This window comes from Zea mays, chromosome 2 (assembly GCF_902167145.1).
Source record: "Zea mays cultivar B73 chromosome 2, Zm-B73-REFERENCE-NAM-5.0, whole genome shotgun sequence".
NCBI classification, from domain to species: domain Eukaryota; kingdom Viridiplantae; phylum Streptophyta; class Magnoliopsida; order Poales; family Poaceae; genus Zea; species Zea mays.
The window spans coordinates 162,386,173-162,458,261 of record NC_050097.1 but is presented as its reverse complement, the minus strand read 5'-3'; the positions used below and the strand labels follow the sequence as shown (position 1 = coordinate 162,458,261).

The window sequence follows — 72,089 nt, the reverse complement described above, 5'->3', positions numbered from 1 at the left end:
CCGAACTTCGATTTCGCACTCAGATCTCACCGCAGCCAATCGATCCGGACGGAGAGCGAGAGGGGGAGGAGGCGTGATGGTGAAGGCACTCACCGCTATCGCCGATGAGGAGCAGCTTGATGAGGTAGTCGTAGTCGGCCCGGGCCCTCGCCGGCGGCGCCGCCATCTTCGAGACCCGGGGAAGGCTCCGCCTCCCTCCGGGCTCCGGCCGAGCCCACGCGACGCACAGCAAGCGCCCGCTGCAGCAGCGAGCGACCGTCGGATCCGACCGAGCTGATCACGAGCCGGTCGGCGCGTCCAAGCCGGTCGGCGCGCCGTGAAGCGAAGCTGGGCGGGACGGAAGTGAGGTACGAGATCGGGTCCGTTGGGAGAGAGAGGAGAGAAGTAGAGAAGGATGGTGGGGTGGGGACGGGTGGAAGTGGTACACCGTGGACTTTGAACCGACCGTGTCACGGCCACGTGGGGCCGTGGGGTGACGGGTGACTGCGTTCCAACCATCCACAAACTTGTGATTGAACTGCACACGAGCGGATGCGTGTTTTACGGGAGTATCTGCACGCAAGCTTTGAACGGTCCCAGTAGAGTCCATAAAATAAGAGACAATGACCATAATGTTTGATATTGTTTATAGAGAAGTTTGAAATAGAGGATATGATAGAGGATCTGTTAGAGATAGCCTAACATTTGAATTTTGTCGGTGTTTCGATTTGGGGGTCCCTGAACCGACGAGTAAATTATCGCCGCGTGTCCCAGCCTAGATGGGTCGGCGCGAGACGGAACACAAAGGGGGAAAACAGCAAAGGGGAAACCCGCGGCCTTCGTGTTGTCCTGCGTCCAGGTCGGGTGCGCTTGCAGTAAGGGGTTACAAGCGTTCGCGTGGGAGAGAGACTGTCCGCCAGCTCGTTCTCCCGCGCGGCCAACCTTCTCGTACGAGAGCCCTAGACCTTCCTTTTATAGGCGTAAGGAGAGGGCCCAGGTGTATAATGGGGGTGTAGCAGTGTGCTAACGTGTCTAGCACAGAGGAGCCAGAGCCCTAAGTACATGCCGTCATGGCTGTCGGAGAGGTTTTGGCGCCCTGTTCATGTGATGTTGTGGCCGTCGGAGGAGCGCTTGAGCCCCGTGGAAGTACAGCTGTCGGGGCTGTCGGATACTTGCTAGCGTCTCCTTGCTTCCGTAAGGGGCTGAGAGCCGCTGTCGTCATGGAGCACGCTGGGTGCCATCATTACTTGTTTACCGGGGCGAGCCAGATGGGACGCCGGTCTTGTTCCCCATAGCCTGAGCTAGCTAGGGGTAGGATAATGATGGCCACCCTGTGACGTGGTCGGCCCGAGCCTGGGGTCGGGCGAGGCGATGACTCCTCCGAGGTCGAGGCTGAGGCCGAGCCCTGGGTCGAGCGAGGCGGAGACCGTCGTCCGGTGTCGAGGCTGAGTCCGAGCCCTGGGGTCGGGCGAGGCGGAGTCCGTCTTCCGAGGTCGGGGTTGAGTCCGAGCCCTAGGGTCGGGCGAGGCGGAGTCTGTCTTCCGAGGTCGAGGTTGAGTCCGAGCCCTGGGGTCGGGCGAGGCGGAGTCCGTCTTCCGAGGTCGAGGTTGAGTCCGAGCCCTGGGGTCGGGCGAGGCGGAGTCCGGCGTCCGGCGTCGAGGTTGAGCCCGAGCTCTAGGTCGGGCGAGGCGGAGTCCGGCGTCCGGCGTCGAGGTTGAGCCCGAGCTCTAGGTCGGGCGAGGCGGATCTTCCTATGGCGTCCGAGGATGGACTTAGCTGCTGTCAGCCTCACTCTGTCGAGTGGCACAGCAGTCGGAGCAGGGCAAACGGCGCTGTTTTCCTGTTAGGTCGGTCAGTGGAGCGGCGAAGTGACTGCGGTCACTTCGGTCCTGTCGACTGAGGAGCGCGCGTCAGGATAAGGTGTCAGTCGATCCTTGCATTAAATGCGCCTGCGATACGGTCGGTTGGCGTGGCGATCTTGTCAAGGTTGCTTCTCCGCGAAGCCTGGGCCTCGGGCGTGCCGAAGGTGCGTCCGTTGTTTGAGGGGACCCTCGGGCGAGACGTAAATCCTCCTGGGTCGGCTGCCTTCGCCCGAGGCTGGGCTCGGGCGAGGCGAGATCGTGTCCCTCGAGTGGACTGAGCCTTGACCTTAATCGCGCCCATCAGGCCATTGCAGCTTTGTGCTGATGGGGGTTACCAACTGAGATTAGGAGCCTTGGGGGTACCCCTAATTATGGTCCCCGACAGTAGCCCCCGAGCCTCGAAGGGAGTGTTGGTACTCGCTTGGAGGCTTTTGTCGCACTTTTTTTGCAAGGTGATAGTCGCCTAGAGGGGGGGTGAATAGGGCGAAACTGAAATTCTCAAAAATAAACACAACTACAAGCCGGGTTAGCGTTAGAAATATAATCGAGTCCGAGAGAGGGCGTGAAAACAAATCGCAAGTGAATAATGAAGTGAGACACGCGGATTTGTTTTACCGAGGTTCGGTTCTCTCAAACCTACTCCCCGTTGAGGAGGCCACAAAGGCCGGGTCTTTTTCAACCCTTTCCCTCTCTCAAACGGTCCCTCGGACCGAGTGAGCTTTCTCTTCTTAAATCAACCGGGAGCAAAACCTCCCCGCAAGGACCACCACACAATTGGTGTCTCTTGCCTTGGTTACAAGTGAGTATTGAACACAAGAAAGAATGAAAGAGAGAAAGCAATCCAAGCGCAAGAGCTCAAATGAGCACGGCAAATCACTCTCACTAGTCACTAGGGCTTTGTGTGGAATTGGAGAGGATTTGATCTCTTTGGTGTGTCTAGAATTGAATGCTAGAGCTCTTGTAGTAGTTGAGAAGTGGAAAACTTGGATGCAATGAATGGTGGGGTGGTTGGGGTATTTATAGCCCCAACCACCAAATGTGGTCGTTGGGAGGCTGTCTGCTCGATGGCGCACCGGACAGTCCGGTGCACACCGGACAGTCCGGTGCCCCCTGCCACGTCATCACTGCCGTTGGATTCTGACCGTTGGAGCTTCTGACTTGTGGGCCCGCCTGGGTGTCCGGTGCACACCGGACAGGTACTGTTTGCTGTCCGGTGTGCCAGCATGGGCGCGCCTGACAACTGCGCGCGCTGTGCGCGCATTTATTGCGCCGCAGGGAGCCGTTGGCGCGGAGGTAGCCGTTGCTCCGGAGTCGCACCGGACAGTCCGGTGCACACCGGACAGTCCGGTGAATTATAGTGGACTAGCCGTTGGAGTTTCCCGAAGCTGGCGAGTTCCTGAGGCCGACCTCCCTTGGAGCACCGGACATGTCCGGTGTACACCGGACAGTCCGGTGAATTATAGCCGAGTCGCCTCTGGAGATTCCCGAAGGTGGTGAGTTTGAGTCTGAGTCCCCCTGGTGCACCGGACATGTCCGGTGGCACACCGGACAGTCCGGTGCGCCAGACCAGGGGTGCCTTCGGTTTCCCTTTTGCTCCTTTGTTGAATCCAAAACTTGGTCTTTTTATTGGCTGAGTGTGAACCTTTTACACCTGTATAGTCTATACACTTGGACAAACTAGTTAGTCCAATTATTTGTGTTGGGTAATTCAACCACCAAAATTATTTAGGAACTAGGTGTAAGCCTAATTCCCTTTCAATCTCCCCCTTTTTGGTGATTGATGCCAACACAAACCAAAGCAAATATAGAAGTGCATAATTGAACTAGTTTGCATAATGTAAGTGTAAAGGTTGCTTGGAATTGAGCCAATATAAATACTTACAAGATATGCATGGATTGTTTCTTTCTTATATAACATTTTGGACCACGTTTGCACCACGAGTTTTGTTTTTGCAAATTCTTTTGTAAATCCTTTTCAAAGTTCTTTTGCAAATAGTCAAAGGTAAATGAATAAGAGTTTGCAAAGCATTTTCAAGATTTGAAATTTTCTCCCCCTGTTTCAAAAATGCTTTTCCTTTGACTTAACAAAACTCCCCCTAAATGAGATCCACCTCTTAGTGTTCAAGAGGGTTTTGATATATCAGTTTGAAATACTACATTCTCCCCCTTCTTGAACATAATAGGATACCAATTGATAAATACTCTTGGAAAGCACTAAGTTTTTGAAATTGGTGGTGGTGCGGTCCTTTTGCTTTGGGCTCATAATTTCTCCCCCTTTGGCATGAATCGCCAAAAACGGAATCATTAGAGCCCTCCGAAGTACTATCTTCCCCTTTGGTCATAAGTAAATAAGTTAAGATTATACCAAAGACGAAGTCCGGTCCTTTTGCTTTGGGCTTTTACTCTCTCCCCAAAGACAAGGTCCTTTTCTTGGAGTGATGACGAAGGATGAGTTACGGAGTGGAAGCCTTTGTCTTCGCCGAAGACTCCAATTCCCTTTCAATACCCCTATGACTTGGTGTGAAATAGACTTGAAAAACACATTAGTCATAGCATATGAAAGAGATATGATCAAAGGTATATAAATGAGCTACATGTGCAATCTAGCAAAAGAAATTGCGCGAATCAAGAATATTGAGCTCATGCCTAAGTTTGGTAAAAGTTTGTTCATCAAGAGGCTTGGTAAAGATATCGGCTAATTGATCTTTAGTGTTAATGTAAGAAATCTCGATATCCCCCTTTTGTTGGTGATCCCTAAGAAAATGATACCTGAAAGGGAATTAGGCTTACACCTAGTTCCTAAATAATTTTGGTGGTTGAATTGTCCAACACAAATAATTGGACTAACTAGTTTACTCTAGTGCATAAGGTATACAGGTGCAAAAGGTTCACATTCAGTCAATAAAAAGACCAAGTGTTGGATTCAACAAAGGAGCAATGAGGCAACCGAGGGCACCTCTGGCTGGAGGCACCGGACTGTCCGGTGTGCACCGGACAGTGTCCGGTGCGCCCAGAGGACACCAACTCAAACTCTTCGCCCTCGGGAATTCTCGGAAGCCGGCGCGCTATAAATCACCGGACTGTCCGGTGTGCACCGGACATGTCCGGTGCTCCAAGGAAGCACGGTCTCCGGAACTCGCCAGCCTCGGGTTCGCGCGGCAGCCGCTCCGCTAAAATTCACCGGACTGTCCGGTGTGCACCGGACTGTCCGGTGTGCCAGCGGAGCAACGGCTCCCTGCGGCGCCAACGGCTCCCTGCGGTGCATTTAATGCGCGCGCAGCGCACGCAGACGTCAGGCACGCCCATACCGGTGCACCGGACATCAAACAGTACATGTCCGGTGTGCACCGGACACCCAGGCGGGCCCACAAGTCAGAAGCTCCAACGGTCAGAATCCAACGGCAGTGATGACGTGGCAGGGGGCACCGGACTGTCCGGTGTGCACCGGACTGTCCGGTGCGCCATCGAGCAGACAGCCTCCCAACGGCCACTTTTGGTGGTTGGGGCTATAAATACCCCAACCACCCCACCATTCATTGCATCCAAGTTTTCCCACTTCTCAACCACTTACAAGAGCTAGGCATTCAATTCTAGACACATACAAAGAGATCAAATCCTCTCCAATTCCACACAAGGCTTTAGTGATTAGCGAGAGAGATTTGCCGTGTTCTTTTGAGCTCTTGCGCTTGGATTGCTTCTTTTCTTTCTCACTTGTTCTTGTGATCAAAACTCCATTGTAATCAAGGCAAGAGGCACCAATTGTGTGGTGGCCCTTGCGGGGAAGTTTTGTTCCCGGCTTTGATTTGAGAAGAGAAGCTCACTCGGTCCGAGGGACCGTTTGAGAGAGGGAAGGGTTGAAAGAGACCCGGCCTTTGTGGCCTCCTCAACGGGGAGTAGGTTTGCAAGAACCGAACCTCGGTAAAACAAATCCGTGTGTCTCACTTCATTATTCGCTTGCGATTTGTTTTGCGCCCTCTCTCTCGCGGACTCGTTTATATTTCTAACGCTAACCCGGCTTGTAGTTGTGTTTATATTTGTAAATTTCAGTTTCGCCCTATTCACCCCCCCTCTAGGCGACTATCAATTGGTATCAGAGCCCGGTGCTTCATTAGAGCCTAACCGCTCGAAGTGATGTCGGGAGATCAAGCCAAGAAGGAGATGGAGACCGGCGAAAGGCCCACTACAAGCCACGGGAGCACTTCATCGGAAGAGTCCCGCATCAAAAGGAAAGAGAAGAAGAAGAGCTCCTCCAACAAAGGGAAGGAGAAGAAGTCTTCTTCTCATCACAAGGAGAGGAGGGAGAAATCTTCTTCCCACAAGCCACGTCGGAGTGGGGACAAACACAAGAGGATGAGGAAAGTCGTCTATTACGAGACCGACACTTCATCGACATCTACCTCCGGCTCCGACGCGGCATCTGTCACTTCTAAGCGCCAAGAGCGCAAGAAGTATAGTAAGATCCCCCTACATTACCCTCGCATTTCCAAACATACACCTTTACTTTCCGTCCCATTAGGCAAACCACCAACTTTTGATGGTGAAGATTATGCAAGGTGGAGCGTTTTAATGCGATTTCATCTAACCTCGCTCCACAAAAGTATATGGGATGTTGTTGAGTTTGGTGCGCAGGTACCGTCCGTAGGGGATGAGGGCTATGATGAGGATGAGGTGGCCCAAATCGAGCACTTCAACTCTCAAGCAACAACAATACTCCTAGCCTCTTTGAGTAGAGAGGAGTATAACAAAGTTCAAGGGTTGAAGAACGCAAAGGAGATTTGGGATTTACTCAAGACCGCGCACGAAGGTGATGAGCTCACCAAGATCACCAAGCGGGAAACGATTGAGGGGGAGCTCGGTCGGTTCCGGCTTCGCAAAGGGGAGGAGCCACAACACATGTACAATCGGCTCAAGACCTTGGTGAACCAAGTGTGCAACCTCGGGAGCGTAAAGTGGGATGACCACGAGGTGGTTAAGGTTATTCTAAGATCTCTTATTTTCCTTAACCCTACTCAAGTTCAATTAATTCGTGGTAATCCTAGATATACTAAAATGACCCCCGAGGAAGTTATCGGGAATTTTGTTAGTTTTGAGTGCATGATCGAAGGCTCGAGGAAGATCAACGAGCTTGATGATGCCACCACATCCGAAGCTCAACCCGTTGCATTCAAGGCAACGGAGGAGAAGAAGGAGGAGTCTACACCAAGTCGACAACCAATAGACGCCTCCAAGCTCGACAATGAGGAAATGGCGCTCGTCATCAAGAGCTTCCGCCAAATCCTCAAGCAAAGGAAGGGGAAGGACTACAAGTCCCGCTCCAAGAAGGTTTGCTACAAATGTGGTAAGCCCGGTCATTTTATTGCTAAATGTCCCATATCTAGTGACAGTGACCGAGGCGACGACAAGAAGGGGAGAAGAAAGGAGAAGAAGAGGTACTACAAGAAGAAGGGCGGCGATGCCCATATTTGTCGGGAGTGGGATTCCGACGAAAGCTCAAGCGACTCCTCCGACGACGAGGACGCCGCCAACATCGCCGTCACCAAGGGACTCCTCTTCCCCAACGTCGGCCACAAGTGCCTCATGGCAAAGGACGGCAAACGGAAGAAGGTTAAATCCAACTCCTCCACTAAATATGAATCTTCTAGTGATGATAATGCTAGTGATGAGGAGGATAATTTGCGTTCCCTTTTTGCCAACCTTAACATAGCTCAAAAGGAAAAATTAAATGAATTGGTTAGTGCTATTCATGAAAAGGATGACCTTTTGGATTCTCAAGAGGATTGTCTAATTAAAGAAAACAAGAAACATGTTAAGGTTAAAAAGGCTTATGCTCTTGAAATTGAGAAATGTGAAAAGTTATCTAATGAGCTAAGCACTTGCCGTGAGATGATTGACAACCTTAGGAATGAAAATGCTAGTTTAAATACTAAGGTTGATTCTCATGTTTGTAATATTCCCAATCCTAGAAATAATAATGATGATTTGCTTGCTAGGATTGAAGAATTAAACATTTCTCTTGCTAGCCTTAAAATTGAAAATGAAAAATTGCTTACTAAGGCTAAAGATCTTGATATTTGCAATGCTACAATTTCCGACCTTAGAACTAAAAATGACATGTTACAAGCTAAGGTTGTAGAATTAAAGTCTTGCAAACCCTCTACATCTATCATTGAGCATGTATCTATTTGCACTAGATGTAGAGATGTTAACATTAATGCTATTCATGATCATATGGCTTTAATTAAACAACAAAATGATCATATAGCAAAACTAGATGCTAAAATTGCCGAGCATAACTTGGAAAATGAAAATTTTAAATTTGCTAGAAGTATGCTCTATAATGGGAGACGCCCTGGCATTAAGGATGGCATTGGCTACCAAAGGGGAGACAATGTCAAACTTAATGCCCCTCCTAATAACTTGTCTAATTTTGTTAAGGGCAAGGCTCCCATGCCTCAGGATAACGAGGGTTACATTTTATACCCTGCCGGTTATCCTGAGAGCAAGATTAGGAGAATTCATTCTAGGAAGTCTCACTCTGGCCCTAATCATGCTTTTATGTATAAGGGTGAGACATCTAGCTCTAGGCAACCAACCCGTGCTAAGTTGCCTAAGAAAACTCCTATTGCATCAAATAAGCATAACATTTCATTTAAGACTTTTGATGCATCTTATGTGTTGACTAACAAATCCGGCAAGATAGTTGCCAAATATGTTGGGGGCAAACACAAGGGCTCCAAGACTTGTGTTTGGGTACCCAAAGTTCTTGTGTCTAATGCCAAAGGACCCAAAACCATTTGGGTACCTAAAGTCAAGAACTAAAATGGTTTTGTAGGTTTATGCATCCGGGGGCTCAAGTTGGATACTCGACAGCGGGTGCACGAACCACATGACTGGGGAGAAAAAGATGTTCTCCTCATATGAGAAAAACCAAGATCCCCAACGAGCTATCACATTCGGGGATGGAAATCAAGGTTTGGTCAAAGGTCTTGGTAAAATTGCTATATCTCCTGACCATTCTATTTCCAATGTTTTTCTTGTTGATTCATTAGATTACAACTTGCTTTCTGTTTCCCAATTATGTCAAATGGGCTACAACTGTCTTTTTACTGATGTAGGTGTCATTGTCTTTAGAAGAAGTGATGATTCAATAGCATTTAAGGGTGTGTTAGAGGGTCAACTATACTTAGTAGATTTTGATAGAGCTGAACTCGACACATGCTTAATTGCTAAGACTAACATGGGTTGGCTCTGGCATCGCCGACTAGCTCATGTTGGGATGAAGAATCTTCATAAGCTTCTAAAGGGAGAACACATTTTAGGATTAACAAATGTTCATTTTGAGAAAGACAGGGTTTGTAGCGCATGCCAGGCGGGAAAGCAAGTTGGAGCCCATCATCCACACAAGAACATCATGACGACCGACAGGCCGCTTGAGCTACTCCACATGGATCTATTCGGCCCGATTGCTTACATAAGCATCGGCGGGAGTAAGTATTGTCTTGTAATAGTGGATGATTATTCTCGCTTCACTTGGGTATTCTTTTTACAGGAAAAATCTCAAACCCAAGAGACCTTAAAGGGATTCTTGAGACGGGCTCAAAATGAGTTCGGCTTAAGGATCAAGAAAATAAGAAGCGACAACGGGACGGAGTTCAAGAACTCTCAAATTGAAGGCTTCCTTGAGGAGGAGGGAATCAAGCATGAGTTCTCCTCTCCCTACACGCCACAACAAAATGGTGTAGTGGAGAGGAAGAATCGAACTCTATTGGACATGGCAAGAACCATGCTTGATGAGTACAAGACACCGGACCGGTTTTGGGCCGAAGCGGTCAACACCGCCTGCTACGCCATCAACCGGTTATATCTTCACCGAATCCTCAAGAAAACATCCTATGAACTCCTAACCGGTAAAAAGCCCAACATTTCATACTTTAGAGTTTTTGGTAGCAAATGCTTTATTCTTGTTAAAAGAGGTAGAAAATCTAAATTTGCTCCTAAAACTGTAGAAGGCTTTTTACTTGGTTATGACTCAAACACAAGGGCATATAGGGTCTTTAACAAGTCCACTGGACTAGTTGAAGTCTCATGTGACGTTGTGTTTGATGAAACTAACGGCTCTCAAGTAGAGCAAGTTGATCTTGATGAGATAGGTAATGAAGAGGCTCCGTGCATCGCGCTAAGGAACATGTCCATTGGGGATGTGTGTCCTAAGGAATCCAAAGAGCCTCCAAATGCACAAGATCAACCGTCCTCCTCCACACAAGCATCTCCACCAACTCAAAATGAGGATGAGGCTCAAGTTGATAAAGGACAAAATCAAGAAGATGAGCCACCTCAAGATAATGGCAATGATCAAGGGGGAGATACAAATGATCAAGAAAAGGAGGATGAGGAAGAACCAAGGCCGCCACACCCAAGAGTCCACCAAGCAATCCAACGAGATCACCCCGTCGACACCATCCTCGGCGACATTCATAAGGGGGTAACTACTCGATCTCGGGTTGCACATTTTTGTGAGCATTACTCTTTTGTTTCCTCTATTGAGCCACACAGGGTGGAGGAAGCACTTCAAGATTCGGATTGGGTGAAGGCGATGCAAGAGGAGCTCAACAACTTCACAAGGAATGAGGTATGGCATTTGGTTCCACGTCCTAACCAAAATGTTGTAGGAACCAAATGGGTCTTCCGCAACAAGCAAGATGAGCATGGTGTGGTGACAAGGAACAAAGCACGACTTGTGGCCAAGGGATATTCCCAAGTCGAAGGTTTGGATTTCGGTGAAACCTATGCACCCGTAGCTAGGCTTGAGTCAATTCGCATATTATTGGCCTATGCTACTTACCATGGCTTTAAGCTTTATCAAATGGACGTGAAAAGTGCCTTCCTCAATGGACCAATCAAGGAAGAGGTCTATGTTGAGCAACCTCCCGGCTTTGAAGACAGTGAGTATCCTAACCATGTCTATAGGCTCTCTAAGGCGCTTTATGGGCTCAAGCAAGCCCCAAGAGCATGGTATGAATGCCTAAGAGATTTCCTTATTGCGAATGGCTTCAAAGTCGGCAAGGCCGATCCTACTTTATTCACTAAAACTCTTGACAATGATTTGTTTGTATGCCAGATTTATGTTGATGATATTATATTTGGGTCTACTAACGAATCTACATGTGAAGAATTTAGTAGGATCATGACAAAGAAATTCGAGATGTCTATGATGGGGGAGTTGAAGTATTTTCTAGGATTTCAAGTGAAGCAACTTCAAGAGGGCACCTTCATCAGCCAAACGAAGTACACTCAAGACATCCTAAGCAAGTTTGGAATGAAGGATGCCAAGCCCATCAAAACACCCATGGGAACAAATGGGCATCTCGACCTCGACACGGGAGGTAAGTCCGTGGATCAAAAGGTATACCGGTCGATGATAGGATCATTACTCTATTTATGTGCATCTCGACCGGACATTATGCTTTCCGTTTGCATGTGTGCAAGATTTCAATCCGACCCTAAGGAATCCCACCTTACGGCCGTAAAACGAATCTTGAGATATTTGGCTTATACTCCTAAGTTTGGGCTTTGGTATCCTCGGGGATCCACTTTTGATTTGATTGGTTATTCGGATGCCGATTGGGCAGGGTGTAAAATCAATAGGAAGAGCACATCAGGGACTTGCCAGTTCTTGGGAAGATCCTTGGTGTCTTGGGCTTCAAAGAAGCAAAATTCGGTCGCTCTTTCCACCGCCGAAGCTGAGTATATTGCCGCAGGCCATTGTTGCGCGCAATTACTTTGGATGAGGCAAACCTTGCGGGACTACGGTTACAAATTAACCAAAGTCCCTTTGCTATGTGACAATGAGAGTGCAATCAAAATGGCCGACAATCCCGTCGAGCATAGCCGCACTAAGCACATAGCCATTCGGTATCATTTTCTTAGGGATCACCAACAAAAGGGAGATATCGAGATTTCTTACATTAATACTAAAGATCAATTAGCCGATATCTTTACCAAGCCACTTGATGAACAATCTTTTACCAAACTTAGGCATGAGCTCAATATTCTTGATTCTAGAAATTTCTTTTGCTAACTTGCACACATAGCTCATTTATATACCTTTTATCATATCTCTTTCATATGCTATGACTAATGTGTTTTTCAAGTGTATCTCAAACCAAGTCATAGGTGTATTGAAAGGAAATTGGAGTCTTCGGCGAAGACAAAGGCTTCCACTCCGTAACTCATCCTTCGCCATCGCTCCAAGAAAAGGACCTTGTCTTTGGGGGAGAGAGTAAGAGCCCAAAGCAAAAGGACCGGACTTCGTCTTTGGTATAATCTTAACTCATTTAATTATGACCAAAAGGGAAGATAGTACTTAATGGGCTCTAATGATTCTGTTTTTGGCGATTCATGCCAAAGGGGGAGAAAATATGAGCCCAAAGCAAAAGGACCGCACCACCACCCTATTTTTAAAATTGATGATTTTCAATCGGTAAAATTTCAAAATTGGTATCTCTTTGTGCTCTAAAGGGGGAGCAACTAGTATTTTCAAAATTGATGTCCTAAAAACCCTCTTGAACACTAAGAGGAGACCTTATTTGAGGGGGAGTTTTAATTAGTCAAAGGAAAAGCATTTGAACAAAGGAAGAAAATTTCAAAACTTGAAAATGCTTTGCAAAATCTTATTCATTTACCTTTGACTATCTTGCAAAATGACTTTGAAAAGAATTTACAAAAGAGTTTGCAAAAACAAAACTTATGGTGCAAATGTGGTCCAATATGTCAAAAACAACAACCCATGCGCATCATATAAGTATATATTGGCTCAATTCCAAGCAACCTTTGCACTTACATTATGTAAACTAGTTCAATTATGCACTTCTATATTTGCTTTGGTTTGTGTTGGCATCAATCACCAAAAAGGGGGAGATTGAAAGGGAATTAGGCTTACACCTAGTTCCTAAATAATTTTGGTGGTTGAATTGTCCAACACAAATAATTGGACTAACTAGTTTACTCTAGTGCATAAGGTATACAGGTGCAAAAGGTTCACATTCAGTCAATAAAAAGACCAAGTGTTGGATTCAACAAAGGAGCAATGAGGCAACCGAGGGCACCTCTGGCTGGAGGCACCGGACTGTCCGGTGTGCACCGGACAGTGTCCGGTGCGCCCAGAGGACACCAACTCAAACTCTTCGCCCTCGGGAATTCTCGGAAGCCGGCGCGCTATAAATCACCGGACTGTCCGGTGTGCACCGGACATGTCCGGTGCTCCAAGGAAGCACGGTCTCCGGAACTCGCCAGCCTCGGGTTCGCGCGGCAGCCGCTCCGCTAAAATTCACCGGACTGTCCGGTGTGCACCGGACTGTCCGGTGTGCCAGCGGAGCAACGGCTCCCTGCGGCGCCAACGGCTCCCTGCGGTGCATTTAATGCGCGCGCAGCGCACGCAGACGTCAGGCACGCCCATACCGGTGCACCGGACATCAAACAGTACATGTCCGGTGTGCACCGGACACCCAGGCGGGCCCACAAGTCAGAAGCTCCAACGGTCAGAATCCAACGACAGTGATGACGTGGCAGGGGGCACCGGACTGTCCGGTGTGCACCGGACTGTCCGGTGCGCCATCGAGCAGACAGCCTCCCAACGGCCACTTTTGGTGGTTGGGGCTATAAATACCCCAACCACCCCACCATTCATTGCATCCAAGTTTTCCCACTTCTCAACCACTTACAAGAGCTAGGCATTCAATTCTAGACACATACAAAGAGATCAAATCCTCTCCAATTCCACACAAGGCTTTAGTGATTAGCGAGAGAGATTTGCCGTGTTCTTTTGAGCTCTTGCGCTTGGATTGCTTCTTTTCTTTCTCACTTGTTCTTGTGATCAAAACTCCATTGTAATCAAGGCAAGAGGCACCAATTGTGTGGTGGCCCTTGCGGGGAAGTTTTGTTCCCGGCTTTGATTTGAGAAGAGAAGCTCACTCGGTCCGAGGGACCGTTTGAGAGAGGGAAGGGTTGAAAGAGACCCGGCCTTTGTGGCCTCCTCAACGGGGAGTAGGTTTGCAAGAACCGAACCTCGGTAAAACAAATCCGTGTGTCTCACTTCATTATTCGCTTGCGATTTGTTTTGCGCCCTCTCTCTCGCGGACTCGTTTATATTTCTAACGCTAACCCGGCTTGTAGTTGTGTTTATATTTGTAAATTTCAGTTTCACCCTATTCACCCCCCCTCTAGGCGACTATCAATACCGAATGGCTATGTGCTTAGTGCGGCTATGCTCGACGGGATTGTCGGCCATTTTGATTGCACTCTCATTATCACATAGCAAAGGGACTTTGGTTAATTTGTAACCGTAGTCCCGCAGGGTTTGCCTCATCCAAAGCAATTGCGCGCAACAATGACCTGCGGCAATGTACTCGGCTTCGGCGGTGGAAAGAGCGACCGAGTTTTGCTTCTTTGAAGCCCAAGACACCAAGGATCTTCCCAAGAACTGGCAAGTCCCCGATGTGCTCTTCCTATTAATCTTACACCCCGCCCAATCGGCATCCGAATAACCAATCAAATCAAATGTGGATCCTCGAGAGTACCAAAGCCCAAACTTAGAAGTATAAGCCAAATATCTCAAGATTCGTTTTACGGCCGTAAGGTGGGATTCCTTAGGGTCGGATTGGAATCTTGCACACATGCAAACGGAAAGCATAATGTCCGGTCGAGATGCACATAAATAAAGCAATGAACCAATCATCGACCGGTATACCTTTTGATCCACGGACTTACCTCCCGTGTCGAGGTCGAGATGCCCATTGGTTCCCATGGGTGTCTTGATGGGCTTGGCATCCTTCATTCCAAACTTGGTTAGAATGTCTTGAGTGTACTTCGTTTGGCTAATGAAGGTGCCCTCTTGGAGTTGCTTGACTTGAAATCCTAGAAAATACTTCAACTCCCCCATCATAGACATCTCGAATTTTTGTGTCATGATCCTACTAAATTCCTCACAAGTAGATTCGTTAGTAGACCCAAATATGATATCATCAACATAAATTTGGCATACAAACAAATCATTGTCAAGAGTTTTAGTGAATAGAGTAGGATCGGCCTTGCCGACTTTGAAGCCATTAGCAATAAGGAAATCTCTTAGGCATTCATACCATGCTCTTGGGGCTTGCTTGAGCCCATAAAGCGCCTTAGAGAGCCTATAGACATGGTTAGGGTACTCACTGTCTTCAAAGCCGGGAGGTTGCTCAACATAGACCTCTTCCTTGATTGGTCCGTTGAGGAAGGCACTTTTCACGTCCATTTGATAAAGCTTAAAGCCATGGTAAGTAGCATAGGCCAATAATATGCGAATTGACTCAAGCCTAGCTACGGGTGCATAGGTTTCACCGAAATCCAAACCTTCGACTTGGGAATATCCCTTGGCCACAAGTCGTGCTTTGTTCCTTGTCACCACACCATGCTCATCTTGCTTGTTGCGGAAGACCCATTTGGTTCCTACAACATTTTGGTTAGGATGTGGAACTAAATGCCATACCTCATTTCTAGTGAAGTTGTTGAGCTCCTCTTGCATCGCCACCACCCAATCCGAATCTTGTAGTGCTTCCTCTACCCTGTGTGGCTCAATAGAGGAAACGAAAGAGTAATGTTCACAAAAATGTGCAACACGAGATCGAGTGGTTACCCCCTTATGAATGTCGCCGAGGATGGTGTCGACGGGGTGATCTCGTTGTATTGCTTGGTGGACTCTTGGGTGTGGCGGCCTTGGTTCTTGCTCATCCTCCTTTTCTTGATCATTTGCATCTTCCCCTTGATTATTGTCATCATCTTGAGGTGGCTCATTTGCTTGATCTTCTACTTCATCAACTTGAGCTTCAACCTCATTTTGAGTCGGTGGAGATGCTTGCATGGAGGAGGATGGTTGATCTTGTGCATGTGGAGGCCCTTCGGATTCCTTAGGACACACGTCCCCAATGGACATGTTCCTTAGCGCGATGCACGAAGCCTGTTCTTCACCTATCTCATCAAGATCAACTTGCTCTACTTGAGAGCCGTTAGTCTCATCAAACACAACATCACAAGAAACTTCAACTAGTCCTGAGGACTTGTTAAAGACTCTATATGCCCTTGTGTTTGAGTCATATCCTAGTAAAAAGCCTTCTACAGTTTTAGGAGCAAATTTAGATTTTCTACCTCTTTTAACAAGAATAAAACATTTGCTACCAAAAACTCTAAAATATGAAATATTTGGCTTTTTACCGGTTAGGAGTTCATAGGATGTCTTCTTGAGGATTCGGTGGAGATATAACCGGTTGATGGCATAGCAAGCGGTGTTGACCGCCTCGGCCCAAAACCGATCCGAAGTCTTGTACTCATCAAGCATGGTCCTAGCCATGTCCAATAGAGTTCGATTCTTCCTCTCCACTACACCATTTTGTTGTGGCGTGTAGGGAGAAGAGAACTCATGCTTGATGCCCTCCTCCTCAAGGAAACCTTCGATTTGAGAGTTCTTGAACTCCGTCCCGTTGTCGCTTCTTATTTTCTTGATCCTTAAGCCGAACTCATTTTGAGCCCGTCTCAAGAATCCCTTTAAGGTCTCTTGGGTTTGAGATTTTTCCTGTAAAAAGAATACCCAAGTGAAGCGAGAATAATCATCCACTATTACAAGACAATACTTACTCCCGCCGATGCTTATGTAAGCAATTGGGCCGAATAGATCCATGTGGAGTAGCTCAAGCGGCCTGTCGGTCGTCATGATGTTCTTGTGTGGATGATGGACTCCAACTTGCTTCCCTGCCTGGCATGCGCTACAAATCCTGTCTTTCTCAAAATGAACGTTTGTTAATCCTAAAATGTGTTCTCCCTTTAGAAGCTTATGAAGATTCTTCATCCCAACATGAGCTAGTCGGCGATGCCAGAGCCAACCCATGTTAGTCTTAGCAATTAAACATGTGTCGAGTTCAGCTCTATCAAAATCTACTAAGTATAGCTGACCCTCTAACACACCCTTAAATGCTATTGAGTCATCACTTCTTCTAAAGACAGTGACACCTACATCAGTAAAAAGACAGTTGTAGCCCATTTGACATAATTGGGAAACAGAGAGCAAGTTGTAATCTAAAGAATCTACAAGAAAAACATTGGAAATAGTATGATCAGGTGATATAGCAATTTTACCTAATCCTTTGACCAAACCTTGGTTTCCATCCCCGAATGTGATAGCTCGTTGGGGATCTTGGTTTTTCTCATAAGAGGAGAACATCTTCTTCTCCCCTGTCATGTGGTTTGTGCACCCGCTGTCGAGTATCCAACTTGAGCCCCCAGATGCATAAACCTACAAAACAATTTTAGTTCTTGATTTTAGGTACCCAAACGGTTTTGGGTCCTTTGGCATTAGACACAAGAACTTTGGGTACCCAAACACAAGTCTTTGACCCCTTGTGTTTGCCCCCAACAAACTTGGCAACGACCTTGCCGGATTTGTTAGTAAGCACATAAGAAGCATCAAAAGTTTTAAATGAAATAGCATGATCATTTGATGCATTAGAAATTTTCTTTCTAGGCAACTTGGCACGGGTTGGTTGCCTAGAGCTAGATGTCTCACCCTTATACATAAAAGCATGATTAGGGCCAGAGTGAGACTTCCTAGAATGAATTTTCTTAATTTTGCTCTCAGGATAACCGGCAGGGTATAAAATGTAACCCTCGTTATCCTGAGGCATGGGAGCTTTGCCCTTAACAAAATTTGACAATCGTTTAGGAGGGGCACTAAGTTTGACATTGTCTCCCCTTTGGTAGCCAATGCCATCCTTAATGCCAGGGCGTCTCCCATTATAAAGCATGCTACGAGCAAATTTAAATTTCTCATTCTCTAGGTTGTGCTCGGCAATTTTAGCATCTAGTTTTGCTATATGATTATTTTGTTGTTTAATTAAAAACATATGATCATGAATAGCATCAACATCAACATTTCTACATCTAGTACAAATAGATACATGCTCAACAATAGATGTAGAGGGTTTGCAAGATTTTAATTCTACAACCTTAGCATGTAACATATCATTCTTAGTTCTAAGGTCGGAAATAATAGAATTGCAAACATCAAAATCTTTAGCCTTAGCAATCAAATTTTCATTCTCTAATCTAAGGCTAGCAAGAGAAATGTTTAATTCTTCAATCCTAGCAAGCAAATCATCATTATTATCTCTAGGATTGGGAATTGAAACATTACAAACATGAGAATCAACCTTAGCATTTAAACTAGCATTTTCATTTCTAAGGTTGTCAATCATCTCACGGCAAGTGCTTAGCTCACTAGACAATTTTTCACATTTTTCAACTTGTAGAGCGTAAGCATTTTTAACCTTAACATGTTTCTTATTTTCCTTGATTAGGAAGTCCTCTTGGGAGTCCAAGAGATCATCCTTCTCATGGATGGCACTAACTAGTTCATTTAATTTCTCCTTTTGTTCCATGTTAAGGTTGGCAAAAAGAATTCGCAAATTATCTTCCTCACCACTAGCATTATCATCACTAGAAGACTCATATTTAGTGGAGGAGTTGGATTTAACCTTCTTCTTTTTGCCGTCCTTTGCCATGAGGCACTTGTGGTCGACGTTGGGGAAGAGGAGTCCCTTGGTGACGGCGATGTTGGCGGCGTCCTCGTCGTCGGAGGAGTCGCTAGTGCTTTCGTCGGAGTCCCACTCCCGACAAACATGGGCATCGCCGCCCTTCTTCTTGTAGTACCTCTTCTTTTCTCTCCTCTTGCCCTTCTTGTCGTTATCCCTGTCACTGTCACTTGATAATGGACATTTTGCAATAAAGTGACCGGGCTTACCACACTTGTAGCAAACTTTCTTGGAGCGGGACTTGTGGTCTTTCCCCCTCCTTTGCTTGAGGATTTGGCGGAAGCTCTTGATGACGAGCGCCATTTCCTCATTGTCGAGCTTGGAGACGTCGATTGGTTGCCTACTTGGTGTAGACTCCTCCTTCCTCTCCTCCGTCGCCTTAAATGCCACCGGTTGTGCTTCGGACGTGGAGGGTTCGTCAAGCTCGTTGATTTTCTTGGAGCCTTTGATCATGCATTCAAAGCTCACAAAATTCCCGATAACTTCCTCGGGGGTCATTTTAGTATATCTAGGATTACCACGAATTAATTGAACTTGAGTGGGGTTAAGAAAAATGAGAGATCTTAAAATAACCTTAACCACTTCGTGGTCGTCCCACTTCTTGCTCCCGAGGTTGCGCACTTGGTTTACCAAGGTCTTGAGCCGGTTGTACATATCTTGTGGCTCTTCTCCTTGGCGAAGTCGAAAGCGACCGAGCTCCCCCTCGATCGTTTCCCGCTTGGTGATCTTTGTTAGTTCATCACCCTCGTGTGCAGTCTTGAGGAGGTCCCAAATCTCCTTTGCATTCTTCAACCCTTGCATTTTGTTGTATTCATCCTTGCTTAGAGAGGCTAGGAGAATGGTTGTGGCTTGGGAGTTGAAGTGCTCGATTTGGGCCACTTCGTCCGTATCATAGTCTTCATCCCCTACGGATGGTACCTGTGCTCCAAACTCAACAACATTCCATATACTTTTGTGGAGTGAGGTTAGATGGAATTTCATTAAATCACTCCACATTGCATAATCTTCGCCATTAAAGGTTGGCGGTTTGCCTAATGGAACGGAAAGTAATGGAGTGTGTCTAGATGTACGAGGGTAGTGTAGGGGGATCTTACTAAACTTCTTACGCTCTTGGCGTTTAGAAGTTACGGAGGGCGCATCGGAGTCGGAGGTAGATGTTGATGAAGTGTCGGTCTCGTAGTAGACCACCTTCCTCATCCTCTTGTGCTTGTCGCCTTTCCGATGCGGCTTGTGGGAAGAAGATTTTTCCCTCTTCTCTTTGTGGTGAGAAGAGGAAGACTTTTTCTCCTTCCGTTTGGAGGAGTCCTTCTTCTTCTCCTTCCTCTTGGTGCGGGACTCTTCCGATGAAGTGCTCCCGTGGCTTGTACTGGGCTTTTCGCCGGTCTCCATCTCCTTCTTGGCGTGATCTCCCGACATCACTTCGAGCGGTTAGGCTCTAATGAAGTACCGGACTCTGATACCAATTGATAGTCGCCTAGAGGGGGGGTGAATAGGGCGAAACTGAAATTCTCAAAAATAAACACAACTACAAGCCGGGTTAGCGTTAGAAATATAATCGAGTCCGAGAGAGGGCGTGAAAACAAATCGCAAGTGAATAATGAAGTGAGACACGCGGATTTGTTTTACCGAGGTTCGGTTCTCTCAAACCTACTCCCCGTTGAGGAGGCCACAAAGGCCGGGTCTTTTTCAACCCTTTCCCTCTCTCAAACGGTCCCTCGGACCGAGTGAGCTTTCTCTTCTTAAATCAACCGGGAGCAAAACCTCCCCGCAAGGACCACCACACAATTGGTGTCTCTTGCCTTGGTTACAAGTGAGTATTGAACACAAGAAAGAATGAAAGAGAGAAAGCAATCCAAGCGCAAGAGCTCAAATGAACATGGCAAATCACTCTCACTAGTCACTAGGGCTTTGTGTGGAATTGGAGAGGATTTGATCTCTTTGGTGTGTCTAGAATTGAATGCTAGAGCTCTTGTAGTAGTTGAGAAGTGGAAAACTTGGATGCAATGAATGGTGGGGTGGTTGGGGTATTTATAGCCCCAACCACCAAATGTGGCTGTTGGGAGGCTGTCTGCTCGATGGCGCACCGGACAGTCCGGTGCACACCGGACAGTCCGGTGCCCCCTGCCACGTCATCACTGCCGTTGGATTCTGACCGTTGGAGCTTCTGACTTGTGGGCCCGCCTGGGTGTCCGGTGCACACCGGACAGGTACTGTTTGCTGTCCGGTGTGCCAGCATGGGCGCGCCTGACAACTGCGCGCGCTGTGCGCGCATTTATTGCGCCGCAGGGAGCCGTTGGCGCAGAGGTAGCCGTTGCTCCGGAGTCGCACCGGACAGTCCGGTGCACACCGGACAGTCCGGTGAATTATAGTGGACTAGCCGTTGGAGTTTCCCGAAGCTGGCGAGTTCCTGAGGCCGACCTCCCTTGGAGCACCGGACATGTCCGGTGTACACCGGACAGTCCGGTGAATTATAGTCGAGTCGCCTCTGGAGATTCCCGAAGGTGGTGAGTTTGAGTCTGAGTCCCCCTGGTGCACCGGACATGTCCGGTGGCACACCGGACAGTCCGGTGCGCCAGACCAGGGGTGCCTTCGGTTTCCCTTTTGCTCCTTTGTTGAATCCAAAACTTGGTCTTTTTATTGGCTGAGTGTGAACCTTTTACACCTGTATAGTCTATACACTTGGGCAAACTAGTTAGTCCAATTATTTGTGTTGGGTAATTCAACCACCAAAATTATTTAGGAACTAGGTGTAAGCCTAATTCCCTTTCACAAGGGGACCGACCTTTCCCGGTTGCGTTTCGTTCCAGTGGGTGCGCGCGAGCGCACCCGGCGGGTGCAGCCCCTGAGGCCTCGGAGGAGTGGTTTGACTCCTTCGAGGTCTTAGCGCGTTTCGTGATGCTTCGGCCGGTCTGGTTGTTCCCTCATGCGAACTGGCCGTAGCCCGGGTGCATTGTCAGGTTCCAAGTTCTCGGGCTGGTATGTTGACGCTGTCAATGGTTTGGCCGGAGCCGGGTTTGCGAGAGCAGCCCCCGAGCCTCCGCACAGAGCGAGAGGACGGTCGAGGACTGACTCGGCTTTTTTCATACGCCCCTGCGTCTCCTTTCCGCAAGGAGGAGGGGGGAAAGCGCCATGTTGCCCTCGGAGGGCGCCAAACATGGTGTCTCCAGTGAGTTGCTAACGGGTGATCCGAGTGGACGCCTGTGCCCCGTTCGATAAGGGTCGGCTAGTGGCCCAGAGGCGCGCTCCAAAAGTACCTGCAGGTGATTTACCGGACCCGGTCCCGTTTGATAGGGTCCGAGGGCTCGATGCCTCCCTCTGATGGGATTCCGTTACAGAATCGCTCCTGCTGGTCTCGGAAATGTCCTAGGGTACCTCGGGAACGTAGCCCGAGCCTCGGCCATGTATCGGACGTACCCAGAGTCATTCCTCGCTCTGCGTGCTCTGAGGCGGCTGTCGAACCCTTCGGGGGCCAGCCTACGAACCCCTGATCAGTAGTGGGCACGGAGCCCGAGTGGCCTAAGGCGGATGTCAAACCCATCCGAGGGGCCAGCCTTCAAACCTCTGACCAGTGGTGGGCGCGGAGCCCGAGTGCTCTGAGGCGGCTATCGAACCCTTCCGAGGGCCAGCCTTCAAACCTCTGATCAGTAGGGGGGCTCGGAGCCCGAGTGCTCTGAGGCGGCTGTCGAACCCTTACGAGGGGACAGCCTTCGAACCTCTGATCAGTAGGGGGGCTCGGGGCCCGCTTCCTTCACGGAGAAGGATCCCTTTTGGAGTATCCCCTTTCTCGGTCCTTGTAGCAAGAGAGAGAAAGAGGAAGAGGAAAAGGATACAAAATCGAACGACGTGGCACACCTTTTTTTGACGCGGTCATTATGGCGGAGGTGAAGCGTCGCCTGCTTCGCCTGCCAAAGGTGTCGCCTGTCCTACCGCAGAGTTAATGCGACGAGACGAGTGGTTCGCGGGGCAGCCGTTGTGCGTGTGCGAGCCGTTCAAGGAACGGAACACGGGCGCGTCGTCTTCACGCCGTGGGAGAGGGCTCTCTCACTGTCCCAGGAGGGGGCGTGAGCCTGCAGACGACTTGACCGCTGCTTCCGCCCGCCTGTCGCCGCCATCACTGCCGGCCCATTTCTGGTCGTATCGACCGTCGCGCCTTCTCCCGCGGCTGACTGACCCGTGACCGATGTGCTCGGTTGGCACTGTTGGGCCATGCGCAGGGTTGCCTCGAGTCGCGGCACCGGTTCCGCAGTCGAGAAGGCACGGTACTGGCGCAAGTGGCGGTGTAGTTTCCCGCACGTAGTAACCGGCGCGCCGGTTACATGACGTGTGGGCCTGGGCCCCCATGCTGGGCGCATCGGAGTCGAAAGGGTGCGCCCCCTTGGTGCGGTTGCATGCCGCCTGCATGGCGGTCCGCCCTTTCACCCGCCGGTCTAGGCGAAAGTGGAGGAGCGCTTGTAACCGCTGGACAGTTACGCGCACCGCGCGTGGCGGTTTGGCCTCTTCTGTCCTGGGCCAGCTTGCATGACGCATGGGACCCAGCCCCCATGTCGTAGGGGGAAGACCTTGGAGCGTGTTGGTGAAGACTCAGTCCGCGACGGCTGAAGACGCAAGTGGGGAGAGCCGCCTTTAAACGGAGGGTGACCCCCTTGGATGGCAACCATGTCTCCGCACTCCCTTCATGCATCGCGCCCTTCCACCTTCCGAGCCCCCGGATGGGGAGCGCCTGCGGTTCTTCCGTCTTGTCGTCGTTGGGGGAACGCAACTTCGCGGAAGTTGGTACCTTTCAGCCATCGCTCGGCTTCAAGGATTTTCATCAGGCAGCCCGGCTACATCCCCTCGCCGGTGGTCACCCAAGACGGTGACCACCAGTTCGATGGTGGGGAGAAGCGAGCCGGGCTACGGCCTCTGCCCCTCCCTCAGCTTCAAGGATGTTCATCATCAGTGCTGGGAGGGGAGTGCGCCGAGTTGGGGCCCGTCTCCGCGCGGGCAGCGGCCCGCTCCTTCCCTCAGTGATCGGGGGGGAAGGGCATTCGCCGTCCGTGGCGCTGGCAGCTGCCGCGTGTCTGGCTCTCCGGCCTGAGCGGCTTCGGCGCTGCTTCTGGTGCCACCTCCCACCGAGGCAGCCGGAAGAGGTTTCTCTGCCGACGAGATAGTCGGTGCCTCCCGTGGACTGACCTCCGTCCCCACGGCCTTGGTAGCTTGTCCTCGCCCCTCGAGTGGGGTCATGGGCGAGGGCCTTGTCGCAGCAGCGTCTGCCCTGAGGTCATCGCTACTGCTGTTTGGCCGCCCGGAGCGGAGGTCGTTGTCGCTGCTGCCGGAGCGGTCGGCGGCAAGCCACCTGGGGTTTGGTCGCCCCGTAGGCCCTCCGATGTGGGGGGTTGTTCGTACCTGCGGGGGCGGAACCGAAGTTCCGTTTGTAATGGCACCTTGAGTGCCGGTGTCTGTTCATTGCAGCTGTCGGGGCCTGAACATGTATGTATTTTGGCATGAAGCCGTGTTTCTTCCTCATTTCAAGCACTAGGACTCGTCTGTCGGCTGGCTGAACCGCTTAACCAAGTGTGAGTTGCCTCGTGCGGAAGGTGACGAGTGAGGTATCTGTATCCCGGAGGCGTAGGAGTCCCTCGGCTCGGTCGGCCTTGCCGCCCAAGGCTTCTCTTGCTTAGTTAAAGAAACCCTCGGCCGCTCTGCGATGAGCCGGAGCCGGAGGCAGCGGCACCAGCACGGACAGAGGCAGAGTTGGCTCGAAAAGAAGCTTCGTCGACCGGAGCCTGGCCGGGCTGTCCACTGGCGGGACCGACACCGGAGTTGGGTTGCCGAGGCCATGAGCCGGGCTGATGTCCTCGGGGGACAGCTGGCTGAGGCTACAGAGCGGCCGGTCGAGCCGTCTGCTCGGGCCGGGTTCCCGAAGGAGGCTCTGGCGGTGATGGCTCAGGCGTGGTGCCGACAGGTTCCTTCGAGGAGGAGATCCTTCGACCGTGTCGTCGTCCGAGGCCGGGTCGGATTCCGCCGAAGGTGGAGTCGACGCCGAGGGTGCTGCTGCTCCCCCACTGATGTCTGATCCTGCAGGAACAGTTTATCTGTAGCGTGCGTATGTTTTTTGCGGCCGCCGAGGCCCAAACATACCGTCGTCGTGTTGTAAAGCTGCGTTTCTTTTCCCCTTGTTTCGAGTATCAGGACTTGTTCATCAGTAGCAGAATCGTTTATCCGAGCGAGAGTTACTTTTCACGGAAGGTGATGAGTGAGGTATCCGTATCCCGGAGGCGTGGGAGTCCCTCGGCTCGGTCGGCCTTGCCGCTTACGTGTACTCTTACTCGTCCGTTGGATTTTGTTATCGATATAGTCGAGAAGGCACGAAAAATCGTTTCGGCAGAAAAGTTTTCGAGCATTAAGACTCGTTCGATCAGCGGAATCGCTTATCCGAGTGTGAGTTACTTATCGCAGAAGGTGACGAGTGAGGTATCCGTATCCCGGAGGCGTAGGAGTCCCTCGGCTCGGTCGGCCTTGCCTGCTTACGTGTACTCCGTCGTTTTCAGGATCCCACCTTCGAAGTAGTCAAGAAGCACGAAAGATGTTCTGGCGGAAAGACTTTTTCCGAGGAAAATTTTGACGCAGAGGGGGTGCCCCCCTTCTAGCCCCCGAGGGAGGGTCGGGCTTTGCCGAGGCAAGGCTGACCCTTCCTTGACGGTTAGACTTTACTCGAGTATGTAGACGAGGTATGTGAACGACTTGAAAACATCTTAAGGGTAGAAGCGACGTAGCTGTCGGATGTTCTAAGCGTTGCTGTAGACCTCGCCTTGACTGTTGGCCAGCTTGTATGTTCCGGGCTTCAAAATCTTGGCGATGATGAAGGGCCCTTCCCAGGGAGGCGTGAGCTTGTGATGCCCTCTGGCGTCTTGTCGTAGCCGAAGCACCAAGTCGCCCACCTGGAGGTCTCGGGACTGAACCCCTCGGGCGTGGTAGCGTCGCAGGGACTGCTGATACCGCGTCGAGTGTAGTAAGGCCATGTCCCGAGCCTCCTCCAGCTGGTCCAGTGAGTCTTCTCGGTTGGTTCGATTGCTTCGGTCGTCGTACGCCCTCGTCCTCGGGGAACCGTATTCTAAGTCTGTGGGCAAGATGGCATCGGCCCCATAGACCAGAAAGAACGGCATGAAGCCCGTGGCTCGGCTCGGCGTTGTCCTCAGACTCCAGACCACCGAAGGGAGTTCCTTCATCCATCGCCTGCCGAACTTGTTGAGGTCGTTGTAGATCCGCGGCTTGAGTCCTTGCAGAATCATGCCGTTGGCACACTCTACTTGCCCATTCGTCATGGGGTGAGCTACGGCGGCCCAGTCCACCCGGATGTGGTGATCCTCGCAGAAGTCCAGGAACTTTCTGCCGGTGAACTGGGTGTCGTTGTCGGTGATGATGGAGTTCGGGACCCCAAAGTGATGGATGATGTTGGTGAAGAACGCTACCGCCTGTTCGAACCTGATGCTGTTTAGGGGTCGAACCTCGATCCACTTGGAGAATTTGTCGATGGCGACCAGCAGGTGCGTGTAGCCCCCGGGTGCCTTCTACAAGGGACCGACGAGGTCCAGACCCCATACAACAAACGACCAGGTGATGGGTATTGTCTGCAGAGCCTGAGCGGGCAGGTGGGTCTGTCTTGCGTAGAATTGACACCCTTGGCAGGTGCGTACAATCCTAGTGGCGTCGGCCACCGCGGTTGGCCAGTAGAAACCCTGTCAGAAGGCATTTCCAACGAGGGCTCGAGGTGCTGCGTGGTGACCGCAAGCCCCCGAGTGTATTTCTTGTAATAACTTCTGACCTTCGGCGATGGATATGCATCGCTGGAGGATGCCTGAGGGGCTTCGGCGGTAGAGCTCCTTCCCGTCACCCAGCAAGATGAACGACTTGGCGCGCCGCGCCAGTCGCCGAGCTTCAGCTCTGTCGAGGGGTAGCTCTCCTCGGTGGAGATATTGCAGGTACGGGGTTTGCCAGTTTCGATTAGGCGTGACCCCATTCCGCTCTTCCTCGACGCGCAGTGTCTCACCCTCGGGGGCCGAGGGTGCCTCGGGCTGAGCCGAGGGCACCTTGGGCAGGGCCGAGACCTCCTCGGGCTCGGCGTGTCGTTGGTCTTGACTGAGGGTTGATGTAGGTCTCGGGAGAAGACGTCCGGGGGAACCATTGTCCGCCCCGAGGCTATCTTATCCAGCTCATCCGCAGTCTCTTTGTATCGTCGGGCGATGTGGTTGAGCTCGAGCCCGAAGAACTTGTTCTCCAGGCGCCAAACCTCATCGCAGTAGGCTTCCATCTTCGGGTCGCGGCAATGGGAGTTCTTCATGACTTGGTCGATGACAAGTTGCGAGTCGCCACGAGCGTCGAGGCGTCGGACCCCTAGCTCGATGGCGATGCGCAACCCGTTAACCAGAGCCTCGTACTTGGCCACATTGTTGGACGCCGGGAAATGGAGGCGCAGCACGTAGCGGAGGTGCTTCCCGAGGGGCGAGATGAAGAGCAGGCCCACGCCCGCTCCTGTTTTCATCGACGACCCGTCGAAAAACATGGTCCAGAGTTCTGGTTGGATCGGAGCTGCTGGAAGCTGGGTGTCGTCCCATTCAGCCACAAAGTCCGCCAAGACTTGGGACTTGATGGCCTTCCGAGGGACGAACGAGATTGTCTCGCCCATGATCTCCACCGCCCACTTTGCAATCCTACCCGAGGCCTCTCGGCACTGGATGATCTCCCCCAGGGGGAAGGATGACACCACAGTCACCGGATGAGACTCAAAGTAGTGTCGCAACTTTCGCCACATCAGAATTACCGCGTACAGTAGCTTCTGAATTTGCTGGTAGCGGATTTTGGTCTTGGACAGTACTTCACTGATGAAGTAGACCGGCCTCTGGACGGGCAATGCGTGCCCCTCTTCTCGTCTCTCGACCACGATCGCGGCGCTGACCACCTGAGTGGTAGCGGCGACGTAGATCAAGAGGGCTTCTCCGGCAGCGGGGGGCACCAAGATGGGCGCGCTGGTAAGGAGCGCCTTTAGGTTCCCGAGGGCTTCCTCGGCCTCGGGGGTCCAAGTGAAGCGCTCGGTCTTCCTCAAGAGGCGGTACAGAGGTAGGCCTCTTTCGCCGAGGCGCGAGATGAAACGGCTCAGAGCTGCAAGGCATCCCATGACCCTCTGTACTCCTTTCAAGTCCTTGATGGGCCTCATGTTGGTGATGGCCGCGATTTTCTCCGGGTTGGCCTCGATGCCCCGCTCGGAGACGATGAACCCCAGGAGCATGCCTCGGGGGACTCCGAAGACACACTTCTCAGGATTGAGTTTTACGCCTTTCGCCTTGAGACACCGGAATGTCGTTTCAAGGTCGGAGAGGAGGTCGGAGGCTTTCCTCGTCTTGACTACGATGTCATCAACGTAAGCCTCGACCGTTCGACCAATGTGCTCTCCGAACACGTGGTTCATGCACCTTTGGTATGTCGCACCCGCATTCCTCAAACCGAATGGCATAGTAATGTAGCAGTACATGCCAAAGGGTGTGATGAAAGAAGTCGCGAGCTGGTCGGACTCTTTCATCCTAATTTGGTGATACCCTGAGTAGGCATCGAGGAAAGACAGGGTTTCACACCCAGCAGTGGAATCCACGATTTGATCGATGCGAGGCAGAGGGTAGGGAACCTTCGGACATGCTTTGTTTAGACCAGTATAGTCTACACACATCCGCCATTTCCCTCCTTTCTTTCTCACAAGCACAGGGTTGGCAAGCCATTCGGGATGGAATACCTCTTTGATGAACCCTGCAGCCATCAGCTTGTGGATCTCCTCGCCTATGGTTCTGCGCTTTTCTTCGTCGAATCGGCGCAGAGGCTGCTTCATGGGTCGGGCTCCAGCTCGGATATCCAGCGAGTGCTCGGCGACATCCCTCGGTATGCCAGGCATGTCCGAGGGACTCCACGCAAAAACTTCGGCGTTCGCGCGGAGGAAGTCGACGAGCACTGCTTCCTATTTGGGGTCGAGCTCGGAGCCGATCCGAATCTGCTTGGAGGCGTCGTTGCTGGGTTCGAGAGGGACGGACTTAACCGTCTCAGCTGGCTCGAAGTTGCTGGCGTGGCGCTTCGCATCTGGCGCCTCCTTGGAGAGGCTCTCCAGGTCGGTGATGAGGGCCTCGGATTCGGCGAGGGCCTCGGCGTACTCCACGCACTCCACGTCGCATTCGTACGCGTGTCGGTACGTGGAGCCGACGGCGATGACCCCGTTGGGGCCCGACATCTTGAGCTTGAGGTAGGTGTCGTTGGGGACGGCCATGAACTTGGCGTAGCATGGTCTCCCCAGCACTGCGTTGTAGGTTCCTCGGAACCCGACCACCTCGAACGTGAGGGTTTCCTTTTAGAAGTTGGAGGGGGTCCCGAAGCAGACAGGCAGATCGAGTTGTCCGAGGGGTTGGACGCGTTTCCCGGGGATGATCCCGTGAAAGGGCACCGCGCCGCCCCGGATCGAGGACAGATCGATCTGCAGGAGCCCAAGGGTCTCAGCGTAGATGATGTTGAGGCTGCTGCCTCCGTCCATGAGGACCTTGGTAAGCCTGATGTTGCCGATGACGGGAGCGACAACGAGCGGGTACTTTCCTGGGCTCGGCACGCGGTCGGGGTGGTCGCGCTGGTCGAAGGTGATGGGCTTGTCGGACCAGTCTAGGTAGACTGACGCCGCCACCTTTACCAAGCAGACCTCCCAGCGCTCTTGCTTGTGGTGCCGAGCCGAGGCGTTCGCCACTTGCCCACCGTAGATCATGAAGCAGTCGTGGACCTCGGGGAACTCCTCTGCCTTGTGATCCTCCTTCTTGTCGTTGTTGTGGGCTCTGCCACCTTCCGCCGGTGGCCTGACCTTGTGGAAGTAGCGCCGAAGCATGACGCATTCCTCAAGGGTGTGCTTGACGGGACCCTGATGATAGGGGCACGACTCCTTGAGCATCTTGTCGAACAGGTTGGCGCCTCCGGGAGGCTTCTGAGGGTTCCTGTGCTCGGCGGCGGCGACAAGGTCCGCGTCGGCGGCGTCGTGTTTCGCTTGCGACTTCTTCTTGCCCTTCTTCCTCGCGCCGCGCTGAGCGGATGCCTCGAGGACGTCTTCCGGTTGGCGCCCCTGAGGCTGCTTGTCCTTCCGGAAGATGGCCTCGACCGCCTCCTGACCAGAGGCGAACTTGGTGGCGATGTCCATCAGCTCGCTCGCCCTGGTGGGAGTCTTGCGACCCAGCTTGCTCACCAGGTCGTGGCAAGTGGTGCCGGCGAGGAACGCGCCGATGACATCCGAGTCGGTGATGTTGGGCAGCTCGGTGCACTATTTGGAAAATCGCCGGATGTAGTCCCGGAGGGATTCTCCCGGCTGCTGGCGGCAACTTCGGAGATCCCAGGAGTTCCCAGGGCGCATGTATGTGCCCTGGAAGTTGCCGACGAAAGCTTTGACCAGGTCGTCCCAGTTGGAGATCTGCACAGGAAGCAGATGCTCCAGCCAGGCTCGGGCGGTGTCGGAGAGGAACAGGGGAAGGTTGCAGATGATGAGGTTGTCATCGTCCGTCCCACCCAGCTGGCAGGCCAGCCGGTAGTCCGCGAGCCACAGTTCCAGTTTTGACTCCCCCGAGTACTTGGTGATGGTTGTCGGGGTTCGGAACCGGGTCGGGAACGGTGCCCGTCATATGGCCCGACTGAAAGCTCGCGGACCGGGTGGTTCGGGCGAGGGGCTCCGATCCTCCCCGCTATCGTAGCGTCCCCCACGCCTGGGGTGGTAGCCTCGGCGCACCTTCTCGTCGAGGTGGGCTCGACGGTCGCGACGGTGGTGCTCGTTGCCGGGGCGACCCGGGGCCGCAGGCGCTGTGTTCCGCGTGCGTCCGGTGTGGACCGAGGCTTCCCGCATGAATCGGGAAGTCGCGGCGCGATGCTCCGGGGGGTACCCCTGCCTTCGGGAGGCAGAGCTCTCGGCCCGTCGGACCGCGACATCTTCCAGGAGATTCTTGAGCTCTCCCTGGATACGCCACCCCTCGGTGGTGGATGGTTCCGGCATCGCTCGGAGTAGTATCGCTGCTGCAGCCAGGTTCTGGCCGACCCCACTGGAAGCCGGGGGCAGCCTCGCCCTGGCATCGTCGGTGATGCGGTGCTAGACGTCCTGGGCCAGATGACGCGCTTCTCCGGCCGGTGCTCGGCCTTCCCACTCCTGCCCGATATTTTGCCGAAGCTGCACAAGTTGTCCTGCTTCCTCGTCGAGCCTGGCCTGTACCTCGCGGATTTGCTCGAGCTGTGCGTCCTGACCCCCCGCAGGGACTGGGACCACAGCTAGCTCTCGAAGGATGTCAACGCGAGGCGCAGGCCTAGGGGGATCACCGTCCTCCGGCATACCAAGATGGTTGCCTTCGTCGAGACCCCCTAGATCGACGTGGAAGCATTCGCGACTTGGGCCACAGTCCTCGTCGTCGAGGCTGTGGCTGCTATCGGAGCAATCGGAGAGGCAGTAGTCACATGCAGTCATGAAGTCTCGCATGGCACTGGGGTTATCGAGCCCGAAGAAATCTCAACCAGAGTCGGGCTCGTCATCTTCCTCGGAACCCGGGGGCCCGTAGGTCGAGACGGCCGTCAGCCGGTCCCAGGGTGACCGCATATGATACCCCAGAGGGTTTGGACATGCCTTTATGAAAGTGTCCACCGGAGCAGGGTTGCTTGGTGGGTCGCAGCTGAATCTAAAAGGCATGGGATGTGAAACGGACGGTACCTCTTGATCGACAAGCGGTGACGAAGTCGCGTCGGGGACGGATTGCACCGTTGTCTCAGGTACGAGGCTAACGCCCAGCAAGCCCCTCGCGAGCGTGCTGGCGTCGTCCGTCTGCTTGGAGTTGGCGTGTTGCGGGGAAACGACGCTCGTCTTCGTCTCAGACGCGAGGTCGACGCCCGACGTGTCCCCCGCTGGGGCGCCGGCGTCGTCGACTCGCTCGACAGCCGACGAGGTGCCGCCTCCTGCTTGGCCATGCCTGCCCTGCCTCCTCCTCCGTCGGCGGGGAAGGTGACGGGACAGACCCGGATGTTGCTCTTCCACCACGTGGGGAAGACGTCGTCGATTCCGCCGCCGGCGGGCGGGCTGATGGCCGCCATTGTCGTTGTCGTGCGGCGGAGGAAGGAGCATCATGTCGTAGCTGCCGTCGAGGGACATGAACTCAAGACTCTCGAAACGAAGCATCGTCCCGGGTTGAAGAGGTTGCTGGAGACTACCCATCTGGAGCTTGACGGGAAGCTGTTCGTCAACACGCAGCACGCCCCTATCTGGCGCGCCAACTGTCGGCATTTCGACCCCGGGGGGTCCCTGGACCGACGAGTAAATTGTCACCGCGTGTCCCAGCCCAGATGGGTCAGCGCGAGATGGAACACAAAGGGGGGAAAGACAGCAAAGGGGAAACCTGCGACCTTCGTGTTGTCCCGCGCCCAGGTCGGGTGCGCTTGCAGTAGGGGGTTACAAGCGTTCGCGTGGGAGAGAGAGAGAGACCGTCCGCCAGCCCATTCTCCCGCGCGACCAACCTTCTCGTACGAGAGCCCTGGACCTTCCTTTTATAGGCGTAAGGAGAGGGCCCAGGTGTACAATGGGGGGTGTAGCAGTGTGCTAACATGTCTAGCAGAGAGGAGCCAGAGCCCTAAGTACATGCCGTCGTGGCTGTCGGAGAGGTTTTGGCGCCCTGTTCATGTGATGTCGTGGCCGTCGGAGGAGCACTTGAGCCCCGTGGAAGTAGAGTTGTCGGGGCTGTCGGATCCTTGCTGACGTCTCCTTGCTTCCGTAAGGGGTTGAGAGCCGCTGTCGTCATGGAGCACGCAGGGTGCCATCATTACTTGTTTACCAGGGCGAGCCAGATGGGACGCCGGTCTTGTTCCCCGTAGCATGAGCTAGCTAGGGGTAGGGTAATGATGGCCCCCCTGTGACGTGGTCGGCCCGAGCCTGGGGTCGGGCGAGGCAGTGACTCCTCCGAGGTCGAGGCTGAGTCCGAGATGTGGGGTCGGGCGAGGCGGAGTCCGTCTTCCGAGGTCGGGGTTGAGTCCGAGCCCTGGGGTCGGGCGAGGCGGAGTCCGTCTTCCGAGGTCGAGGTTGAGTCCGAGCCCTGGGGTCGGGCGAGGCGAAGTCCGTCTTCCGAGGTCGAGGTTGAGTCTGAGCCCTGGGGTCGGGCGAGGCGGAGTCCGTCGTCCGGCGTCGAGGTTGAGCCCGAGCTCTGGGTTGGGCGAGGCGGAGCTTCCTATGGCGCACGAGGCTGGACTTAGCTGCTGTCAGCCTCACTCTGTCGAGTGGCACAGCAGTCGGAGCAGGGCAGGCAGCGCTGTTTTCCTGTCAGGTCGGTCAGTGGAGCGGCGAAGTGACTGCGGTCACTTCGGCCCTGTCGACTGAGGAGCGCACGTTAGGATAAGGTGTCAATCGATCCTTGCATTAAATGCGCCTGCGATACCGTCGGTTGGCGTGGCGATCTGGTCAAGGTTGCTTCTCCGCGAAGCCTGGGCCTCGGGCGTGCCGAAGGTGCGTCCGTTGTTTGAGGGGACCCTCGGGCGAGATGTAAATCCTACTGGGTCGGCTGCCTTCGCCCGAGGCTGGGCTCGGGCGAGGCGAGATCGTGTCCCTCAAGTGGACTGAGCCTTGACCTTAATCGCGCCCATCAGGCCTTTGCAGCTTTGTGTTGATGGGGGTTACCAGCTGAGATTAGGAGCCTTGGGGGTACCCCTAATTATGGTCCCCGACAAATTTATAAACCACTCAACAATTTTCCTAGCTAGTGCCTAAGTAAAAAAAACATTTCAACCATCTTTTCATAAAATACATAAATGGTTAAGGCATCTCCAATAGTTATATAAATATAGCTCCATAAACTATAGATTTAGAATGTTATTAAAACACATTAAGGAGTAAAAAATGTCAATGCTCTAATGATTATTTATTGATTGCTATTTTTTAAGTTGTCCACGTCAATAAAAATAAGTGGCATGTTAATGTTGTTCTATTGCTACTGCAAGATTAAACGAGAAGAAGTAATCTACCATGTTGCTACTGCAATAACAACGATGATATGAACAAGAAGCAAGATTGAGGGTCTTGGCACCTTTTTAGGCCACAAACTAACAATCCCTACATCTCTTTTACGGGGAACGAGGAACTCTCTACAAGGCGCGGACGTCCGTGGTAGGTCATCGAACCATTTGTGACTCTACGCAGAGAGCTCTGTTCTTCTCTGCAAGCACGGGGACCATTTGTGTGGAGGTGGCGGACCATCCGTGAGGACGTAGAAGAAGGCGAGGAGGAGGACGCGACTCTCCTCACAGCACCACTATGGTCACCAATGTTTTCTTTTTTAACTCCTCCCAAGCCAGCTTGCATAGGTTGTTGAAGTTGAGGTGCCCAAACCGTCCATACCATAGCCAAGTACTCTAAGAGTTGTGCAATGCAAAGCAGGCTGGTCTACCTATGGTCACTTGGTGTTGCTACAGGCGCCCCGCCGTGCATGTCAATCACACTAGCAGCTTCGTCTTTTCTCTAATAGAAGATGTGAAGGACGCCATGGTTGATGTCAATGCCGCATCTGCTCTCATCCATCTGGCCAACGGTACTATTGATGTTAGTCATTAGGCAAGGGGTGTAGTAGACCTTAGTCAACGTGCATTGCTCTACATTCTTGCATCATGGTGGAGCCATCGGCGAAGCGGACAGTCCCACTGATCCCCTTGTTGAGCTCGGAGAAGAGGGATTGGACGCATGACATGTGGTTAGATGCTCCTATGTTGAGAATAGGTGTTAAAACTTGTGAACCTATCATGTCATATGTGTTGTGTGACTATGTCGTGTTCGACAAGGGTGTGTGCTAGACCTGGGATGAGCTACCCACAAATGATGGGGGAGGATAACATCCCGTTCACAGTGAAGTACGAACTCAAGTCTCCATAGGTCATCCTGAAGGTATCCTAGAACCACATTCTGCTTTGGCTCCCCTGTGTACGACATCGCCAACACCAACTCCTTCACCACCTCATGTTTTACCATCTCCTCTACACCCTACTACGTCGCTTGTCCTGTTGGTCCAGTTTGTGTGTCGCCTCCTACCAATTTTGATGGGGAGCTCTATGCTGACCACAATGATGATGCACCTCTATGGTTCCGTGCGATCGACGATGTTCTCGGGCCAGCCCGCCGCTAGGAGTTGTGCCTAGAGTGCTCGACAAGGAACTGTTGTTCACCACTACCGACAAACCAGTCTCCTTTGCAGAGGCTGAATGAGAGGAGTGTTGGCGTAAAGCAATGAAATAGGAGATGAAGTCCATCGAGGCAAGCGACACATCAAGTCGCACTTTGCTCCCACTAACTCCTTTAGAGAGAAACTCTCTCTCTAAGAAGACACCATTACGAGCGACAAACACTTTGCCCTCGATTTTATTGTAAAAATGACATCGTTTGGTTTCCCCTAGATTCCATATAAAAGTATTTGTTTGATTTTGGAGTGAGTTTGTCTGACATCAAACTTTTGATATAAGTCTCACATCCCCAAACTTTGAGGAAAGACAAACCAGTACGTTTTCTAGTCCACACCTCATATGGAGTCTTTTCAATATACTTAGTTGGATTCCTATTTAGTGTAAGCACAATTGTGTCAAGAGCATAACCTCAAAAATATAGTGGAAGATCAGATTGACTCATCATCGACCTAACCATGACTAACAATGTTTGGTTCCTCTATTCAGATATCCCATTCCATTCAGGCATCCCAAGCAGAGTCAACTACAGAAAAATTTCACATTGTTTAAGATGGTCATTGAATTCTTAGCTCAAATATCCACCTCCACGATTTGATTGCAGAAATTTAAGTGTCACACGAAGTTGATTTTGTACATCATTTAGAAATTCTTTGAACTTTTCAAACAATTCAGACTTGTGCCTCATTAGGTAGATATATCCATATCTACTAAAGTCATCAGTAAAAGTAACGAAGTACTGAAATCCACCTCTGGTATTGAGATTATTGGTCCACATACATTAGTGTGTACAAGTTTCAACATGTCATTTTGCCCTATCACTATGGCCAGCGAAGGTTGCTTTGGTCATCTTCCCAAAGCGAACAAGACTCGCCCATGTCAAGTGATTCAAAATCAAACGAGGTAAGTAAACCATCATTTTTGTGTCTCTTAATATGTTTCTCATTTATATGACCTAAGGGACAATGCCATCTAAAAGGTAGGAATTAAATCATTCGGTCAAACTCTTTTAGTATTAAGGTTACATATAGTTTTATCCTTAGAATCAAGAACATATAATCCATTCACCAATATAAAAAAGAGTATAGAAAATACAATTATAATAAATAGGACAACATTTGTTCTTTATTACAATCTCATGACCATCTAGTTCTCCTAGACATGACGAAGAGATAACATTCTCACTTAAGGAAGGACTGCAGTACCAATTATTCAACTCTAAAACTAATCCCGAGGGTAATGGCAAGTTATAGGTTCCAACAGCTATTACTACAACACTTTTTCTATTGCCGACATGTACATCCTCCTAGCGTCGTCACGCGCCCATGGCCGTTGCAGTACTTGAAGTACATGTCGAGGCCAACATTGCAGAGCACCATGTCCGGACACACACGCCGCTACGCAGAATCCACCTACGGATGTGCGCATGCTAGGCTCGACGTCGTCGAGTCCTACGCAACACCGGAGGACGCCTGCAAGCACGAAGGCGTTCTGCACGCGCCTTCACGCACTCAACCGGAGATGATCGATGCCCACGTCGGGGCAAGCTTTGTGTAAGCGTTCTGCCGAACACCTGCGCACGCTTTGTAAGCCACGGGCTTTGACCCAGGGAGACGGGACACACACAATCGCGCACACGCTGTCGATATGTCGCAGGCAATGCTTTTTTTTAGCCCCACGGGCCTCCGGAAACATAGAAGTCTGTGGCGGCGGCGGCTTTCCTTGCCGCCTGGGCCATCAGAGAACGTTCACTCGTTTGTTCTCCTGGCTGTCCAAGAGGTAAGGTGGCAGTCACATTTGCACCCAGCTTCGACAGCTGCTGGACATCCCTAGCTCACGCGTGACCGTTGTCGTCGCGTTGTCTTAGCTTCATCGTGGGAGGGCGAGCACGGCAGACGACAGCCAGGAGCGCGACGACGGGAGCACTAGTTACGTTTGATCAGGGATGGCAATCGGGTGGGTACATGGTTCGCGAATCCATATCCACGAAACAAAACGCAACTCATATTTGTATCCATATACCATCACACGGCGAACTACCTAAAGCTTAGAGAGTTTAGGGGGTGTTTGGTTCAGCTTTTTTCTGACCAGCTTTTCCGAAAATCTAGCTGTGGGGAGAATCTGGCTGTGTAGAGAATCTGAGTATCATTAGGATTACGTACGGAGTAAGATAAAGTTGTCCATGGGGCTCAGGATCTATAAAGTGACGGATTACTACTATTGCGACGACTCAATCGATTATATGTTTATGTTGATTTTGAATGGTTTTTACCAAAACGAATTTTATAGAAGCTGGCTGAAAAGCTGAGTGTTTGGCAGTCCGCAGCAACTTTTGGTGGCCAAAAGCTGCGAATGCGAAAAGCCGAAACAAACAGGGACAAGGAAAGGAGATAGACTGACTATCAGCGACTAGCTACAGGAAAGAGATTCGGGTTGTTAGGCAAAGTTGGGAGAGAAGTAAGAAATCGGTGATAGAAGTAGTGCTCGAGATATAAGGATAGGTCACAGGAATAGGAATATGGATAGCTCTCTCTCTAGTTTGAAGAAGGATAGCTGGCTGGGAGAGTAGAACTAGTTAAAGCGCTGGCTGGATATACGTTCATGAGTATGAATCTGTACCCATACTCATATCCGCTATCCGGCGGGTACCTGTTACCTGTCTGTCCACTACAATTTCAGCATTTATCACCAAACAACAAATTTATCACAATTCAACAATTTTAGTATTCCAGCAACATCAGTTTATTGAATAAATAATGCAAACAACATAATAAAATAATATTTGTGCAACGATAATGCACAACATTTTAGCAATAATATAATTTACCCATGGATAATGGTTATGTATACCCACATATCTGATACTCGTCGAGGAACGGGTATGAATACGGATACCCACGAAAAATTTACCTATGGATATTTTATTATGTCTATACACGTATCCGTGGATAACAAATTCTATAATACCCATTGCCATCACTACATCAGATTACGTTTGGGGGAGCTTGGGGGAGCGGCAAGCACTGGACTTATCTTTTTTTAACTAGTGGGGCTTATCCATGCTAAGCTTTTGTTTTCAATTTACATTTTAATAGAGATCAACGCAATTTGAATTTGAGCTATGATTTTTTATATTAATTTAATATAACGGAAATCACTTTTTTATCAAAACAATAGCCACGTAAATTCTGCCATACCTTAATGATAAACGGAATAATCCAATTTTACCATAGAATGTAGCAAACCACAAGCATGAACGATTGGCAAACGCCTAATCTTATCTATGGCAAACTATAATCTGCAACCAAATATGTGCCCATGTTCACCCACTGGTCAGGAGTCTTTGTTCATGTGCAAAGTTGAAGGGGCTTTTTGATATGAGTCTACATGAGATTTAGAGCCAGGCTGAGTTGGTAATGTATGCAATGGACCAGATTTGTTTGATTAGTTTCATTTCTCTGTTCTGCCAGGTCCCGTACAGATTTTGATTGGTTGGTTGGCATATAGTAAGTGAGATCCAATTTTTTTCATAAAAACATCAGAAACACAAACACGAAATCGATTTCTTAACTGGATGCACTAATTAAGAGATGTAAGGGCATGTACAGCCTAGACACTGTTGCACGTTACTCCAAGTATAAAGCACAACTAAAACATAACATAATACAGTGGTCATGTCTAAAACATTTGTCTTACCATATTCATTGTACCAATCAGAGCATTTAATAAATTGAAGTGACCAATCAACTAGTTTCCTGTCTCGAACATAAAGCTAAGACACTGTGTTTTCGTCAAGATACATGTCTTGAGTTTTTTTACATTCACCCCCTTAAACACACTCTAAGACACAACTTAAGATACCTATTGTACATGCCCTAACAAGAAAACTAATTAAAACCAGGTCTTGATTTCTGTGCCCAGTCCATACGGCCAAAATAGTTGTTCCTGCTCAACCTGCCTCTAGGACACTATTTGCATCAGGTCATGGGAGGGCCAAAATAGTTGTTCCTGTCCTGCTCAACCTGCCTCTAGGGCACTATTTGCATCAGGTCAGTGTGCCTTAATGGGAGATTCAGACAGCGAAACAACAGGATAGGTGGATGAGTTAGGTCTAACCGAGAGTCTATGCGGCATCCAAAAGGCCCATCTTTAGCCTCTGTTAGCTTCAATTAACGGGTTTATGTGCAAAATAAAAAATAGCTTGCAAGTGTTCTTTGTTTATGTGTAAAATTGAAGGGTCTTTTTAGGAATGTGCATAATTGAAGGAAGCTCTTTGCCTCTTTGATGTGTGCTCCCCTATGTAATCAATACTTTTTCGCAAAAAAAGGTATTAATAAGATGAATGTAGAATGTCCTCAAAGTGTCTTAGAGTAGAGCGCTCCAACACTTCATTTTGTAGCCACCGATTTTTTCTCATTTGCTTATAAGAGCTTCGAGAATATGGGTTTAGAAAAATTAATGTTCACCCCGTTATAATTGTAAGTCAAACTTTTCTAATTTTAGCAAAGTAGAGAAAAATGTACCGACACATACATCATCATATAGTTTTATTAAAATTTCCTTGAAATACATCTTGATAGCGCATCAATTTAAGCTTGTAGATATTAATGCATTTTCTAAAAGTTTGGTCACAACAGATAAGCAACAAAGTGAATAGCACAAACGAGCACATGAAATGGCATGCGTTCAGAAGAACCTGTGTCAATATATATATTTCGGCAAATCTAGGTTCAAATAAACATATCACCCCATCCTTATGTTAACATGAAAAACACACTGATGATGCTAGATTATCCATCGCCGCACTTCAACAACAAAGTCCAGTGCATTTCCCAGGCACAGGAACACGAGCAAAAAGGGGAGGCTCTAGAAGCCCATGGTCCAATACGACCAAAAACTATTACAGCAACTGGAAATTTCACAGCTAACATTTTCCACTGGAGTTAAAAAACTTGTCCATAACCAAAATTGCCTTCACAATTTCAAAAATGCACATTTCCACATGCTCCAGGGCATAACAGAGATACCAAATGTGAAAGGATCAATCATCGTCTTTCTTCTTCGGCTTACGGTAGGTTTCCTCGATGTGCTTTGCCAGAAAAACATATGTGTTGAATAGCTTCTTGACGTTCGGAACGTTGTAGTTCTGAGCTATATAGACACCACATCCCATTCCCACCAAGAGAGTGAAGCTGCCCCTGAATAACCCCATCGCAGCAAAACCTGGTACCAAGATTAAAACAGCTATGTTCAGCCAAAAACATGATTCCAATGCAAAACATAGATGACTACAAGAAAGCGTTGGGATCATAAGCATGAGCACCACATTGGTTGTCGAAAGTATCACAAAAAGGTATTGCTGTCCAGAATGGCAAGCTGTTGAAGATATCATGGTGACAGTTATAGTGACTCCAACCAAACTAGCAACATAGCACATCCAGACTTAACCTAAGTTTAGCTTCAATGAAACACAAAACTATACCAGCAAGCACTAATTTCAATGAAACGCAAAACTATACCTGCAAGCAAAATGTGAGGCAGGTAATACATGAAACTAAGCTGAGTAGATCTGATGGCTAAGCAGATAAATTTCATGGGATTATGAACTAACTTTTTAGGAATAGATTATGTACCCTGTGGCACCACTGGAACTGTTCATTTATCAAGACAACAACTACACACAGCTCTCCTGCGTATTCAAGGGGGAAAAAATCAAGACAACTAATATTGCTTGGCATTTGGCAATCCTATGATAAATTAGTGGCTTAATCCTTTCCTAGTTTAACATCTAAACACTGATAAATTTTCAAAGCTTAATAAGCATACCATCTCACGTGGAAACAAATACATAGTCGGATATTTAAGCAAAGTGGCTGATCTAAGTAAATATTATGGAGTTATCTGAGAGAACAAGCTCAATGGAAGATTGGAGGGTAGCAGGTCTACCAGAGCTAATGGGTAAGTAATCCAACCGATAAATGGTTAAGGTGAAGTGAATTGTAGGTAATAAGGTAAATACAGCAAGAAATCTCTCTGCAAGACCTCTGGCGGACAAATTACAGCTGTAAGTCTGCTTATACTATTTGTTGAGAGAATATCCAGGAGGTTCACCACTTTCTATAGCTACAAAATGATGAAGAAACACTGGAGCTGGATTACAGGTACTGAAACTTATCATGGAAAGGAAGCATCATACTAGCTCTACAAAAATTGGACATCCAACCCATAAACACTTTGGATTACAGAAGTAAAATAACAGTGATGAACCCCATCAGACATCAAAAGAAAAGAAAACATGATGCTGGTGACCAAATCAAACGGATGCATTTCAAAAGTGGATTGACAGTAAATGAATCCATCCATGACTAAAAAGAATACCCCTTCCAATAAGTGACACACTTTTTGCATTGAGCGTGAAAAAGGCTCCATTGCTCACAGTAAATGCCCAGAAGAAATTAAACCAAAGTGACACCAATCCTATTAGTTAAGGCTTGTTTCCAGCAAAAGAAAGCACTACGAATGAATCTCCAGCCTTGCTGAGCCAATCAATGGATGAAGAAGAGTTTGAGGTGGTGCTATGTTGGAAGCCTGAAAGGGCACAGAATGCTTTTCGGCAGCACATGTGAAGATAAAGTGATTAGAGACTACCAAGCAGAGCTTGATAATGGGGTATCCAGGAATAGAGATTGAGATGCAGCACATATTTGTGACTAAATAAATCTTCTTTACTTAGCTCACAGTTCATCTACTGTCACCATGGATAAATGTGAAACAGATGGAAACTACCGATCATGGTGGAGTTTGATTTCAAATGTTGGAATCCTAAATGAGCAGCATCAAAGTCCATAAATATCCGTGATTTGTAATCCTGATAAAAGAATTACATGCTATGACTTTAACACAGATGCTTTCTGTTATGGTGGGTAAAACATATGAAAGGCGGCCCAAGCAGCCCATAGGCCAGGCCACGCCATGAGATCAAGATTAAAGGGATAAGGATAAGTTTGTTTAGATTAGATATCAAAGGAGAAATAGTAGGAGTTTGTTAGAGAATAAATAGGGGCGGCAGCAGTTTATGTGCGCCTGTACTGGACTATATAAAGTCCTTAGTTTGTACCTAGGAGGATTAGCAAAGATCAATCTAAGAAGAGTATTGCTCCTCGCCACATTCTGTCTCAGCCGTGTGCCAGCACGGCTCCCTCTCGCCCTCAATCCTCAAGGCCTCACCCTACTACCCACTCATACAACCTCAGAAGTCGAGATCATTACAATCTGGTATCAGATATGTCAGGTCACGATGAGGAAGATAGCACGGCAGCCACTGCCCTCCAGCCGTCCCTGGCGTCCATCGCCGCGACCCTAGGTGAAGTTCAACGTCAGCTCTGCGACTTTGCCCAGCAGATGTCCTCCATCTCCTCCCGTGTTGCGGTCGTCGAGGCATGTCCATCTGCATCCACGCCAGCCACCCCGCAGGACATTCCCTATGGCCTGCCGGGATATGGCGGCATCCCCAAGGTACCGGTGAACACCAATCCTTTGCCGGTCACGACACATCCTAACCCCACAGCCCCCCTTCCAATCCATCGTCTACCCCTTCCTCATTCCCCATCACCACTACCATCATTCCCCCACCACCACCGGAATATTCAGGAGCACCATTCTCGCAACCAGCGACGAGTGTTCCTCGCTTTCATCGACTGGAGTTTTCATTGTTTGATGGTAAAGAAGACCCCATTGGATGGATCAACAGATGCGAGCAATTCTTTGAAGGACAGCGTACGCTGGAAGAAGAGAAGGTGTGGCTTGCCTCATATCACATGACGGGAGTCGCTCGGACTTGGTACTGTCAACTCCAGCGCGACGAGCCACCATTGTCATGGAATTCTTTCAAGCAGTCCTGCCAGCAACGGTTTGGTCCTCCGATGCGCAGCAACCCTCTCGGTGAATTGGCCCGGCTTCCCTTCCGGACAACCGTAGAAGACTACCAGGAAAGGTTTTGGGACCTTCTTGCCCACACGGCGCCCCTCACCCAGGAACAAAAAGTCCAGCTATTCACTGCAGGCCTCCCAGAACGCATCAAAATTGATGTCGAGTTGATGGCACCAGGGGACCTTAATCACGCATTAAGCTTGGCGCGCGCATATGAACGGCGTTCTCAAGTGCTTGATGGCAACGTCATAGCAGCACCCACCAAGCCAATGAGACCGCCCCAACGACCATCAGTTCCAATCCCAGCAACACAACCAACAGTGCCAGCCACAGGCAATGCAGCGCAGCAGCGACCATTCAAGAAGCTCACAACTGGAGAGATGGCAGAACGCCGAAAGCTAGGGCTTTGTTACAACTGTGATGAACAATATGTTCGCGGCCATCGGTGCCCCCGGTTATTCTATTTGGAAGTAGCTGACTTCGAAGAGGATACTGCCACAGAGGAAGTTGATGAGGAGCCAGAACCAGTTATCTCTCTACATGCTCTGACAGGCATCAGATCAGAGGACACCATGCAGATTCAAGTAAAAATAAATGATAAATTGCTCACTGCATTACTGGATACAGGCTCCACACACAATTTTGTCAACCTCAACACAGCCTTGTCATTGCAATTGAAAGTCTGCTCAAGCCGAGGTCGGGTAGCTGTAGCAAATGGCGACAAGATCGACTGTCATGGTCTTGCCAACAGTCTCAGACTATGTGTGGGTCCAGATATTTTCACCATGGATGCTTATGCTATTCCACTGGATTCCTTTGACATCATCTTAGGGGTTCAGTTCCTGCGCACTCTTGGTCCCATCCTTTGGGACTTAGCCAACATGAGCATGGCGTTCTGGAAGAATGGTTACCAAGTTTTGTGGAAAGGGTTGAATTCTACTCGCAGCATGATGCACAGGCCACTTTCAGCACGTGTTTCAACATCAAACCCGACACCAATGATGGACTCCCTAGTCCAGCAATTTGATGATGTTTTCTCATCCCCAACGGGTCTCCCTCCAGCACGACCATGTGACCACCGCATCCACCTGATGCCAGGCACAGCACCAGTGGCGGTACGTCCTTATAGATACCCTCAGCTGCAGAAAGATGAACTGGAGGCGCAGTGTGCAGCAATGCTGAAACAGGGAACAATCCGACATAGTACATCAGCCTTCTCCGCTCCAGTCCTATTGGTTAAGAAGGCAGATAATTCTTGGCGCTTCTGCATCGACTACAGAGCCCTTAATGAGCGCACAGTGAAAGACAATTACCCTATACCAGTAGTTGATGAGCTCCTTGATGAACTCAACGGGGCCAAGTTCTTCACCAAACTAGATCTGCGCTCAGGATACCATCAGGTACGGGTTCATTCGGAGGATATTCATAAGACAGCCTTTCGGACACACCACGGCCATTTTGAATTCCTGGTCATGCCATTTGGACTTTCAAATGCGCCAGCAACCTTCCAAGCCCTTATGAATGAAGTCCTGGGGTCGTACCTCCGTCGTTGTGTATTGGTATTTTTTGATGATATCCTCATCTACAGTGCATCTTGGTCTGAACACCTTCGACATGTCAAGGCGGTACTCGAAACATTGCGCAGTAACCAGCTTTTTGTTAAACAGTCCAAGTGTTCCTTTGGAGCCACCTCAGTTGCTTACTTGGGTCATGTGATTTCAGCAGACGGGGTAGCCATGGACAATAGCAAAGTGGAAGCGGTCTACTCATGGCCGGTTCCCCAATCAACACGTGGATTACGTGGCTTCTTGGGATTGGCAGGCTACTACAGAAAATTCATCAAAGATTTTGGGTCTATTGCAGCACCATTAACAGCACTACTAAAGAAAGAAGGTTTCAAGTGGGGTTTGGCTGCTGACACAACATTCCAGGAACTCAAAAAGGCTCTTTCTACAGCCCCAGTGTTGCAGCTGCCCAACTTCGATCAAATGTTCATTGTGGACTGTGATGCTTCTGGTTCTGGATTTGGGGCGGTCCTGCATCAAGGATCTGGGCCCCTGGCATTCTTTAGTAGGCCGTTTGCAGCCCGTCATGTCAAGCTCGCAGCTTATGAACGTGAACTCATTGGTCTCGTTCAGGCAGTTCGTCACTGGCGACCATATCTCTGGGGTCGTCGATTCACAGTGCGCACAGATCACTTCAGTCTAAAATTCATGCTCGACCAGAGATTGTCAACAGTGCCTCAGCATCAGTGGATCAGCAAACTATTTGGGTTTGACTTTATCGTGGAATACAGAGCAGGCCGATTCAACACAGTGGCAGATGCCTTGTCACGAAGGCAGACTACCGACGGCATGATTGCCACGTTGTCTAGCCCCACCTTCCATTTGTATGAAGAGTTGCGTCAGGAGTGCACCTCTAACCAAGACTGTCAACGCATTTGTACTCAAATCAAAGACGGCACCCTCACTGAACCATGGCGGATGGTTGATGGGCTCATTCTGCATGGCCGACAAATCTTTGTGCCGCCAAATTCATCCCTGCTGCCGGCCATACTCGGTACAGCCCACTCGGCTGGTCATGGTGGAATCCAGAAAACATTACACCGACTACGGGCCGATTTTTTTGTTCCCAAAGATAGAGCCTTGGTAAGGGATTGGGTTAGGGCATGTTCAGTCTGCCAACAAAACAAAACTGAAGCTCTCCACCCAGCTGGGCTGCTGCAACCTCTTGAGGTACCCTCCCAGATTTGGTCAGACATATCCATGGACTTCATAGAAGGGCTTCCAAAGGTGCATGGCAAATCAGTTATCTTGACAATAGTAGATCGATTTTCCAAATACTCGCACTTCATTGCCTTAAGCCACCCCTATACAGCAACAAGTGTAGCCCGAGCTTTCTTTGAAGGGGTGGTTCGCCTTCACGGTTTTCCCCAGTCTATTGTCAGTGACTGTGACCCCGTCTTCACTGGGAACGTTTGGCGAGAACTGTTCAAACTATCAGGTGTCAAACTTCGGATGAGTACAGCCTTCCATCCACAAACAGATGGCCAATCAGAAGTTGTTAATAAAACCATCGCAATGTACCTCCGGTGCATCACAGGAGACCGTCCACGGGCATGGGTTGAGTGGCTACCATGGGCAGAATACTGCTACAACACAGCTTATCACTCAGCATTGCACACTACCCCATTTCGAGTGGTTTATGGCAGGGATCCTCCTCCAGTGCTTACCTACCAGCCGGGCTCAACAGCAAACCAGACAGTTGATGAAATGCTTAGTGAACGTGATCTATTCCTTAGTGAAGTTCGAGACAGGCTGCTGCAAGCACAAGAACATGCTCGGCGATTCTATGATGCACATCATCGAGACTTGGAGTTCTCAGTGGACGACTGGGTTTGGCTCCGCCTGCTCAACCGTCAAGCTCAGTCCCTGGTGCGCCGACCCAAAGGCAAGTTGGGACCTCGCTATGCTGGACCCTTCCGTATCACGGAACGAATCGGCAAGGTCGCCTACCGCCTGGAACTCCCAACGGGAGCACGCATCCATGACGTCTTTCACGTTGGTCTCCTCAAACCATACAGAGGCGTCCCACCAGTGCTACCTCCTGCTCTTCCAGCAATGGAGAATGGTCGACTGCTGCCCTCACCAGAGAAGGTGCTCAAAGCAAGAATACAACGAGGTGTCTGGCATGTTCAGGTACAATGGAGTGGAACACAGCAGACAGAAGCTACTTGGGAGCCATTGCAACAGTTCACGTCTTCCTACCCCCATTTTCAGCTCGAGGACGAGCTGTTCTCGGAGAAGGGGAGAGATGTTATGGTGGGTAAAACATATGAAAGGCGGCCCAAGCAGCCCATAGGCCAGGCCACGCCATGAGATCAAGATTAAAGGGATAAGGATAAGTTTGTTTAGATTAGATATCAAAGGAGAAATAGTAGGAGTTTGTTAGAGAATAAATAGGGGCGGCAGCAGTTTATGTGCGCCTGTACTGGACTATATAAAGTCCTTAGTTTGTACCTAGGAGGATTAGCAAAGATCAATCTAAGAAGAGTATTGCTCCTCGCCACATTCTGTCTCAGCCGTGTGCCAGCACGGCTCCCTCTCGCCCTCAATCCTCAAGGCCTCGCCCTACTACCCACTCATACAACCTCAGAAGTCGAGATCATTACACTTTCTACCACCATAACAACAATCAGTCTAAACTTGGCTCCACAAAAGCAGATGCCTAGAAGTAAGAACCCAAAATTAAAATAAACACGGACAAATTCACAAAGCAAAGCGCTAAAAAGTTCCTACACTTTCAGTCTTCAGGACAGGTGAACAGTGCGCAAACATGTGCTGCTTCAGAATGGCACCAGATAATTATGAAAAACGGCAACACCATCTCTAGATCCCTACCAAACCGAAATAATTGGACTCTTTATCGTCTCACCTCCTCTTCTGCTAGATTCAGGAGCAGGCCCGGTATATTAGAACATGGGTGTACACAACTACACATGTACAGCAGTTTTTTTTTTGTTGCAGACACTCGATGTAGCATTGTGATTGGTTCGCATCCAAATAAAGATAGCTTAGATCAGGGTTTTGGGGTGCCCGGTACTGCGCTCCGCGCAGCAGGAAGCGAAGGGAAGGAGCGGGCATCAGGGACGGATCAAATAATACACATGTACACCCAATGATTTTTTTTTCTTCCAAAAAAACATATTGAGTAGGCATAATACATGCACACACTTATACTGCACCTGTGATTAGATCAGACCCGAATATAGCAAGCTTAACTTAGGGTTTGGGTGCCCAGTTTTGCACAGAAGAAAGGGACGAGAGAGGGGCGGGCATACCTGGTGTGGTGGCTCGTGGGTACTAGTCGCCGGCAAAGGGTACGACGAAGACCTGGGCGGCGGCGGCCCCCCAGGGCGTGTTCAGTCGGACGAATCGAGCCGTTTGCGACCATATCCACGGGATTACTCATACCCACCCACGACTATACCCATGGGTAAAATTTTGTACCCATGCCCATACATGTCGGCCAAATCGAGCCGTTTGCGACCATAGCCGCGGGGATTACTCATACCCACCCACGACTATACCCGCAGGTAAAATTTTGTACACGCACGTACCACGATTACAGTTTTTACATGTACAAACAGTGAGCGGGTCATGAACCGTACCAGTCAATCAGTAAACTGAAGCTAGATTCCTTCAGACAAGACCAGAGATCACTACTACTGCTGCTACAAAAAGAATGTTTCCATCTTCTTATTGTTACCAGAACGCTGCAACACTCGTAGTAATCTACCAAGAACCAAGGCAGCGACCTAAGCTATCAAACAGCAGCACACCGACATGTACAAGATCATAACAATCGTCATCAGTTCATCACACAAGAAGCAGGTGAATCGGGGCAAGGGATTCGGATTTGGTTTATGACATATTAGTAGTAGCAGCAGCAGCACGCATTGATACATACAGTTGAGTCGAGGCAGCAGACAGGGGACGGAGGTGGGCGGCGCCGGATGTCCTGGATTCCAGGCGGTGGAGGTGGGCGGCGCCGGAGGGCCTGGGGCGCCGCGTGTTAGCACAACTGCACAAGATGAACTTGGGGGAGAAGATGGGGGGAGAGAATGGAGTCTGGTTACGTACTCGAAATATTCTAATATATTGAAATAGATACATTCTATAAAATTTAGGACACTAACAAAAAAAGCTCTAAGGTCTCGTTTATTTCCTTTCATTTTGAGGAATTGAAATCTTACTAATGGAATAAACTATTTTTTTAGAATGTAACTTTCCACCACTTTCTAAAGTTATCATATAAGATTATTTTAAATTCATAAGATGAGAGAGAAAATTGATTATATAGATTTACATGTTATTTTTCCGATGTACAACTTATAGCACACTCTTCTACTTGCTTTCTATAACATAAATGTAGTAAATAACTATCTCTCTCATATAAATTAGGATAATATACAAATATATTACATATATAAATATATGAACTTAATTAGTTTTGCCTAAATTATACTAGTCGGTTGCCCGTGCGTTGCAACGGCTTACAACAATACCCACATAAACTATCGTTCAAAAAAAATTCAAGATTTTTTATTGATTGTCTCCGCTCTCTGTATAATATATTTTTTGATTTGGCTAACTGATGTTATTGTTTACTCCATGCAAATATGTCTTGGTACAACACGGGCAATGAAGTAAGCGATTATAAGAGAGTTCACAACGATTGACTGAATAAACAGAGATTATAAAATGATATAATTTCATCATACAGAACCAAATAAGAGAAAGTTTGTGAGATCAAGTTTATAAAATAAGTCCCATGAAGTCAAACTTATAAAAAAGATAGATCAAAATATGGAGTGATTGCTAAAGTCAGGCATCAATAAAAACTAATACGCTCCATATAAATTACGCTACTTCGTAGCAATTACTAACGTTTAAAACCAACAAATAACTTTTCATTTTGTTGTTAGTGTGACAAATCATTGTTGCTCCATCCAATTCAGCAACCTCAAACACAATATAGTCCATTACGCCAATGTGGTCTCAGAAACGATCTAATGCTTGCAAGAGCAAAGAACGTCGTGCCATGCTTTGGTTGTAACCTCGGCCCGTAGTGCTGGCCCAGCCCGACACGATTATTTTTTTATTTTACAAAAAAACGTATATACCTATATACAATTTATATTCAATATTAAAAACATCTTAGCGTGATGTTCTACTGGTTAGACAGTTTCACCCAGTGTCTCCCGTCCTTCTCCCATCAGGGCATGGGTTCGAACCCCACCTCCTGCACCGTTTTTTAACATTTTACGCTGATTTAATTAAATAGATCGACGGGCTGGTCCGACAAAGTTAGCAGGCCGACATGACATGCTTGTGCAAGAAAAGTTTTGTGAAGCATCCGTTCGTTTAGATCTAGATATGAGACAATCCAATAAGATACAATATATTTGTGTCACTTCAGAAGATGACTTATATTTTTTGACAACTAATATATTAAAATAGATAAATTTTATAAAATTTTGGGGCGCTAACAAAAAAACTCGAATAGCAAAGCCCCAAATTAAGTAATTACCCAAAATTTGTTAATCTACTGCGTTTGTTTGGAAAGGATAGTTTTGTGAAGTGTCCGTTCATTTAGATCTAGATATAGGGTAGCCCAATAAAATACAGTATACTTATGGCACTTCATAGGGTGACCTATATTTTTTTGATAATTTTTTTTGTAAAATATGACATTGATAGAGCATTTTTTAGCTTGGGTCCTATAATTTAATTTGGGGCATCGAGATAAGACATTGTTGCAGATGTTATTACAAAATCTTTATCCCCTTCCTTGCATCATCTCCCTCTTGACCTCTCTCAGAGAGTTCTACAACCGTACAACATACACAAATCACAAGTAGGTCTGTTACACCCAATCTAGACCAGTGTAATTTGTGTTGGGCTTTCTCACCCTACGATCTAAGCTCTTCAACATCGATGCTCGTTCTCCCGCCATCCTCGTGTCCCTAGAGAACAGTCGCTAACATCATCCCCTTGCGAGTCTGCTTGCCCCCAAGTGATGGCTCGAGGGAATTGTTGTCGAAGAGCTATGAATCCTCCCAGGTAGCCAGTGCATCATCGAAGCACGTCCATCGCACCAGTACTTGTTCCACTGGGGAGCTGCCTCACATGATGGTCCGCGTATCCAGCACCTCAACAGAAGTCTGAAGGCCAACAGAAGCAGTGGGCAAGGTGGCACTCACCGTGTGCTTAGGAGAAATGGCGCGTTTAAGTTGTGACATGTGAAAAACTGGGTGGACAGGTGAAGTAGAAGGAAGATCCAGCTTGTATGCCACGAAATCAATGCGTTGCACAATCTGAAATAGACCAAAATACTTGAAGGCGAGTATGTAGTTATTACATTGCGGGGCAATCGACGTTTAGGGCTGTATACGAAATCCCCAATAGCAAATTCGTGATTAGAACGACGCTTATTTGCTTGCTGCTTATGTGATGCTGACCGTGTAAGGAAAATGGACCCCGAGTCGTTTGGCTCAAAAAGTTTTGGTGTTTGATGATCAACATGACATGTGGACTAATATATTTACTAGTGTTTATGTTTGTAGTTCACAAGATGCTAAAGTGACTTGGACTAAGACATTGAGGAAAGCAACACCTCAAAAGAAGACATTATGAAGATCACAAGTGAAGATCAACAAGTATCAAGCAAAGTCTAAGAAACGAAGAATAGTGTTGTCACGAGCGGACTGTCCAGTCGAGGACACCGGACTGTCCGGTACCACACACTGGACTGGCCGGTGCACCAGGGAACTGTAGCCCAACGGCTAGTTCCTGGCGGCACTGGTGGAGAGAAGCCACCGGACTGTCCGATGTGACACCTGGACTGTCCGGTGTGAAAGCCTGCAGCGCCAACGGTCACCTGCGATGTCAGATCCAACGGCTAGGCGCACCGGACAGGGACACCGGACTGTCCGGTGTGCCTCAGAGAACAACAACTTTTCTCCAACGACTAGAATTGTGTTGGGGCCTATAAATACCCCCCAACTGGCCATTTCAAGGTGTGGGAGCCCAAACAATATACCAAGGCATAGTATAAACATTTCCAAGTGCTCATACACTCAAGTGCTTAATAAAATCACTCGGTGATTAGCGTAGGTGCTTTGTGAAATGCTTAAGTTAGTTAGACCGTTTTAGCGCTTGCTCTAGGTGAATCCTAGTCAGTTGAGTGAGTTTAAAAAACCCACACAACCCCTCGACTCTTGCACGAGCCGTTTGTAATTGTACCGAGTGGGGCGAGAGTCTTGCGAGACCGTGACAACCGCGTTTGTGTCACGGCCGTCACCGTGTACCGAAGGGAACGAGGCCCTCAGCGTTTCAGCCGGAAGATCATTAGTGGTGACAGCAGGGAGCGTCCGACAGGAGCCGGAAGCGAAGCACCACTTGCGCGTGGAGAAGGCTTGTGGCTCTCTACGGAGTTACTCGACCGAGGTGCTTGGCCCTCGCATGGGCTTCCCTTTGCGTAGGGGCACCAACGAGGATAAGTCAGAACCTTGTGCGGTTTGGGATACTGAAAGTCGCCTAAAGGGGGGTGAATAGGCGAAACCTGAAATCTATAAACTTAAACACGCACTGAGGCTAGGGTTAGCGTTAGGTTTAACTCAGAGTGCGGAAGATGGTTCTCCTTGCTTAGAGTTGCTCAATCAATGCGGGTGACCTTTTGGGAGCAAACTCAAATCAATATGAGCAAGGGAACTTTAGAGAGAGAGGAAAGAAGGATAACAAATCAAGTGAGAATCAATGCAAGTGGACACAATGATTTGTTTACCGAGGTTCGGTTCCAAAGAACCTAGTCCCCGTTGAGTAGGCCACAAAGACCGGGTCAATTCCAACCCTTTCCCTCTCTCAATCGGTCACACAGACCAATCGAGGCTTCTCCTTAATCACTTGGGTGACTAAGACCCCGCAAGGATCACCACACACTTAGGTGTCTCTTGCTAGCTTTACAAAGCACTTATAAGAATAAGAATTGAGAAGGAGAAAGCAATCCAAGCAACAAGAGCAACAAAAGAACACAAATGATCCTCTCACAAGCAATGATTTCAAGTCGTCCGACTAAAGTCGGGCTGGTCGGCAATTAGGACACGATTTGCTGGACGACTCGACTAGAAGACCTAGTCGTCCGACTAATCATCGACTAGGGCGACTAGTCGTCCGAGTTATGTGTTCTGGTCGTTCCGGCTAGGGTTTAGTTATTGAGCCTTTTTAGCCCATCTACAGTCTAATTTAGAGTACCCTCTCCTCTCCTGTTCTAACCTAGCCGCCAACTGTCTCCAACCTGCACGTCTCCTCTCCTCTCTTGACACCGCCCCTGCAGTCCTGAACTCCTGATTGCCGACTGCTACAACGATGGCTACAACACCCTCGTCCCCTGCCCCTTCTCCTGTAGTCCTGCTCGCCTGCTGCAGTCTCCAACCGGTGGTGGTTGCGAACCAGTGACGAGATGAGCACGTCATCTGAAGGTCCCTCCTGCTCCCCCACTTCTCCCCATAAACCCTAAATAACCCTAAACAATGAAGCAATATGTTACTTTGTTTATCCTAGTTGTTTGTTCTAATTTATATAATGTATACAAGTATATTTATATATATACCTATATAAGTATAACTACTAGTCTAGGACGACCATGGACCGACTAGGACCGACTAGGGGTCGACTAGTCATCCTAGTCGTCGCCTAATCGCGACTAGTCGCCTGGTCGGTCCCAGGGTTCGAACAGGCGACTAGGCGACTTGAAATCATTGCTCACAAGTCTCTTAAGCACTAGAGTTGATTTTGGGAGCTTGGAGTGGATTGAATGCTTTGAATGTGTCTTGGAGTGCTTGGCTTTGCTCTTGTAATGAATGTGGAGTTCAGAAAACTCGGATACCATTGAAGGAGGTGGTTGGGGGTATTTATAGCCTCCAACCACTTCCTAGTCGTTGGCTGAGTTTGCTGACGATGGGCACACCGGACAGTCCGATGGTGCACCGGACAGGTACTGTTCACTGTCCGGTGCGTGCCACGTCAGCACGCCCGTTGGGGTTTGGAGCGGACGACCATTGGAACTCTTTGTCCTGTAGCTGCACCAGATAGTCCGGTGTCGTCCGGTGTGCTCTGACTTCTGCCGCACACTGTTCTCTTTTGCAGTCGACAGTTGACGCCAGGTTACCGTTGCTTCGTTGGCTCACCGGACATGTCCAGTGCACACCGGACAGCCTGATGAATTATAGCAGAGCGCCCCTTGGAAATTCCCGAGAGTGAGCTGTTCGAGTGGAGCTCGGCCTGGTGGACCGGACACTGTCCGGTGCACACCAGGCGCTATTCGGAGCGCCATTGGCAGCACATTCTCATGTCCTTTGCTCCAAATTTGTTTGAGTCCTCAACTGAATTTCTTTCTTGGTTTGCGTTGAACCTTATTGAAAGGGAAATAGGCTTACACCTTTTCCTAAATTGATTTTGGTGGTTGAATTTCCCAACACAAATAAATAGACTAACTAGTTTGCTCTAGTCTATAAGTTTTACAGGTGCCAAAGGATCACAACAAGCCAATAAAAAGACCAAAGATGAGTTCAAACAAAGAGAGCAAAAGACAACCCAAAGGCACCCTGGTCTGGCGCACCGGACTGTCCGGTGCACCACCGGACAGTGTCCGGTGCACCAGGGCACTCGACGCTGAACTTGCTACCTTCAGAAAATGGGAGGCCGCTCCGCTATAATTCACCGGACTGTCCGGTGTCACACCGGACTGTCCGGTGTGCCAGCGGAGCAACGACTACTTCGCGCCAACGGTCGACTACAAACGCATTCAATGCACTACAGTGCGCGCCAGAGTCAGAGCAGCGACAGACGGCGCACCAGACAGTCTACAGGACCTGTCCGGTGCACAACCGGACAGCCCAGAGGCCCCACCAGTCAGAGCTCCAATGGTCAGAACCCAACGGCCGGCTGACGTGGCTGGCGCACCGGACAGTGTCCAGTGGCGCACCGGACTGTCCGGTGCGCCATGCGACAACAGCCTTCCAACGACCACTTTTGGTGGTTGGAGCTATAAATACCCCAACCACCCTACATTCAATATCATCCAAGTTTTCCACCTTCAACACATTACAAGAGCTATAGCATTCAATTCTAGACACAACCAAAGAGATCAAATCCTCTCCCAAGTCTGGAATCACTCCAAATCAAATAGTGACTAGAGAGAGCGACATTTGTGTTCATTTGAGCTCTTGCGCTTGGATTGCTTCTTTTCTTTCTCATTCTTTCTTATGATCAAACTCAATTGTAACCGAGGCATGACACACCAATTGTGTGGTGATCCTTGCGGGAACTTTGTGTTCCGTTTGATTGAGAAGAGAAACTCACTCGGTCTAAGTGACCGTTTGAGAGAGGGAAAGGGTTGAAAGAGACCTGGTCTTTGTGACCACCTCAACGGGGAGTAGGTTTGCAAGAACCGAACCTCGGTAAAACAAATCCTTGTGTCTCACGCTTCATTTGCTTACGATTTGTTTTCGCCCTCTCTCTCGGACCCGTTTATATTTCTAACTCTAACTCGGCTTGTAGTTGTGCTTAAGTTAATAAATTTCAGATTCGCCCTATTTACCCCCCCTCTAGGTGACTTTCAATTGGTATCACAGCCGGTGCTTCATTAGAGCTTAACCGCTCGAAGTGATGTCGGAAGATCACGCCAAGAAGATGGTGATCGGCGGTGAGAAGTCCGCTACAAGCCACGGGAAGGCTCCATCAAGGGAGTCCGCCAACAACAACAAGGATGGATCCCCTTCACACATTCGATCACACAAGAGTGGCGAGAACAAGAAGAAAATGAAGAAAGTGGTCTACTACGAGACCGACTCTTCCTCGCCCTCTACATCCGGATCCGACGCCGCGTTCGTCACTTCTAAGCGCCAAGAACGCAAGAAGTATAGTAAGATCCCCCTACGCTACCCTCGCATTTCCAAACGTACTCCATTACTTTCCGTCCCATTAGGCAAACCACCTATGTTTGATGGTGAAGATTATAATATGTGGAGTGATAAAATGAGGCATCATATAACCTCACTCCACACTAGCATTTGGGATGTTGTTGAGATTGGAGTACAGGTACCATCACCGGGGGATGAAGACTATGATTCGGACGAGGTCGCCCAAATCCGACACTTCAACTCTCAAGCCACCACTATACTCCTCGCCTATCTAAGTCGAGAGGAGTATAACAAGGTACAAGGATTGAAGAGCGCCAAGGAGATTTGGGACGTGCTAAAGACCGCGCACGAAGGAGACGAGGTGACCAAGATCACCAAGCAGGAGACGATTGAGGGGGAGCTCGGTCGCTTCCGTCTTCGCCAAGGGGAGGAGCCACAAGATATGTACAACCGGCTCAAGACCTTGGTGAACCAAGTGCACAACCTCGGGAGCAAAAAATGGGATGACCATGAAATGGTCAAGGTTATTCTTAGATCACTCGTTTTTCTTAACCCTACGCAAGTTCAATTAATACGTGGTGATCCTAGATATACACTAATGTCTCCCGAGGAAGCAATAGGAAAATTTGTGATTTTTGAGTTGATGATCAAAGGCTCAAAGAAAATTATCGAGCACGACGGCCCCTCCATGCCCGAAGCACAACCGGTCGCATTCAAGGCAACGGAGGAGAAGAAGGAGGAGTCTACCTCAAGTAGACTACCCATCGATGCCTCCAAGCTCGACAACGAGGAAATGGCGCTCATCATCAAGAGCTTCCGCCAAATCCTCAAGCAAAGGAGGGGAAGGATTACAAGCCCCTCTCCAAGAAAGTTTGCTATAAGTGTGGTAAGCCCGGTCATTTTATTGCAAAATGTCCACTATCTAGTGACAGTGACAGGGGCAACGACAAGAAAGGCAAGAGGAGAGAAAAGAAGAGGTACTACAAGAAGAAGGGCGGCGATGCCCATGTGTGCCGCGAGTGGGATTCCGATGAGAGCTCCTCCGACTCCTCCTCCGACGAGGACGCCGCCCACATCGCCGTCACCAAGGGACTCCTCTTCCCCAACGTCGGCCACAAGTGCCTCATGGCAAAGGACGGCAAAAGGAAGAAGGTAAAATATAGATCCTCCACTAAATATGCAACCTCTAGTGATGAGGATAATTCTAGTAATTAGGAGGATAATTTACGTACTCTCTTTGCCAACCTAAACATGCAACAAAAAGAAAAGTTAAATGAATTAATTAGTGCTATTCATGAGAAGGATGAACTCTTGGACTCCCAAGAGGACTTCCTAATTAAGGAAAACAAGAAGCATGTTAAGGTTAAAAATGCTTACCCTCTAGAAGTAGAAAAATGTGGAAAACTATCTAGTGAGCTAAGCACTTGCCATGACATTATTGCCAACCTTAGAAATGAGAATGCTAGATTAATTCCTAAGGTTGATTCAAATGTTTGTGATGATTCAAATTCCAATCTTAGAGATGATAATGTTAATTTACTTACTAAGATTGAAGAATTGAATGTTTCTCTTGCTAGCCTTAAAATTGAAAATGAAAATTTGATTGCTAAGGCTAAGGATTTAGATGTTTGCAATGTTACCATATCCAATCTTAGAAGTGAAAATGACATATTACATGCTAAGGTTGTTGAATTAAAATCTTGCAAACCCTCTACATCTACCGTTGAGCATGTTTCCATTTGTACTAGATGTAGAGACATTAATGTTGATGCTATTCATGATCACCTAGCTTTAATTAAGAAACAAAATGATCACATAGCTCAACTTAATGACAAAATTAATGAGCATGACTTAGAAAATGAAAAAATTTAATTTGATAGAAGCATGCTCTATAGTGGGAGACGCCCTGGCATCAAGGATGGAATTGGCTTCCAAAAGGGAGACAATGTCAATTTTAATGCCCCTCCTAAAAGATTGTCTAACTTTGTTAAGGGCAAGGTTCCCATGCCTCAGGATAATGAGGGTTACATTTTATACCATGTCGGTTATCCCGAGCATAAAATTAGAAGAATTCACTCTAGGAAGTCTCACTCTGGCCCTAACCATGCTTTTATGTATAAGGGTGAGACATCTAGTTCTAGGCAATCAACCAGTGCAAAATTGCCTAAGAAGAAAACTCCTATTGCATAAAATGATTCTAACATTTCATTTAAAACTTTTGATGCATCTTATGTTTTAACTAACAAATCCGGCAAAGTAGTTGCCAAGTATGTTGGGGGCAAGCACAAGGGGTCAAAGACTTGTGTTTGGGTACCCAAAGTTCTTGTATCTAATGTCAAAGGACCCAAAACCGTTTGGGTACCTAAAATCAAGAACTAAACTTGTTTTGTAGGTTTATGCATCTGGTGGCTCAAGATGGATCATCGACAGCGGGTGCACAAACCACATGACAGGGGAGAAGAAGATGTTCTCCTCCTACGAGAAAAACCAAGATCCCCAACGAGCTATCACATTCGGGGATGGAAATCAAGGTTTGGTCAAAAGGATTGGGTAAAATAGCTATATCACCTGACCATTCCATTTCCAATGTTTTTCTTGTAGATTCTTTAGATTACAACTTGCTTTCAGTTTCACAATTATGTAAAATGGGTTACAACTGTCTTTTTACGGATACAGGTGTTACTGTCTTTAGAAGAAGTGATGATTCAATAGCATTTAAGGGAGTGTTAGAGGGTCAGCTATACATAGTAGATTTTGATAGAGCTGAACTCGACACTTGCTTAATTGCTAAGACTAACATGGGCTGGCTCTGGCATCGCCGACTAGCACATGTTGGAATGAAGAATCTTCACAAGCTTCTAAAGGGAGAACACATTTTGGGACTAACAAATGTTCATTTTGAGAAAGACAGGATTTGTAGCGCATGTCAGGCAAGGAAGCAAGTTGGTATTCATCATCCACACAAGAACATTATGACGACTGACAGGCCACTCGAGCTCCTACACATGGACCTATTCGGCCCGATTGCTTACATAAGCATCGGCGGGAGTAAGTACTGTCTAGTTATTGTGGATAACTATTCTCGCTTCACTTGGGTGTTCTTCTTGCAGGAAAAATCTCATACTGAAAGGGAAATAGGCTTACACCTATTCCTAATTGATTTTGGTGGTTGAATTGCCCAACACAAATAATTGGACTAACTAGTTTGCTCGAGATTATGAGTTCTACAGGTGCCAAAGGTTCACATCAAACCAATAAAAAGACCGGAAAAGAATTCAAATATAGAGAGCTAAAGTCAGCCGAAGTGTGCTCTGGTCTGACGCACCGGACTGTCCGGTGCACCAGGGACTCCAACTCCGAAATGCTCACCTTCGGGAATTCTGGAAGCCACTCCGCTATAATTCACCGGACTGTCCAGTGTAGCACCGGACAGTGTCCGGTGGCGCACCGGACTGTCCGGTGTGCCGGCGGAGCAACGGCTACTTCGCACCAATGGTCGTCTGCAAAATGCATTAAATGCGCTACAGTGCACGCCAGAGTCAGAGCAGAGCCAGATGGCGCACCGGACACTGAACAGTGCCTGTCCGGTGCACCACCGGACTGTCCGGTGGCCCAGAAGACAGAAGCTCCAACGGTCGGAATCCAACGGTTTGGTGACGTGGCAGGCGCACCGGACTGTCCGATGCGCCATGCGATAGCAGCCTTCACCAAACGGCTAGTTTGGTGGTTGGGGCTATAAATATCCTCAACCACCCACCATTCATTGCATCCAAGTTTTCACACTTCCCACACCTTACAAGAGCTATAGCATTCAATACAAGACACACCAAAGAGATCAAAGCCTCTCTAAGTCCAAAGATCATTCCCAATCAAATAGTGACTAGTGAGAGAGTGACGTGTGTTCATTTGAGCTCTTGTGCTTGGATTGCTTCTTTTTCTCATTCTTTCTTGTGATCAACTCAATTGTAACCGAGGCAAGAGACACCAATTGTGTGGTGGTCCTTGCGGGGACTTTGTGTCCCGTTTGATTGAGAAGGGAAGCTCACTCGGTCTAAGTGACCGTTTGAGAGAGGGAAAGGGTTGAAAGAGACCCGGTCTTTGTGACCACCTCAACGGGGAGTAGGTTTGCAAGAACCGAACCTCGGCAAAACAAATCCTTGTGTCTCACTCTTTATTTGCTTGCGATTTGTTTTTCACCCTCTCTCTCGAACTCATTCATATTTCTAACGCTAACCCGACTTGTAGTTGTGCTTAAGTTTATAAATTTCAGATTCACCCTATTCACCCCCTCTAAGAGACCTTAAAGGGATTCTTGAGACGGGCTCAAAATGAGTTCGGCTTAAGGATGAAGAAAATTAGAAGCGACAACGGGACAGAGTTCAAGAACTCACAAATCAAAGGCTTCCTTGAGGAGGAGGGCATCAAGCATGAGTTCTCTTCTCCCTACACGCCACAACAAAATGGTGTAGTGGAGAGGAAGAATAGAATTCTATTGGACATGGCAAGAACCATGCTTAATGAATACAAGACTTCGGATCGGTTTTGGGCGGAGGCGGTCAACACCGCTTGCTACGCCATCAACCGGTTGTATCTGCACCGAATCCTCAAGAAGACATCTTACGAACTCCTAACCGGTAAAAAGCCCAATGTTTCATATTTTAAAGTCTTTGGTAGCAAATGTTTTATTCTTGTTAAAAGAGGTAGAAAATCTAAATTTGCTCCTAAGGCTGTAGAAGGCTTTTTACTAGGATATGATTCAAACACAAGGGCATATAGAGTCTTTAACAAGTCCTCTGGACAAGTTGAAGATTCTTGTGACATTGTGTTTGATGAGACTAACGGCTCTCAAGTAGAGCAAGTTGATCTTGATGAGATAAATGATGAAGAGGCTCCATGCGTCGCGCTAAGGAATATGTCCATTGGGGATGTGTGTCCTAAAGAATCCGAAGAATCACCACATGCACAAGATCAACCATCTTCCTCAATGCAAGCATCTCCACCAACTCAAGATGAGGATGAGGCTCAAGATAATGAAGGAGAAGATCAAGAGGTTGAGCCACCTCAAGAGGAGAGCAATGATCAAGGGGGAGATGCCCATGATCAAGATGAGGAAGATGAACAAGCTCCAAGGCCGCCACACCCAAGAGTCCACCAAGCAATTCAACGAGATCACCCTGTGAACACCATCATCGGCGATATTCAAAAGGGGGTAACTACTCGATCTTGTGTTGCTCATTTTTGTGAACATTACTCTTTTGTTTCCTCTATTGAGCCACACATGGTAGAGGAAGCACTACAAGATTCGGATTGGGTGGTGGCGATGCAAGAGGAGCTCAACAACTTCACTAGGAACGAGGTATAGCATTTAGTTCCACGTCCTAACCAAAAATGTTGTAGGAACCAAGTGGGTTTTCCGCAACAAGCAAGATGAGCATGGTGTGGTGACAAGGAACAAAGCTCGACTTGTGGCCAAGGGATATTCACAAGTCGAAGGTTTGGATTTTGGTGAAACCTATGCATCCGTAGCTAGGCTAGAATCAATTCGCATTTTACTTGCCTATGCTACTTACCATGGCTTCAAGCTTTATCAAATGGACGTGAAAAGTGCTTTCCTCAATGGACCAATCAAGGAGGAGGTCTATGTTGAGCAACCTCCCGGCTTTGAAGATAGTGAGTATCCTAACTATGTATATAAACTCTCTAAGGCGCTTTATGGGCTCAAGCAAGCCCCAAGAGCATGGTATGAATGCCTAAGAGATTTCCTTATCACTAATGGTTTCAAAGTCGGAAAAGCCGATCCTACTTTATTTACTAAAACTCTTGATAATGATTTGTTTGTATGCCAAATTTATGTTGATGATATTATATTTGGGTCTACTAACGAATATACATGTGAGGAATTTAGTAGGATCATGACACAGAAATTCGAGATGTCGATGATGGGGGAGTTGAAGTACTTCTTAGGATTTCAAGTGAAGCAACTCCAAGAAGGCACCTTCATTAGCCAAACGAAGTATATTCAAGACATTCTAAACAAGTTTGGGATGAAGGATGCCAAGCCCATCAAGACACCCATGGGAACCAATGGGCATCTCGACCTCGACACGGGAGGTAAATCTGTCGATCAAAAGGTATACCAGTCGATGATAGGATCTTTGCTTTATTTATGTGCTTCTCGACCGGATATTATGCTTTCCGTATGCATGTGTGCAAGATTCCAAGCCGACCCTAAGGAAGCTCACCTTACGATCGTAAAATGAATCTTAAGATATTTAGTTTATACTCCTAAGTTTGGGCTTTGGTATCCTAGGGGATCCACATTTGACTTAATTGGTTATTCGGATGCCGATTGGGCGGGGTGTAAAATTAATAGAAAGAGCACATCGGGGACTTGCCAGTTCTTGGGAAGGTCTCTGGTGTCTTGGGCTTAAAAGAAGCAAAATTCTGTAGCTCTTTCTACCGCCAAAGCCGAGTATATTGTCGCAGGCCATTGTTGCACGCAATTACTTTGGATGAGGCAAACCCTTAGGTACTATGGTTACAAATTAACCAAAGTTCCTCTTCTATGTGATAATGAGAGTGCAATCCGCATGGCGGATAATCCCATTGAGCATAGCCGCACTAAACACATAGCCATTCGGTATCATTTTCTAAGGGATCACCAACAAAAGGGGGATATCGAGATTGCTTATATCAACACTAAAGAACAATTAGCTGATATCTTTACCAAGCCACTAGATGAACAAACATTTAACAAACTTAGGCATGAGCTAAATATTCTTGATTCTCGGAATTTCTTTTGATGTTTTGCACACATAGCTTATTTCTATACCTTTGGTCATATCTCTTTTATATACTATGACTAATGTGTTTTCAAGTGTATTTCAAACCAAGTCATAGATTGAAAGGGAATTGGAGTCTTCGGCGAAGACAAAGGCTTCCACTCCACTCCACTCCACTCCATTGAATCACTCATCCTTCACCGTCGCTCCGAGCAACTCTCCAACTCCGGTATAATCTTCACTCATATTTTGTTCGCCAAAGGGGGAGAAATTAGTTAGAAGGGCTTATATTTCACTCAAGTATCCGTTTTTGGCGATTCATGCCAAAGGGGGAGAAAGTATTAGCCCAAAGCAAAAGGACCGCACCACAACCTAATTTTAAAGATTCTAAAATTGATATCTTATTGTGTTCAAAAGGGGGAGAAAGTAGTATCTTCGAAAATTGCAAAACCCTCTTGAACACTAAGAGGAGGATTTCTCTAAGGGGGAGTTTTGTTTAGTCAAAGGAAAAGGCATTTGAAACAGGGGGAGAAAAATTCAAATCTTGAAAAATGCGTCTCAAAATCTTACTCATTTGTTACTTGACTATTTGCAAAAAGAACCTTGAAAAGAATTTACAAAAGAATTTGCAAAAACAAAACATATGGTGCAAACGTGGTCCAAAATATTAAAAATAGAAAGAAACAATCCATGCATATCCTATGAGAATTTATATTGGCTCAATTCTAAGTAACCTTTGCACTTACAATTATGCAAACTAGTTCAATTATGCACTTCTATATTTGCTTTGGTTTGTGTTGGGGACTTGTTCTCAAATACTATGAATCAAGAACAAGGCAACACAAAATGTTAAATATCAAAAGGCCCTTCGTCCTACAAATCATTATTTCCTTTCGGACATAGTGAATTTAGGACGAAGGTTATGAAAGTCATACCTTCATAATCGTAATAAAAATGGAGAACATTCAAACAAGATATAGAAAGTGACTCAATTATTGTAAATATTATTATTAATCTATTTCTTCTTTTTATTACTTATTTGAACAAGAATAAATTACAAGTGTACCTTCGGTTTGAAGGAGAAGAGTACAGGCGTGACGCAAGAGTGAATGCCCAGTCAGCGTGAACAGTACGGGGATACTGTTCACCTATTTATAGGCACGGGTCGCAGCCCATGCAAAATTACATTAATACCCTTTACATTTATCAATAACTCTATGATAACTCTTTGAGGTCTAATCTGGTTTTCCATCTTTAAGTCGGTTTCCTTTTCCGCCGCTGTCCCGAAGCTCTTCTACATACAGCTTCGGCTTTGCGCCAACCTTCGTGTTCTTTGTGCTTCTTCATACCGTGGCTCTGATCCGAGTTCGAAGATACCTGTTAATGTACTTTACTCCAGAAACATTGTTAAACCATGTTTTTGAGGTCCTTCGGAAGCCGAAGGCCCCCAACAGTAGCCCCTTGCAATATTAATTTGTTAGAATGATAAATTCAGATTGCGAAATGGACGAAGGCTATGAGCCGAAGGTCCGAAAAAACACCTTCCTCTTGCTAGAATAGCAACAGTCATTGGCAAATGGGACCCTCCAGTCTCCGACACAATGGGTTTATAAATAGGGGCTCGCCACAATTTATTTGGCACGCTCTCTTGCCATCTGTTTTACCTGCTCAAATAGCTTTGTGCCTACAAAAATTTGGTTGCTTCCCTAGTTTTAAGCTTCGGAAGCGAGAGGCAAGAATTCCGAAGGAATGTCTGAGAAGAAGAAGGTTGCTGCCGAAATGAAGCGGAGCCTTTCTGAAGAGATGCATCTGGGTTTTCTTGAGTCAATGGCAAAGACGAATACGGAGAAGATTACAAGGGAGATTTTAGAAGGTTTATCTGAAGATACTGGTGATAGTGACAGTTACGATGCAGACAGCGGGGGTGAAGATTCTGAAGATCGGCCATGGCGACCAAGCCATTCAGTCTTCGGAAAATCAACTATTGGGCAAAGTCATCTTGAAAACATGAAGGGGAGATACTTTCGAGATATGTCCATTGTGAGAGCAGATGCCGGAGAAAGAACTGTGCCAACTCCCGAAGACGATGAAGTCGTTATCTTCCGAAGCTTTTTAAAAGCCGGGCTACGATTCCCTCTAAGCAGATTCGTGGTAGAAGTTCTGAAAATATATCAGGTTTACCTTCATCAACTTACCCCTGAAGCAATAATAAGAATGGGAATCTTTGTCTGGGCTGTGAAGAGTCAAGGTCTAGAGCCAAGTGCGAAAAGCTTTTGCAATATACATGAATTGTTATATGAAACGAAACCCTGGGGTAAAGAGCAATATCATAACAACTTTGGTTGCTACAGCTTCGGCGCTCGCTCTGGATCAAGCTGTCCCGTGCCCACCTTTCGTAAGAGATGGCCCGGAGAATGGATGAAAGAATGGTTCTATGTAAAAAATGATTTGAAGGTTCGAGAGGATATTAAGGATGTCATCATGTGCCCCATCTGGCAGCGCTTCAGACTCCGGAAACCGAAGGTAGAAATGGATGAAGCAGCCGAAGAATGCCAACGGGCCTTCGGCGTAGTCTGCTCTTTTATTGGGACAAGGGATTTAATACAAGAACACATTGCCTTCAGAGTATGGCCTCTTGCAGATAATTGGGAAATGCCGAAAGAAACTGTTAAAGAAACTGACGAAGGTGGGCTAGTCAGGCTGAAGTATACATTCAAGTATGGGGACAAGTTCGTTGAACCAGATGATGATTGGTTAAAGAGCATTGAGACTGTAAGTGATGAATTGCTTGGGATATATTCGAAAGCCGAAGATACTGCATTATCAGTAGCCTTCGGAGGCCAAAAAAAGAAAAGACTGAACCGAGTTTTTGATGCAATTGGGTTCATGTACCCCGACTACCATTATCCAGTGCGGGGGCAGAAAAGGAAAGGTACGGCTTCTGCGAAAGAAAATGCTTCAGCTGCTCCTAGCGAGCCAGCGCCGAAGAGAAAAAGGGTGAAAGTTCTCACACACCGGCCACGTTACATTGAACTAGCCACAGTACCTGAACTCGGCAGTGAAACGTCTTCGGCCCCCAAAGCTAAGGAATCAACTCCGCTGCCAGGAGCCAAAGAGCTGGCGGAAGAACCAACAACAAAAGAATTGGATGAACCAAAGATTCTGTTACCAGAAACCAAAGAGCTGGGTGAAGTGCCATCGACAGAAAAGATGGAAGAAGCAAAAGCATCAACTGAGGGAGCGAAAATATCAGAAATTTTAAGTCCTTCAGAGGGAATTGAAGCAGCGAAAATTAAAAAGGGGCCAACAGTGACGCCAAAAAGAAAAAGAATGGTTAATGTGTTAGATGTTTTGGAAACAATTAAACTTCCAAGCACAACCCCAAAGAAGACTGCTGAAACTTCTGAGGCGCTTGCTGAAGTATCCGTTGCTAAGGCTCCGAAGCAACAGACTGAAGCTGAAATCGGGCCTTCAGAACCAACCAAAGTAACACCCTTGGAAGCAGAAGAAGCAAAAATTGCAAGGGCAACTGAAGAAATTAAAATGTTAGAGCCTACTTTGGTCGAAGAAATTGATACTACTGTCCCCGAAGCATCTTCCAAAATATACGATTATATTGTGCGTCATGCTTCGGGGAAAAGTTATCGGAAGAAGAAGTTTTTGAAGCTAATCACTATGCCAAAGAATTGAAATATCCGAAGGGGGCACTAGTGTTCAATGGGACGAACGAAGAGGATTTCCTATACTGCCTCCTAGACAATAAAGAATTATCCGTCTGCCGGGAGATGGCTAGAAGTATGGGGTTTCCAAAGCTCGAAGCTGGATTATGTGCTATGACGAAGGAGGATCTTGCGGATAGTCTTGCGTACAATAGCCTGAAGGCATGGGAGTTGGATGTTTACAAATTTTATAATTCGTAACTCATTCTTTTATTCTTATACCAACCTCTTTTTTTACATATAGGGTTTAATTCTAAGCAACGCATTAAGAGCACAAAAGAATGCCGAAGACGAGAGCTATGAGATTGCATTCAACAACCTACGATCAGAAGTTATTAAACTGAGAGATGAAGCTCTGGAAAAGGATAAAATCCTGCTTACATTGGTGGACAAGGTTAAAAAGGACGAAGCTGCCTCAAAGGCCCAGGCCGAAGCTCAAAGACGTGAAATTAAAGATCTTCAGAAATAGCTAGCTAGAGCTAAAGAAGAGCGTATACTTGAAGAAACAAAACGAGAGCTTAGTGATCAATTGGCCAATCATTTAGAGATAAGTGTTAAAGAGCTTCGTGCATCCCAGAGGAAATGCTATGTTAAATCCATAGAGTGCGTCAAAAAGATAAAATCTAGCTTCGCTAGCGTTGGCGCATTCTCTAGCGAAGAGAATTTTTCAAGAGGCAATCCTGAAGGTCCAATGGAATGGATCAGTCACGAAGCAGAGGCCTTCGAGGAAATCCTGAATAGCCGTGGTGACATCTGCACTTTTTCGGGTGCTAGGGGGATTGCTGCTGTTTTGGAGAGGAAAGGCTGCGAGCATGTAAAATCCTTAGCGCAGTCCGAAGCTACCTTGTCCACTGAAGACATTAAAGACCCCTCACCCGAAGCAAGCATGGTCGGTGGGAAATTCTTCACCGATATCTGGGATAACGGCGGCCGAGAATTGGCGCAAGAAATTATTCAAAGGAGTGAAAAAGACATTCACGATGCTAGAAAAGTAGCGGAAGCTGCCGAGAAAAGTACAGAGCCCGAAGGGCAAATAGGTATTAATTAGTGGTTTTTATCATGCTGTAATTTTAATTCCAGACTCTGTTCTCGGTTTGTAATAGTAATATAGCCGTATCTTTTCTTCCCTCAGAACCTGCTGAGGCATCTCCGGGCCCCCACCCGAAGGGGGACGATGAAATTAGAAAAATGGCCGAAGCCATTATGGACAAGGTTGTCAACCAACTACTGAATGAAGCTGCAGAGATAGTGCTTAAAGAGGATTGAATGCCATTGTAGAAACATTTGAAACATAAAAATGTGTAATATATTGTAACTTTAAATGTAATATATAATCTATTTATAGTTTAATTCTTTACGATGCATGAAACTTTGCATACATACCATTTTTTGAGCCTTCGGCGAAAAAACACCTTCCCTTCTTTTCATGCTTCGTGAAGAAAATCCTTTCTATATCACAAGAATTCGCTTACTTCTCTGATGAAAAAATGTCCAGGCTTCATGAAATATTTTCTGAAGCTATAAAAAAGTTTTGTGTTGCGTTTCCGATGAGGCTACACTTCATCTCGATTTTCTCTTTTCCAAAATATGTTCCGAAGGTCAACACTGTATCCCCTTCTTGTTCCAGATGCATTATGCTGTATGATGCTTATGTTATGCAAAAATGATGTGATGATGTTATGTTATGCAAAATGACATTTGTGTCGCAGATACATATCCCTGTGATAAAGCACACACACTTTTTATATCAGCGCTGACTTTTCGCTGTAAGCCTCCCTTAGGAGCTTCTTCGCCTTTTTCTTTCAGCGGAATCAGCGTTTATTTTTCGCTGTAAGCCTCCCTTAGGAGCTTCTTCGCCTTTTACTTTCAGCGGAATCAGCGTTTATTTTCGCTGTAAGCCTCCCTTAGGAGCTTCTTCGCCTTTTACTTTCAGCGGAATCAGCGTTTATTTTTCGCTGTAGGTTTAGAAAACTTACAATGCGCTCCCTTAGGAACGACTTTTTACTGCTTCGAACAATTTGTACTGTGTCCGTTAGATCAAATTTTTGATAATACAAAGGTCCTTCAAATCAGTATAAGTTCGTATGCTCCGGCAACTCAAGCCTATGGAAAAACATATTTTTATTATGGTAAAAGACGAAAGTATTACAAGGAATTGAAATTCAATAAAAGACATTTAAACTCTTCATAATTGTTCCTTATTAACAAAAGGGTAATAGTGAATGTAGAAAATGCAAAAGAACTGCTGTTGAGCTAGGATATTTGTCAATAAATGTGCTTCGACTCTGGCACAGTGCTTTTAACTGTGCGAGCTTCGGACTCCTCTCTGAAATCCCTCTGAAGATGATTGTGCTGACTCCCTTCTGGCTGTTGTCCTCGCTGGGTCGGCGGTGGCGGTGGAGGTTGCTGCCAAGATGCTTGGGGTTGGCTCGCTGAAGCAACAGAAGTTGCAGGGTGGTTGCCTACATATTCTGGAATATAAGGTGAGTGATACGAAGCAGTATGCATGACCTGCTTCGGCTGACTCTGTTGCGCTGATGCTTCCGCTATTTCCTTCTGCTTCTGAATGGTAACATGGCACATCCTGGTAGTATGGCCCTTGTCTTCACCACAGAATAGGCAATATATTTTTCTTGGCTGGTCTCCAAACCTTCCCCCGAAGCCCCTGGCGCCTCTGCCCCTTGGCGCTGGCGGCCGAAAAGAACTTTGCTGTTGGGCCGAAGCTTGTGAAGAGTGTTGTGGCCTTTGCTGCTGGCTCCCTCGATCATCAGTTTGAGCAGAGTTATGGATTGACCTAACATGCCTCGGGTGAAATCTTCCTCCGAAGCCCCGGGTCATTTCAGAGAACCTGAATGCTTCCTCCCTTCTTTGGCGGAAGTCATTGTCAGCTCGAATGTATTCGTCCATCTTCTGGAGCAGCTTCTCCAACGTTTGTGGTGGCTTCCTGGCAAAGTACTGCGCTGATGGTCCCGGCCGAAGCCCCTTAATCATGGCCTCAATGACAATTTCATTGGGCACTGTTGGCGCTTGTGCCCTCAGGCGCAGAAACCTCCGGACATACGCCTGAAGGTACTCTTCATGGTCCTGGGTACACTGGAAGAGAGCCTGAGCGGTGACTGGCTTCGTCTGAAACCCTTGGAAGCTAGTTATCAGCATATCCTTCAATTTCTGCCAAGAAGTGATTGTCCCTGGCCGAAGAGAAGAGTACCAAGTCTGAGCAACGCTCCTGACGGCCATGACAAAAGATTTTGCCATGACTGCCGTGTTGCCACCATACGAAGATATGGTTGCTTCATAGCTCATTAGGAATTGCTTCGGGTCTGTGTGACCGTCATACATGGGGAGCTGGGGTGGCTTGTAAGACTGTGGCCATGGTGTAGCCTGCAATTCTGTTGAGAGAGGAGAAGCATCATCAAAAGCAAAGTTTCCATGATGGAAATCTTCATACCAGTCATCCTCATTGTGGAAGCCTTCCTGATGAAGCTCTCTGCGTGGAGGCCTTCGGCTCTGATCATCTTGAACAAGCTGACGAACCTCTTCAGAAGCTTCGTCTATCTATCTCTGAAGATCAGCTAGACGAGCCATCTTCTCCTTCTTGCGTTGCACCTGTTGCTGAAGGATCTCCAGGTTTTGGATCTCTTGATCCAGGTCATCCTCCGGAGGTGTTGGACTAACAACCTTCCTCTTCTGGCTTCGGGCCTCTCTAAGAGAAAGGACATCCTGATTGGGATCCAGCGGCTGTAAAGTACCAGCCCCTGTTGCTGAAGCTTTTTCCGGCGGCATGACGAAGGTGATGCTTGCCGAAAGTGTTCAAGACTCAAAAAATGGAAGTGAGTTCACCGGAGGTGGGCGCCAATGTTGGGGACTTGTTCTCAAATACTATGAATCAAGAACAAGGCAACACAAAATGTTAAATATCAAAAGGCCCTTCGTCCTACAAATCATTATTTCCTTTCGGACATAGTGAATTTAGGACGAAGGTTATGAAAGTCATACCTTCATAATCGTAATAAAAATGGAGAACATTCAAACAAGATATAGAAAGTGACTCAATTATTGTAAATATTATTATTAATCTATTTCTTCTTTTTATTACTTATTTGAACAAGAATAAATTACAAGTGTACCTTCGGTTTGAAGGAGAAGAGTACAGGCGTGACGCAAGAGTGAATGCCCAGTCAGCGTGAACAGTACGGGGATACTGTTCACCTATTTATAGGCACGGGTCGCAGCCCATGCAAAATTACATTAATACCCTTTACATTTATCAATAACTCTATGATAACTCTTCGAGGTCTAATCTGGTTTTCCATCTTTAAGTCGGTTTCCTTTTCCGCCGCTGTCCCGAAGCTCTTCTACATACAGCTTCAGCTTTGCGCCAACCTTCGTGTTCTTTGTGCTTCTTCATACCGTGGCTCTGATCCGAGTCCGAAGATACCTGTTAATGTACTTTACTCCAGAAACATTGTTAAACCATGTTTTTGAGGTCCTTCGGAAGCCGAAGGCCCCCAACAGTTTGTGTTGGCATCAATCACCAAAAAGGGGGAGATTGAAAGGGAAATAGGCTTACACCTTTTTCTAAATTGATTTTGGTGGTTGAATTGCCCAACACAAATAAATGGACTAACTAGTTTGCTCTAGTCTATAAGTTTTACAGGTGCCAAAGGTTCACAACAAGCCAATAAAAAGACCAAAGATGGGTTCAAACAAAGAGAGCAAAAGACAACCCAAAGGCACCCTGGTCTGGCGCACCGGACTGTCCGGTGCACCAGGGCACTCGACGCTGAACTTGCTACCTTCGGGAAAATGGGAGGCCGCTCCGCTATAATTCACCGGACTGTCCGGTGAAGCACCGGACAGTGTACGGTGTCACACCGGACTGTCCGGTGTGCCAGCGGAGCAACGACTACTTCGCGCCAACGGTCGACTGCAAACGCATTCAATGCGCTACAGTGCGTGCCAGAGTCAGAGCAGCGACAGACGGCGCACCGGACAGTCTACAAGACCTGTCCGGTGCACCACCAGACAGCCCAGAGGCCCCACCAGTCAGAGCTCCAACGGTCAGAATCCAACGGCCGGCTGACGTGGCTAGCGCACCGGACAGTGTCCGGTGCCGCACCGGACTGTCCGGTGCGCCATGCGACAGCAGCCTTCCAACGACCACTTTTGGTGGTTGGGGCTATAAATACCCCAACCACCCCACATTCAATATCATCCAAGTTTTCCACCTTCAACACATTACAAGAGCTATAGCATTAAATTCTAGACACAACCAAAGAGATCAAATCCTCTCCCAAGTCCGGAATCACTCCAAATCAAATAGTGACTAGAGAGAGCGACATTTGTGTTCATTTGAGCTCTTGCGCTTGGATTTCTTCTTTTCTTTCTCATTCTTTCTTGTGATTAAACTCAATTGTAACCGAGGCAAGAGACACCAATTGTGTGGTGGTCCTTGCGGGAACTTTGTGTTCCGTTTGATTGAGAAGAGAAACTCACTCGGTCTAAGTGACCATTTAAGAGAGGGAAAGGGTTGAAAGAGACCCGGTCTTTGTGACCACCTCAACGGGGAGTAGGTTTGCAAGAACCGAACCTCGGTAAAACAAATCCTTGTGTCTCACGCTTCATTTGCTTACGATTTGTTTTCGCCCTCTCTCTTAGACCCGTTTATATTTCTAACGCTAACCCGGCTTGTAGTTGTGCTTAAGTTCATAAATTTCAGATTCGCCCTATTCACCCCCCCTCTAGGCGACTTTCACTTATGCATCTGAGATAAATGACATCTAGGCAAACTAATTAGTCCACGTGGTTTGTGATGGACGTCAACCACCAAAATCGATTATAGGAAATGATTAAGCCCATTTCCCTTTCAATCTCCCCCTTTTTGGTGATTGATGCCAACACAAACCAAAGCAAATGTAAAGTGTAAAACTGCAACTAGTTTGCAATTATGATTGATGTACATAGGTTACTTAGATTTAAACCAATTGAAAGACTTTGTACATATGTCTAAGAATAAACGTGATTGCTTTTGTCGGTACCCTAAAACAGGGTACCCTCTTCTACAGCATGAAGACACCGCACCCATGCGACGTCTCCTGGCCACATGGAGGACGGTGCCTGACCCCACCACATGGGCAGGCCAAAGGGCGCCACATGGCAAGAGAAGGCAACACATCCCAGTATGTATCGTGGGGTCCGGACCTCCACAGAAGGACACATGACCCCTATACGTATAAGTCCGGAGCCTCCGAGTAAGGTCTGAACCTCAACAAGGTCCCGGAACGAGGAGGACCCTGGCGTGAGTAGGGGTCCGGCGCTGACACGTGTCCAGGCCTTGCCCTTCACTTCCCGCTCAGGCAGAGACCCGCTGCTTGTGGCCTATGACATAAGCCATCGGGCCGAGCCTGGCGTAAAGCCGTGCAGCCCCTGCATTTATTGAGGAGCGGACGCGCCGCCTGCCACTGCGCTGACGGGCGACGTGCCCTCTCAGCATTTAA

At 48.1% G+C, this 72,089-nt stretch overlaps 2 protein-coding genes across 2 annotated transcripts in view; both read right to left on the bottom strand.

Moving 5' to 3' along the window:
* LOC100273382 (uncharacterized) overlaps positions 1-393 on the bottom strand; it is a 6,206-nt gene extending 5,813 nt beyond the window's left edge. The window contains exon 1 of the mRNA NM_001147819.1: positions 94-393. Within this exon, the coding sequence (NP_001141291.1) occupies positions 94-166 (73 nt within the window). The 5' untranslated portion in view covers positions 167-393. The remainder of the gene's footprint in view (positions 1-93) is intronic.
* Positions 394-39,484: 39,091 nt separating this feature from the next.
* On the bottom strand, positions 39,485-48,205 carry LOC100278864 (uncharacterized). Its single transcript, NM_001364503.1, has 2 exons — positions 48,077-48,205; positions 39,485-39,901 (listed from the first exon to the last, which is right to left on the bottom strand). Exon 2 carries the CDS (start codon positions 39,888-39,890, stop codon positions 39,720-39,722), a length of 171 nt encoding a protein of 56 aa, NP_001351432.1. The 5' UTR covers positions 39,891-39,901; positions 48,077-48,205; the 3' UTR covers positions 39,485-39,719.
* Positions 48,206-72,089: the final 23,884 nt, after the last annotated feature.

Coding starts and splice junctions, on each gene's coding strand:
- LOC100278864 (NM_001364503.1), bottom strand. CDS start 39,890: ATGGGGTTATTCAGGGGCAGCTTCACTCTCTTGGTGGGAATGGGATGT.